The sequence below is a fragment of the Muscardinus avellanarius genome, assembly GCF_963383645.1.
Source record: "Muscardinus avellanarius genome assembly, chromosome: 6".
NCBI classification, from domain to species: domain Eukaryota; kingdom Metazoa; phylum Chordata; class Mammalia; order Rodentia; family Gliridae; genus Muscardinus; species Muscardinus avellanarius.
The window spans coordinates 99,191,669-99,262,876 of record NC_137791.1 but is presented as its reverse complement, the minus strand read 5'-3'; the positions used below and the strand labels follow the sequence as shown (position 1 = coordinate 99,262,876).

The window sequence follows — 71,208 nt, the reverse complement described above, 5'->3', positions numbered from 1 at the left end:
AGTGTTTTGTGCAATTGTGATGGAAGCCTACTAGCTAATGCGAAATAATATTGGCATGTCATTTAAAAGGTTAATGGAAGTGAAAATTGAAAAGTTTAATGTCATTTAAATGTAACTGAAACTGTTTTTGAGAGAGAATAATATCTGGGTAGAGGATGGCTTCCTTGAAAAAATCTCCTGGCTGTGCATCACCTCTGAATAATTATTTCCCTCCCCTTGTCTTTACCCAAGGGGACTGAACCTGAGGCAAAGACCTTTCCACAGTGATTTGGGAGGTTTAGAATAGCAGGATTCATTAAAGCTACAGAATAGAAAATGATCATCCTGCCAGCAATGGAACACCTCTTTGGCTACCACTTCACCTAAAACTTGAGTGAACACAAAAATTTGCCAATCTTGCCACACCAGTCTTCTGCTATTTCAATTCACAGCATCATGTACTAAATAGCTGGGGCTTTCACAAGCAGGTGCTACGTTTATAGGGAGAGAAGTGCATACCTTCTGTTGCCTCTCAAAATCCGTTATGCTAAACTCACCAAATATGTCAGAGGATGTTAAGTGTATTTGTGTTTTTAAGTCTCCACTAATCAATTTTGCTATCTACCCTCCTACCAAATGTGATTTAGCTAACTCATAGCCTGACTGGTATTTCACAGTTCTTGTAAATAAAGGAATTCCTTTCTTTTTCTCTTTATTTTTCAGAAGGCAGAACTTCTTTCATTGCCAAGAAACACAATATTTTAATGCTTTTTTGCTCTTTTGACATAAGCCTTTTTTTTCTTACACAAGCAGGTAATACTTTTGTATGCTTACCAGACCACTAAAGAAGCTAAATGGCAAGAATGAGTATTTCTGAAAACCTGTAGATTTTTTTTAATGAGATAGAACAGGTTTTATCCAATGCCAAGAAAGGAAAAGATGAACTCCTTACTTTTATAATTCAAGTTTTCTATTTTGTATTAATATATGCTGCATTTTCTGATTGAAATTGCCATTCTCTCTAATGATATTTGTGATTTTCTGTAGCTGCTTTTTACATTTGAAATCAAACTTTCATACAGTGTATGCTTGTTTGTACCCACATTCAGTTAGGGGTTTGATTAAAATGTTCCAATGGTTTCATTAATTTCTTTTTATGTGCTTAAAGTATGTGATGTTATGCCTTCACTTTCTCAAAATCTATCTGTGGAGAAAATCCATGAAGCCTGTAGACTGTGATTTATACACATGAAAAAAAAAAAAGACATAGATTTCCCTCTAAGCAGTGAATTAGTGAATAAGGAACTGTTCTGTGGCCTCTGATTCTTGACCTTTCCCCCTTCATGGCCTTTTTTCTATTCTTAATCATTCATGGAGTTAATTGTGTGTTCTTGTAAAATACAAAACTGATTTACATGCGATCAGGTATGAACACAAGAAATGCTTGTGCTCTCAATTTCAGGACTCATAGATACCCCAACAGTCGCGGGACTGACTGTAGTCCACTCAGTATTTTGTTAATTGTGTGGCTTTGCTATGAAATAAGTTGCTGTTTGCTTTGGTATTATGAAGTTTTAAATGTTGCGGCAAATGAAAGACAGAAAACACATGTGAATGGCTGGTGTAAAAAACCATCAGCTGTACTTATAAAAGTAATTGTGTGGCTTTTGAAGTGTAGTTTATTGCTGTAAATATGTACAATTTATGTCAGCTTGTTTATTTCAAAAACACAAATAAATTTTTTAATTAAAATGCCTACATATTAAAAGCTTACTTTGTACTGGTTTACTACATGCAAGACGGGCATATCTTTTTATAATCCTTAAAAATGTTTAGAGTCCTGAATTTACCACCTGAGAGCTTTTATTATAAAATTTTTCAAAAAGAGAAATCCCTTTATTTGAAATAAATTCTTTGCAGTATTATCCAACAATTTGGGGAAAAGACACCAGCACTTTTCTAGGAGTTTCTGTGCCACTATTTTTTTTTCAAATGTTCTTTGAGAAACATGCCTTATAAACATTTAAACAATAAAGTGTTTATAGAGAAACAATGAAAAATTGAACAGTTTTATATTAAAAAACAATGCCAAAAACTGACTTAACAGCACCCATTTGTGATGTGCATTTTATCACATTTCTTTTAAAATCTCCACTGTAAATATGATTATTAGAGTTGACCCATATGTCAGTCTAACCTCAGTCACAGACCTCCAACTTCCAAACTCATTTTCTCCCTTCAGAAAGAGTACACAATAAAATAAGGAACATATTAAAGGTGTGAAGTTCATGTATCTACTAATAGGTGGTTAATAGAATAGCTTTCTAAAAAGGGTCTAAAGTCTAGTCTAGGAACAACTTCAGCTACCATCTAACAAAATAATTGGGAGTCACCACTTTCTCAGTTGAGCCTCAGACTTCAGGGCCACTTTTGCAGGCATTCAAGATTGGCAACCATTTCCACACGATTGTTATATAATCGGAGAAGCAAATAGCCGTCCAACTTTATTTACATTAAAAAAGAACAAATATACATGTAATATGTTTGAGGTCTGATACATTAGTAAGAAGCTTAAGTAAGGTGGGTGGTTAGCATCTACCCTCTTCCTAAACTTAAAGAAAAAGTGTTTATTAATTTGGCAGTTAATAGTAATCATGACAGAGCAATGGGAAAAGCTAGGGTCATGATAGCAAGCAAATCATGTCAGCCTCAGAGGAAACAAGAGTGTAGATATCAAGATCAATGACACAGAAGAGATAAGGGAACACTCGCAGATCCACATGCTCACAACCAAGATGAAACAAGCAGGAAAGGGCCCAGACAGAACTGGGTAGACTTTGCCATTTGCGGGTGTGCAGGAGGGGTTTCCTTTGGACATCTGGGAGTCTTTGTGCAATCTATATACCTGTGCTTTCATTCGTATCCATGTTATTTCACCCAAGTCTATTGAATCATTTCTCTCTTTTTTTGTGGTACTGGGGTTCCTGGAAACCCTTCTACCTTTGGGCTACACTCCCAGACCTATTTTATATTTTTATTTGAAAACAGGGTCTCTTAAGCCAGCATGGCTGGCTTCAAACCTGAGCGATCCTCCTGTCTCTGCCTCCTAAGTGCGGGGATTACAAGCGTGCGCCACCACGCCCGGCGAATCATTTCTTTTTTATTCCCAAAATTTTCAAACATGCCTACCACCCAGCTTCTATAAAATAACAAGAGCCTACAACTATCAAGTTGTAAGTCATAAAACTGATGGTGAGAATTTTTTCTAAAATATTTAAAAACAAATCCTATATCTTATGTCATTTCACTTATACATGTTTCTGTAAGTTATGGACATTTTTAAAAAATCTAACCATTACACTATTACCATAGCTAACAAAACTAATAATTCCTCGACATTATTAATGCCCTGTCCCTATTCGTATTTCCCCAGTAGCCTCTAAAATGCTTCTTTAGGTGCTAGGCATTGAAGCCAGGGGCATTCTACCTACAAACTATACCTCTAGATCTATTCTATTATTATTTTTATTTGGAAATAGAATCTTGGTAAGTTGCTTCAAACCTGTGACCCTCCTGTATCAGCCTTCCAAGCACTGAGATTATAGGCTTGTGTTACCATGCCTGGCTCCAAAATGCCTCTTTATAACTATTTTCCCCAAACATTAAGACAAGCAAGATCTATCTGTTGCATTTGGCTACGTCTCCTAAATCTCACTCTAGAGCATCTCTCTCTCCCCTTCTTTTATACCACTGACTTGAATAAACTAGAAGCTGTTCTGCACAGCGTGTATGAGCCGGTACATGATGATGCTCAGCTTGGACAATTTTCTCTCTGGAGATATTAGAATTTTCTTCATAGATATTTTATGAGAACTAAGTTTTTCCATGAGTCATGAGACCCCCTTCCCCATTTTATGCTTGGAAATTTGGAAGCTCAGCAAAACAGAAATAATCTCCAAGCAAAGGAGCCAGATGCCCAACACCACAGCCCATATTTAGCTCAATACTTGGAAATCATAACCTTTCGCAATATAAATGCAAACAAGTAAATTAATCTAAAACTTCTGTTCAGCTTCAACATGTTCAGGTTCATAGGCATTACCAATTAAAAACTCACAGTACTAAAAGACAAATTAGTTTATCAGGGAGACACAGCACAATGATCATAAACAGAAACTCATACATTTAAGATATCATTAAAAATAAACTGAGAAGCTGGGTGAAGTGGTGCATACCTGTAATTCCAAATATATATATATAATGTATATTCATGTCCATGTATATTCACTAAATATATTTAGTATATATATTCACTAAAAATTAATTATAACATTTTGGAATATGAGTGTATTTTGGAGCGTAACTAACAATCTATTCTACAATATCCAATAGAATTCACAAATGGGTAGTTGAATATAAAGATCTAGTACTCAAGGCAGAAGTCAGGGATGGAGATATAAATGTGGGTTTCATCAGCAACCTCAGATGTGTATGTATATGAAGAAAAAAACCTCAAGTACACTTTATGGTAGATTCAATTTTCCAAAGATGGCAATTAAAAATGTTTTCAGGGGCCGCCTGGCCCCGACTCTGGGCGGATGGGCAGGCACTGGCGGGGCATCCTTAGGCGAACCCCTCCCCACCCGGAAGGACCCTGAGGTCCAGGCCACCTGGCCCTGACCCTGGGCAGATGGGCAGGTGCTGGTGGGGCACCCTTAGGCGACCCCCTCCCCACTCGGAAGGACCCTGAGGTCCAGGCCACCTGGCCCTGATCCTGGGCACGTGGGCGGGCATGGGTGGGGCACCCTTAGGCAACCCCCACCCAACACACCCGGAATGAAAAAAATTTTTCATCGTTACCGAGTGCCTGAAACCACATCCTCCCCAAACCACACATACTCTCTTCTCTTTTATTTATTTTTTTAAAAAGGGAAAAGAAAAAAGAAAAATATTTGAGAGGGGTTAAGATGACCGTAGGCGGCAGCTAGAATATTGGAGATGCAGACAAAACATATACATCTGAACTGGAACTTTTGGAAAAATTCCCCACAAAGGAGGACTAAGGCTTCTCTACATCTTTAAGAATCCTGGACATCACCTGTAAGGAGAGAGTCTAGCAGAGACCTAGGAGGAAGGCGGTGGCGGCAGCAGTGGCTGAGATGGCGGTGGAGACTTGTCTTTGGGAGCAGCAGACATCTGATCCAACCCACCCTGATTCTCTGAAGAAATTACCCAAAGGTCGAATGCTACCGTCGCACATGCTTTGGAACACTGGACATTGTGCAGTATGGGAAAAGAGCTTGGGAAAGATTTGAAAGGGTAGAGACAGTCGCATTGGCAGCAGCAAGTACTCAGGGGAGGCAGAGATCTGACGTAATACACCTAGAACTTTTGAAGAACTTACCTCGAGGTGGAATACTACCACCACGCACCTCGGGAACGTGGGACAACCTGCTGGGGTGAAGAGGAGGCTCAGATCGAAGCCTGCCATGAGGCAAGGCAGGTGATGGGGCCTCCAAGGCTGGGTTCGGAAACTGCCAAGGGTTTAAGCCAGTACCAGGGCCAGCGAGGCCAGGATCAGAGCTTGCCATGAGACAAGGCTGGTGCTGGGGCCTCTGAGGTCAGGATCAGAGCCAGCTGATGCGTTAGGCCAGTGCCAGAGCCAGCGAGGCCGGGATCGAAGCCTGCTGTGAGGCAAGACTGGTGCTGAGGCCTCCAAGGCTGGGATCGGGCCTGCTGAGGGGTTAGGCCAATACCGGGGCCACTGAGGCCGGGATCGGAGCCTGCTGTGAGGCAAGGCCAGTGCCAGGGCCAGCGAGGCCGGGATCGGAGCCTGCCTTGAGGTATGGCCGGTGCTGGGGCCTGCAAGGCCGGGATTGGAGCCTGCCAAGGGGTGAGGTCAGTGCCGGGGCCAACCAGGCTAGGTTCGGAGCCTGCCATGAGACAAGGCCGCTACTGAGGCCTCCGAAGCAGGGATTTGCACCAGCCGAAGGGTTAGGCCAGTGCTGGGGCCAGCAAGGTTGGGATTGGAGCCTGACGTGAGGCAAGACTGGTGCTGGGATCTCCGAGGCTGGGATCGGACTCTGCCGAGGAGTAAGGCCGGTGCCAGGGCCAGCAAGGCTGGGATAGGAAAATGCTGTGAGGCAAGGACAGAGCTGGGACATGCGAAACCAGGATAGGAGCCTACCAAGTGGTTAGGCTGGTGCCAGGGTCAGCGAGGCTGGGATTGGAGCCTGTCATGAGGCTAGGCTGGTGCTAGGGCCTCTGAGGCCAGGAGTGGAGCCAGCCGAGGGGTTAGTTCTGTGCGGGGGCCAGCGAGGCCAGGATCGGGGCCTCCCATGAGGCAAAGCCGGTGCTGGAGCCAGTGAGGTCAGGATAAGAGTCTCCTGGGGCCATCAAGAGTAGGATTGGAACTTGCAATGCGGCATGCACAGAGAAATAGCACAGAAAATCAAACCCAGATGCTTCCCCTAATTAGCAAGAACTAGGAGGAAAGGGGTAACAGGAGGAGGTCAAGTAGTAGAAAAGGCCCTATTGAGAAGCAATTAAGGTGACCAATCAGAGGGGATGGGATGGGGGAGGATGGAATCTCTTTAAAACTCATGAGGTATGTAAACAAATATATCAAAGATAATTACCAATTAAGCATGAGATCAATGGAGTGGGAGGGAATGGGATGGGGATTGGACGAAGGCTTATTGGATGATATGTGCTTGTATATCCTCTAAAGTCTTGTATTCCAAAGTGATGTATGATTACAAAAACATAATAGAAATAAAAATAAATATTTCCATCTTATTCTAATATATAAATATTTTATTTTTCACATAAGTGTTTTTAAATTATAAAGACATACAAAGAGTGAACTACTTTGTATCAAAATGTACCAACATACACTCTTTTTGTGTGTGTGTGGTCTGGGATGGAACACAGGGACATTGTTTCTCTGAGCTCCACCCTCAGCCTTATTTTTTATCTTTTACTTTGAAACAGGATCTCACTGAGTTGCAAAGGGTCTCACTTAAGTAGCTGAGGCTGTCTGCGAACCGCAACCCTCCAATCTCAGCCTCTAGAATACTGGAATTACAAGTGTGTGCCACCACACCTCGCCCAACATACACTTTTTTTAGCTGAAGAAAGTGACTAGAGAATTTATCTTCACTGTTAATAAATAAATAAAATCTAAAACCATAAGATACATCAAATGTGGCAAGCTCATATCAGTTTACTGGTAGCATGTAAATAAAAGGCAATCATTCTTTATCTAAACTCAGAATTTCTTTAAAAAGAAAACCAGACATTTACCTTATATCCTAAAGAGAAAATGTTAGGGGCTAGAGATGTCAATCTTGGCAGAACATTGAACCTATCAATATGTCTGACATTACGTCACTTTTTCAACTGGGTATTGGCTAAAGAAGTTTAAACAAATACAACTTTACCTATTCCACATATCATGTTGACTTGTGGCATCATTGCTAATGATTTATGTTTGCATATTTGAGACTAAAGAACTAACAAGGTTGGCCAACTTTTGCTGGATGGAATGTGGCTGAGACTGAGTCTGTGGGGTCCAGCCTAGGGGAGACCTGTATCCACAAGGGAAGATTATTATTCTCTCAAAGAAGTTTAGCTTGAATCCATTCTCTTTAAAAGACATTACAACTAAATGTAATATGGCACGTAGAATGGAATCCTAGAACAGAAAAGGCACACTGGGCGAAAACTTGAGAATATTAATAAACTGTGGCATTCAGTTAATAATAGTATATTGAAGCTGGGTGTGGGGGAATATGCTTATAATCCCAGTAGTTGGAAGGCTCAGGAGGATTACAGGTTAGAGCTCAGCCTCAGCAATTTAAAAAGACCTTGTTTCCAAATAAAAATAAAATCGGTCTGGGGGTATAGCACAGAAGCAGACTGCACCTGGGTACAATCCCCAGCACCACTCACAAAAAAATAGTAATTAATATTAGTTCTATATAACAAATATACTACACTAAGTTGTTTATAAAAAGGTAAACTGGGTATGAAGACTAAGGAGGTTCTTTATGCCATCTTTTCTAAGTCTAAAACTATTCTTAGAAAATAAGGCTTATATACAGGGAAAAATCCCTATATAATAAAAGTATTTGCCAGAGATATATCTGATAATGGGCATATACTTAGAATATATAAAGAACTCTCAAAGCTTGATACTAAGAAAACAAAGAATGTTGTACTCCATGAAGATATATGACTACAATGCACCAATAAAAATAAATAAAAGAGAAAACCCAATTTAAAAATGGGCAACAGATCTGAAAAGACATTTTACTTAATTTGACAGATGGCAAATTAGCACATTAAATATGCTAAACATCATCAGTCAGTAGAGAAATGATTGTAAAAACCACAGTGAGATACCAAGCACACATACTAGGGTAACCGAAACTGGAAAGCCTGGGCAAACCCATTGCTGACAAGACAGAGCAGGAACTCTCACACTGCAGTGGGAATGTAAAAATGGTAAAATCACTTCCAGAAAATCTGGCAGTATCTTGAAAAGATAAACATAAACCTTCCATATGTTTCGGTAAACACACTAAAGCAGCCATTTCACACTCAAGCATTTACTCCAAAGAAAGCATATGTCCACATAAAATTCTATACAAAAATGTTCATAGCATTCAACATAATAAACAAAATTTTGAAACAATCAAAATACCTATCAACAGGCTGAAAAATAAATTGTGGCAGAATTCTACAGAATAATTCCAAGAATAAAAAGGAATGAATTAATGATATATGCAACTTGGAAAAATTCAAAATGATGGTGAAATAAGCCAGATCTTACGTAAGAAGAGAACACATTGTGCTCAGTCATGGAGCACACACTTAGCATGCAGGAAGCTCTGGGCTCAATCCCCAAAACAAGCACTTACTGTATGATCTCAATTTATTCTAAATTCTTGAAAATGCAACTGCTCTGTGGCAAAGGAAGCAGATTAATGGTTACCCAGGAAGAAGGTTGCAGAAACTAAAGGAAAAGAGGGGAAAACTCTCAGGCAGGACTACGTTCACTATCTGATAGTGATGATGTTTCCATAGGTATCTGTACATCAAACTTACCAAATTTTGCACTTTGAATAAGGACAAGATAGAGTTCAACAGAGCGGTTGAACATACCACTGGAATGACACCGTGTGGGGAGAGGGGGAGTAGGTAGAGAAAGATTGTTTCCTTGTAAAGGCGGTCTGTGTAGAAAGCTGCAATTCAGAAGAGATAACAAAACCAGTGCTGCTTCTCCAAGTGCTGGTCTACAAGGACCTAAGCAACTTGTTCATGAAGGTAAATCAACCATCACACTAAGCACAGTAATATTTTTTGTAACCAAAATTTCCCATGAAGAAAGCAACATATTAATGTCCATTCTGGCCCAACCTCCTTTTCTAATGCTGATCTATGACACACAGTTCATAGACCAGCACATTTTGAATAATACTCCTTAAATCACACTCAGCTATTTATAAAAACTCTATGCCTATCCTCAATGAGAATCCTCAATGAGAATAGTAACAACTGCTTTGGATATCTCAAGAATAGTCTGATACTTTAATGAGGCACCACAGGCACAAATTATGTATTATTGACTACTGAGTTATGTAGAAAAGTCATTTAGAATAAAGCAATACATAAAAATAAAAAATGACACTTTATTTGTTCAGAATGCTTATTTTTAAAGTTAGCCAAGCTGAAAAATGGCTTGTTTTCCAATGACTCTGTTAATATCCAAAAATGTTAAATTCAATATTAAGAATTTATAACAAAAATGGACTTGCAGATAGTTTTATCTGATATTTGAATAACAACATATACACTATACATTGACATCTATTCTTTTTATCAAAGCCTAGTCTCCCAGACATGGAAATACAGATTTAATAAGGGGACTTCAATTTTTTTATGTTCTGGATTTGAGTTTCTGGAATCAATACACTTAAAATTGTTCACACAAATTTTGAATTGTTTTTCTTATTCACATTTAGTAAGAGCTTTTCTCTATGAAATTTTACATTTTATAAGGTCCTTTCTTTGAAATATGAGAAAGATATAGAATCTCCTGAGTTATATATGCAGCTTATACATTCTTTGAAAAAGTTATATTTTAAATATCACAAGTTAATTATATATCCATAATACATGTCCTTCCTATTCACATAATTCTTTAAGGAACATTCAAGTAGATTTGTGCTTTGTAGGTTTACATTACTATAGAACCTATATTTAGCTTTCAATAAAACTGTTTATCTACAAAGATTTCTCAAATATTTAATAAATGAGACAGAACAATCATTATGAAAATATAAACTGCCACTGTAGGCTTTTCGTCTTTCATTTTAAGCATTTCCTATCAACCATGTAATTTCCTGTTCTTTAGGGAGGCTGATAGGTTTTTATCTTTCTAATCTCAACACTGCTGCTTTCTCAGTCTGGCAGAGTAGTCAATACATCGCAGGGTTTCTGAACACACAGTATTCTCTCTGCCGTATCAGCTGTAGAGGTGAAATCTGATGGCGCTGGTATTCATCATTTCCAGTTACTTCAACTGCAGAACCACCTTAAAATACAAACAGGGTGGGCAAAATATTAGGTTATCCCAGAATGATGCTGATAATATGCTAAATAAAACTATGTGCAATCCCTGAAGAAAGGTATGGAGAACTAATAAAGAGCACAGGAACTGACTGCAGTTGCCTGCCAGGATCTGAGGTTTAGATCATGCGACCGTCATACCAAACTCCACCACACACCTTCTCCATCACCACGCATTAAGCCCCATGAAAAGGCAAGCCAGGCCTGAGCTACCAGTTTGGTTACTGGGCATACAAACAAATCATCAAAGTGTTGAAATGTTCAGGCAACTGCAGAGGGTGAAAAGAAGCTGACGTTCATCGTGATTTTAAAATGGTGGGACCAAAGAGATTGACAGCGACTGGGAAGGTGGACCAAAACAACTGAGACCTACTCACTGCGATCATGATTTCTATTTCTTTCTCAAAGAAACTGTTTCTACCATTTAAAAATTATTTTTCTCATTTCTTAAGGAGTAGGAGTGGCTACTCTTACGTAGTCATTGTTTTGTAAATGTAAAGCTGTTAGACATTCATTAGTTCAATTCTGTCTTGTTGTAATAACAAGTCATACTTCATATCCTGTACTTAGAAGATTATACAAGCAATCTTCTATCACTTGTCCAGTTAAAGAAGATACTTCTTTTTTCCAGGATTGCAACTAATTTTTAACCATAATAATGTTTCAAAATAATTTCATGATCCCAAGGTAAGAACTTTTTTTGACCATTAATGAGCATTGAAGCAAAACAAATTCAACTATTAGAATAGCATTAATTTTTCAAAATACTTGATGTTATGCTTAAAAGTAAGTACTTAAACATTACAAGTCATAATGAATTCAATATCTAAATCTAGAGATCAGAACACATAAAAAGCATTTTCTGTGCTGACACAAAATATCAGGGGAAAGAGAAACATTTACCATAAGTTTTCTTTTATTGCTCAAAGGGTATTCAATCAAAACTTAAAACATTTAAACTATATGACTAAATTAAAACAAGCACCTTGTTAGCTGCTTCCAAAGAATTTATTAGATTCTGCAGTTCTTCTTTACTCATTTCAATAGAATATGGCTTTACTTCACCATTTTCTTTTATATCTAGATGAAGGTTTAAAAGTGGCATTTGTAAAGTAGCAATCTTGTCACTAGAAAGTGCGAGCTGTTTAAAATTAAGAAAACAGTAATTAATAAATAGTAAGAGACTACATTACATATGAATCAGATTTCAGTAACAGTATATTTTTAAAAAGAAATATATTAGGCCGGGTGTGGTGGCGCACGCTTGTAATCCCCGCACTTCGGAAGTGAAGAAAGGAGGATCACGCAGGTTCGAAGCCAGCCTTGCTGGCTTAAGAGACCCTGTTTCCAAATAAATATATAATATAGGTCTGGGAGTGTAGCCTAGAGAAGGGTTCTATCCCCAGTGCCACCAGAAAGAAAGAAAGAAAGAAAGAAAGAAAGAAAGAAAGAAAGAAAGAAAGAAAGAAAGAAAGAGAGAAAGAAAGAAAGAAAATATATTGATCCCATGTTGAAACAACATACATTTGAAGGATACAAAAAAAGTAAAATAAATAAAAGGAGGTAGGTAAAGAAAAAGGACAGTCAGCTAGCAGTTTTGTGACAGAAGCAAATATCTAGATACAAGTTCATATAGTTAAACATAGCACTCTTTTTTTCTTTTATTTTTTCCCGAACCATAATTCCATAATTTTTTTTTCCCGATACTGGAGATGAAACCCAGAGGCATTGTACCTATGAGCTGTACCACCAGTCCTATTTTTTTGTTTTTTTTTTAAACAGGGTCTCACTGAGTTGTGCAGGATCTCGCTAAGTAGCTGAGGCTGTCCAGGAACCGAGTTCCTCCCATTTCTGCCTCCCGAATGCTGGGATTCCAAGCGTGTGCCACCACACCCAGCCCATAATTTTTTGTAATCATAAAAATGTTGGGAAGTACTTGAATGAATCCAATGCACCAAAACTGAGAATTCTTAAAGGTTAGATACTAAAAAAAGAATTCATGTATAAAGATAAATAAGATTAAAATACTGATTCTCAATCAGAAATTAATTCATCATCAGTTAACTAATAAATTATTGATAAGTGTTATCAAAATGCCATCTCCAATTAGCGCCCCTCAACATGCTTACAGTGCTACCTTTTTTCTATCCCCAAGGGTCTAAGTCCTACAGAAACTGGAAGGGTCATATATGGTATTTCTGATACTAATACATTTTGAAACAAACTCCCCTATTTTCTCATGCAAAAATAGAACGCATGATAGCTGAGACTTGGAACCATCACCTTCTGGTTGTCCATCTTATGAAGAATTTTCCTCAATACTCCAACAATTTGCTTCTCAGCCTATGCTTTAATACCACCAAGGATGAGGGGTGAGCTACCTCCAGTTGGGGTTAAAATCCTTTCCAGATACTCAAGAGTATCTTCCCTAGGTTAAATTACAGCCTATCTTACTGAAAACAATATGCCTTAAACTCTCATATGGAGCCACTGAACCTACATCTATTCCGTCATTGATAAGACTTTTATTTTTACAAAGTTTTATCTTTTCTAGTTACATGGTCTTCTGTGTTTAAAAGTAATTTTAAATTCCTGGTCCTTTCTGAATGGGCACATCTCTTAAGTGTGGCAGCCATAACTAAAAATATTATTATACTAAGCCAGGCGTGGCAGCGCATGCTTGTAATCCCCGCGCTTGGGAGGCGGAGACAGGAGGATCGCACAGGTTCAAAGTCAGCCGCGCTGGCTTAAGAGACCCTGTTTTCAAATAAAAATATAAAATAGGTCTGGGAGTGTAGCTTGGAGGTAGAAGGGCTTCCAGGAACCCCAGTACCACCAAAGGAAAAAAAAAAAAAAAAAAAAAAAAATATATATATATATATATATATATATATATATATATGTAATGCTAAAAATACTTAATAGTTGAATACTAAATCTACTAGAACTTTCCTTTGTTTGAAGTGCTGCATTTCTGGCCATAAAACATAAAACTGAATCAATATATGTATGGGGAGAGGCCCAAAAGGAAACATGTAAGTGCCGTGAGCATCAATGTTTCTAGCACTCTGAACCTCACTATGATGTATAATTACAATGCACCAACAAATTTTTTTAAAAACCTGAATCAATATCAATTAAGCTACGCTGTAGTAAAGCAACTAAATATTCCTTATGCATGTTATTATAGCCTCTCTTCCCTATGTTTTATACTTAATAAAAACATAAATACTTAAGTAAAACCCTCTACTTAGGTCATTACTGACTTGCTTTGCTTCATTTGGTCCATCAGTGTAATAAGATGGAAAATAATCTTAAACCTTGATGATATCATATATTTACTACATCTCTAGTTTTGTGTCACTTTCAAATTTGATTAATGTACTATTCATAAAATTATTAAAGAACACTAGCACCACAAAGGCTTTCTTCTTGGCTAACATAAACTCATTTTTCTTTGTGTGGTTATTTGCCTAATTATTCACCCATTTAAATGTGTTATTTTCCCAACTTGTTCTCCATTTAGTCCATAAAGACAAATGAGGCACTTTATCCAGAGTTCCAGAGTCATGATAAAATCAATAAACAATGCATTTGTTTTCTAACCTGATGCGCTAGGTACTTTTTAAGGAACAGAAAGTGGGTCAGAAATGGCTCTGTGTCAACTCTGCTGACTGTGACTCTCTTTTCAAAATGTTTTTAAAATTGCTGCTTTAATAATACATTTTAGATTTTCCTCACAAAGGTAGAATCATACTTACCAATCTTGAGAAAGCTATAACATCTAGAAAGTGATACATGTTGAATATATACTCTGTCATCATTTATGATTCACAGGTCTTAATAATTTATAGTTCTAAGTTTATTGTTAATGCAGTGTTACAAGGTTTGGATATTTGTAGTACTGTTATGCTCAAGCTAATGCCAAAAAATATGACTTAAAATATCTTTTATATTTCCTTTGAATAGTGTATTTTCAAAATAGCAGAAATTTTAGATATATATGAAAGAATAAGTATTTCTCTACATCCAAGAAATGAAATAAAAACATGTCTCATAAATAAATATATTCTCACCTTTAACTGCCAATCAAAATCCTGCAGCTGTGCAGAGGAAATATCAACTATTTCTCCTAAGAGAACCTGCTGTATTTCATCTTTCCTACTTTTCAAGCATTTCATGATAGTTTCTTGATGAAATGAATCCAATTGATTCAACTGCTGAAGTGTCTGTGGAAATCAAAATACATGGTTAGAAAACAAATGAAGAGGTGTTTCTGATGAAAATGTAAAAACATGCCGGGCATGGTGGCACACGCTTGTAATCCCCATGCTTGGGAGGCGGAGACAGGAGGATCATGCAGGTTCAAAGCCAGCCGCGCTGGCATAAGAGACCCTGTTTCCAAATAAAAAAAAAATCTAAAATAGGTCTGGGAGTGTAGCCCGGAGATAGAAGGGCTTCCAGGAACCCCAGTGCCACCAAAAAAGAAAAAAAAAAACCAAACAAACAAAAAAGTAAAAACACAGTTTTACTCTCTTTTCACACACCTTTTAGGATAACATTAAAAGATACTTCTATAACTAAGTAAATAACAGAGGATGAATAACCGGTAAACTGGTTCTAACAAATTCCTGTAGGACAGAAAGTACTGATGCTGCTGCAGGGAAGTCACCTGGAAAGCATGAATGCCATGGGCTAACTTAACATCTCAAAGGACATGGCCCTGAGGACAAGAAGTACAGGAGAGAGAAAGATGGCAAAAGGGCCATTTGACAGAAAGATTAGACAATCAAAAATCTGCGTACACCAAAGAGCACAGCTTCAAAATAGGTAGTGCATCAAAATCTGGCTGTTCTGTAAAAAGAAATGGATAAACTCTCGTAACTGATAGAATCACAAAAAAGTGTAGTAACGATATAGAATTGGAAATCCATTATCTTTCTACTTAACCTAATTGACACAAGGAACATCATACCTATCAATTGTAGAGGATGCAGGATTTTCTAATGCATACGCAAGATTCGCCAAAATATACAATATGCTGAGCCAATTAACAAAGCACAAAGGACTGATTATAGTGTTTACGATTCCTACTGTGTAGTTACCTCAAAACTGATGAGAAAAAGTAACAGTTCCAAATATATGAAAATTTGGCAACATACAATATACAAAACAAGGGCATCACCTTGAAGAAAGGGGTGGAGAACAAGAGTATTTAGGTTATCTCTGTAAAGATATATATATATATATTTTTTTTTTCTTTTTTTGTGATTCTGGGGATTGAACCCAGGGGCATTCTACCTCCAAGCTACTCCTCACCCCTATTTTTTTTCTTTATTTTTGAAATAGTGTCTCATTAAGTAGCTAAGGCTGGCCATGAACCTGCAATCCTACCATCTAAGCCTCCCAAGAGCTGGGATTTTAAGCATCCACTACCACACCTGGCTGTTAATGATATATTTCTAAAACAAACACACAAACCCAAAACACATAAAGTAAAATGCTAACAGATGTTTAATTATGTTATGAGAAATGTAAGTATTGATTACATCACTTTCTGTTTTATTCTACATGCTTTAAATGTTTCACAACTAAAAGAATAAAACAAACACAAACAAGAAGGGCAAAACCCCAGAAATTCCACAATCAGATTTTCCACTTGCAATTCTGAGGTTTTTCTGTTGTTACATATAGTGCTTACTGATGATGGCCTTTGTACTATATAGTGCTTTAAAGGCCAACTTGAAAAAATTGGGCATTATTTATTATTAGGTATAGAAATTTAGAGTGACATTACCTCTTCATCAGATAAATTTTGACCAACTACAGCTTTGAAAAATTTGGTAACATCTTCCAGAACATGCATCCATTCTGCTGAATCCCAAACACTGTGATAATCCTGGTGGAGAGGATAGGCTCGGCCACAAAAGCCATCAATTATTTTGTGAAGAAGCTAGAGAGAAAAAAGGAAATAAATGTACTTATAAGGAGCATTATAAAAAACAATTAACCTTCCTTGTGGCAAACATTGGCAGAAGTCTCTATTATCTGCAAGAGTAGCAGAGATTGAAATATAACGTTAAGATTATTCGTATAAAAATCCCACTTTCCATTATCATGTCCACCTTCAGAGGCTAAAATAATTTCAAAGATACACTGCTGTTTTACCAACATTCCTGAAGGGAAGATAGGAAGTACAGAAGTTTCACCTCAGGATCCTTAGCACCATGTTTATACCGATGACCAAAGGGCATGACTTTCCCATCAAAGCCTTTGACTATAATTCTATAACCTTCATTTTGCTTTGCCTCCGTTTCTACAGCATTCATATTAACTTCTTTGGCTCTACTCCAAGAAAGCTCAGTAAAATTCTACAGTTCTTTTCCTTTTCTGTATTCCTTTCTCTACCCTACTTAAACACCAACAAGGGGGATTTTAACATATATATAGCTGAACACATAGATGAAGACTGGATTGTGGAACAAAACTAGGAAGTTCAAATTCTACTTGCACAATTTACTAGTCTTATTTAAATGTTCTGTCTCTACTTCCTTAAGTGTAAAATTGCAAGAAGTTGTCCTATGGTATGAATTTCATAATACATACAAATTTCCTAGCACATACGTGGCATGCACACAGTGTTTAAACACTGCTAACCTTTGCTATCATTCATATTTTCACCACTACTACTCAAGCCTCAATATATATTGAGTACCTATGATGCCAGAACTATTTTAGGCAAAGATTTATATATCTTTCTCAGGAGACACTTATACCTTAGGAAAGTTTTATCTGAACCCAAATAATTTGGAAATAACATTTAAATGGCAAGTCTTCCAACTCTTTCCCTCCTAGGTGGTATCCCTATCCATTTGAAGAACTCTTTCTCTATAACACCATTCATATGGCACCAGACATGAGTAGCTGGTGACTTCCACATGGTGGTTACGGCATGATAAAAGAGAACGTTTGGGAACCATAAATCTACTAACACACCCAATTTAAAATTCATTCAAATTTTTCTACATAACTTCATCTTATCCCATACTGCCAATGCTTAAGCAAATCCTAGAATTCCAAACAAAAACAAAATAAAGGTACTACATTGGGGGGACTCTTTTCTATTCATTCACAAATATGTAATAAAGTTTGCCACCATCCTCAGCATCTAAGCAAGGCCCTCCACAATTTAGTGAGATCTTGTTTCAAAATAAAAAATTAAATAAGGCTGGGGGTATAGCTCAGAGGCAAAAGCCTCAGGGTTCAATCCCCCAAATAAAAAAAAAAAGTAACATATATTTCTTATTAAATAAAATCATAGAAATACAAAGAAAACTTATAATGGCTACCATTTATGAACCCCTAACTAGGTACCAAGCATTATCCTGATCCTTACTACAACCCTATGAGCTAAGGATTATGATTATTCCCATTTATTCCTCAGATGTGGAAACTGAAAATAAACAAGGCCCTACCATAGCAGAGCTTTCATCTATTAGAAAAAGGCAGACATATTGATAAATCAATGCAGTCTAGAATGAGAGGACCTATAATAGAAGTTTATAAGAGGTGCAAAGAAACACAGAAAGGAAGCAAGGTAAAGGGTGAGTACCTGGCTAGGCAAATACAAGAGCTCAAGAAAGACAATTCCAGTTCCAAGCCACATAGGAGGAAACTGGGGGTGGAGGGGGGCGCTTAAACTGGGGATAGTCAACAAACTGGAAGGTAAGGGAAGTTGACAAGAATGGTGAATTAGAAGGTTGGAGCCAAATCCTATGGGTCCCTGTACAAAATGCAAAGGAGCCTACACCTTAACTCAGGCTCAACATTCAATGAGGCCTATTCACATATTTGCATTAATTTCCATCAATGTGACAATAGGTAGGGAGCTATAAGGTAAGAAAAAGAGAGGAGACCTGGCCCAACCCCCACCCTTCTTCATCCTCCCCCACCACCATCTTGAGTTTATGAGCAAGAGATAATGGGAACCTAAGTTATTGAGAACACTCAATACGGAGGCAGTAAGGAAAGAAAATAAGTGTGAAAAGAAGACCCAAGAACAAAGCGCAGAATTTAGTACTCAGTGACTGAGGTCCTGCCACCAAGGGAAAAACGAGGCTGTGAGAGGGAGCAGTTCGCAGTCCAGAGGAAAGAAGAAAAGCTCAGCCAAGGACACAGTGAATTTGAAGAAACTGTGGCAGAAGCCTGATGCTCAAGGAAGAGATTCTTGGCTGGACCCAGAGTTGAGGCCTCTTCAACATCTATGGTACTAATGCTACTGGGCCATATCCAAGAGTGGCTAGAAGGAAAGCAGGAGCCGCACCCCAGGAGACTCAGCACACCAATGCACAGATTTCAGCTCTACTGTTTCTTGGTAGACCCTTTGGGCAAGTTACCCAAACCTTCAGTTGACATTTCAGTCTCCACTTTGTAAAGTTAGCAAGACGGGTTAAGGTTCATTTTCTTGACCCTGGCAGTAGGGAAGTTAAATCCCTTAGGTTTCCTCTACATTTTTCTCACTGTAAAGGAGCAGGGGGGAAAAGGAAATACAAAATTGGAATCTCCCCCAGTGAACAGGTTGGTGTCTTCTTACCTCATCCCTCCAGGGCTCTGGACCTATGAGAGACTTGCATGAAAAAACGGGAGGAATGAATGAAGATCACAGCCAGGCTCCTCCCCAGTCTGGAGGTGTCGGGTTACATAGCCCCTGGAGTTCTTACAAAGTCAGTGCCCCATTATCTGACTCCCTTGGCAGCATGTACCAAGTTTTTTGTTTGGGGTTTTGTTTGTGTTTTGCCTTTTCTTTCTTCTGTCGCCCCCAAGGAAGCAGGGTCAACTCTGGTCCAGGTTCCCAGGAATCCCCCAGTCCTGCGCCAGGTGCCTGGGGTGGGTTTGGGAGGTATGTTTATAAATGAATGACACGTAAAAGAGGAACCTGCAAGCCACCGACTCAGCCATTCACTTTTCAAAACTGGGAGGCCACTCTGGGTCCCTGCCCAGGGTGCTCGAGCCCGGACGCTGGGAGCCGGTGGGCCGCCCACAGGTTAGAGCCGGCGGCCCTGGACATCCGCACGCAAAGGCCCTGGGGCAGCTACTCCCAGCTGGGACGCCACATCGGCCTCCCGGAGTTCCCAGAAGAAGCAGAGGGGTGGCCACCCAAAATCCCGCCCCTTCCCCCGTCCCTGGGAGCCCGCGCAGGCGCCGGGTCACACACGGTCGGGCCTGCACCCCGCTCACCTTCGCGCCCTGCTCTGGGGGCAGCTTCTGCAGCCGCCACAAGGGCGTCCCCTCCTCCGGCTCCATCCCGGTGCAAAGCCCGGCCGGATCACGTGACGAGGCCGCTGCCGCCCACGTGACTCCTCTCGGCGTGGGCGGGTCTGGCGCGGGGAGCGGGAGTCCTGTGCGCCTGCGCAGATTCACTGCCAGGCTTTGCCCTGTAATTCAGGGAAATTCTTCAGGTTCCTGAAAGGTTGCTTATTAAACCCTCTTGCACTTATTTTGAAAGCTGCTTTAGAAATCTCTCAACGCAGCTTGCGACTTTGTTCAGAGTTCTACTAAACTTTCCCTTCGTTCTTTGGAAAACTAATGTGGGTAACCAAACATTGTATTTTTGTGAGCCCATGACCATTTTATTGTCCCAGAGTTTGGACATGTCTCCTATTAAAGTATACTGATTTGGAAGGTAAATAATGAATAAATTAATGAGAAGGAGCAAGACAGATAAGTAGATTTTACATATATTATAGGTTAAAATATATATAACAGATTATAACAGATTATAATCTATGTAACAGATTTGTTTATGTTTATAATTTATAGATAAGTTTGATACAGATTATGAACAAGGTCTTTTATATAGATTATTCTAAGAAAGAGAGAGTTTTTCATCCTCATTTGCAGACACAAATGTGATCCCAGAGAGCCTGAGTGTTGTGAGATGGCGCAAATAAAATATAATGAAATGCCAGCTCAATGTGAAACTTCGGATAAACAAAGAATATTTTTAGTATACTCTTAATATTAATTGGAATATAAATTAAGAAGTTATCCATTGTTTATCTGAAATTCAAATTTAACTGAGTGTCCTGTATTTTATCTGAGCAGAAAAAGTACTAACCCAAACTAAGTAAAAGGGAAAGTCTGAAATTAAACAAAAATTAGTCCTGACTCTAGAGCTACTTTCCTATTGGTAACAAACCTAAAGCCCAAAAGGCCTGTCTGCTTGTTCATTGTTACAGCTATTAATTTGATCAAGAGCTAGAAATTCAGTGATAACACAGCCTATGCCATACAAAATCACATAATAACCAACAAACAGGACTCAGAATTGCAATCTAATCTATGAATTTAATAATAAAAGTGATGCAGAGTGTTGAAACCTATCATGGAAGAGGAAGTAATTATTCAATCTGCTGGTTATCCAGACAAAAATGCTTATGGGTAGCATCCTTCAAGGCTGTGCCTAGATTAGAGGTGAAGACAAGTTCTTCCCCTTTTGAATTTTCATTTCACACGTAAAATATGTACCACTTTCCAGATCTTAATATAGATCAGTATTTACATTTCATTGCCCCAGCTGAAATCTAATTGTCTTAAGACATTTTGTCCCCAGGCAAGAGTTAACATGAGTAGAAATCTAGAAAACTACTTAAGTCTGTTGGTAAATCTTTTGATGGGTAAAGTTTAAGAAAAAAACTAAATTTTATATATTGTAGTAATTGAGACAAAATATTTACAAAGCCTGTAGCATATGCCCAAACATTCATGTGTTAGTCCTTGCTACAACCTTGAGCGGTAGGTATTAGCCCCATTTTAAAAAGGAGGATATGAGTGTAGTGAAGTTAATATAAGTACCTCGTCCGAGATCGCAAAGTCACTGGTTTGTGTCCAGAAGTTGTGGTCTCAGTCTGCACGCCTCACTGCCCCCGCTGAGAAAAGGCAGGCAGTATGGCCTGATGAGGCTCTCCAAGGCCACGTAACAGGGACTTAGGCAAAATGGCACACCAGTCAAGGCAGAAGGACCACATAAAATTAGGTCCCGTCTCCTTCTTAAGGAACAATGGGTACCAAGAATTTTTTTTTTATCTTTGGAAGGTGGATGTAACAGAATTTAACTATTACAAATATAGCTTCTAAATTAATGTACAGATTGACAGAAAGAGGAGAGAGTGTGCGCAAACAATTGCCTTTTGATTGGTAAGAACATTTTTAATTTTATCTAATTCAAGCAAATTTTAAGTCGTATGTTTGTTCCTTCTCTTCCCATCTCTACTTGGTGTATTCTGGTCCCCATCTCCCAAATCTCATTTGTAGTAATGGCTAAAATCATGGACTCTAGAGCTAGAGTTCAAGCCCCAGCTCTATAAATTATTATCTATGTAATACTGAGTGAGCGAGTTCACCTCTCTTGTGTCTCTGGTTCCTCATCTGTAATTACTTATAATGTCTGCATACAGTTTATGGGGCTGTTGTAAATTCGTATATGTAAAGTTTGAAAACGTTATTAGATTCCTTTCTAAGTAGCCTTCTTTCCCCTGTTAAGGTTAGCAGCTCCCGGAAATCCTGTGTCTCCTTATTTACCCCTCTAGATAGAGGGTTGGAAAGTCTCTGCCTTGGGAATGTGATTTGCCTCTCTGATCCATCCAGCCTACTACATAATTCTATACAGACTGTGTAGGTCAGTGATCACAGTTGTGAGACATGCAGAAGATCCCAGGTGGCCCTCACTAGTGAGCTTGCTGAGCTGAAACTGGACCTCAGCATTGCTGCTTAGAAAGGGTTGACTTGGTGCTTCTTTCTCAGGTTATTTCATTGGGATTTTGTTGTTTTGAGACAAGAAGGAGTTTTGTGCACCACGATTTGGGAGATTCTTTCATTCACTTATTCTCTGACAATAATTGATTGAATTCTGGTAGCTCAGGGAATATAGGTAGTGGGCAGCAACAGTCTCTAGCCTCAGACAAGGAGGGGCGCTAATTAGTTAAAGAGTAAGTAATCGAGATAATGCCATCTCTTGACAAGTCTCTTCGAGAAAATGAAATAGTAATATAATACAGAGAAATTGTAGAAATATACTTTAGATTGGACAGGAAGCATCTTGCTAAGAAGTGGCACTTATGCTAAGGTTCAAATGATGAGAAAGTGAGTTGAAGGCAAACAAGAGCTGGTGGCAGAAAGCAGAGGCCCTGCAGCAGGAGAAAGCTTTTCTTATTTCAGGTGATGGAAGGACTGTGTCCTGTGTGGCTGGACTCCAGAGAGGAAGGCAAGGTCAGTAGAGAGGATGTCAGAGGCAAAGGCAGGGGTTTTAATTAGCAAATCGACGTGATCTGGTTTGCTTGTATGTGTTTGTTTATGCATTCATTCATTCATCCTTTCATTCATTCATTTTGTGGTGCTAGAGATTGAAACCAGGGACATTCTACCTCCAAGCCTGTTTTATTTTTTGTTTTGAAACAGGGTCTCACTAGGTTGCTGAGAGCCTTGCTGCATTGCTGAGGAGGCCCTCAAACCTGGGATCCTCCTATCTCAGCCTCCCAAGTACTGGGATTACAGGAGTTCACCACCACACACACAGGCTTGTTTGCATTTTTAAATGGTTGTACTCTGGAAAAAGAGATAAACTGTGAAAGCCAGATCTCAGGAGGCAAGAACAAAATCAGGGAAACAAACTGAAGGTTATTCCATACTAAATCTAAAATGAAGGTTGAAGTTAATATCATCTAGTTTGTATCCCAGCCTATAAAATTCCAGAGGCTTATTGATGGGTAGTGTCAGTGAGAACCAGATATAACTAGAATGATCCAATATATACTTTGGAGCTAAGGTCTATCTAACTCGATGGCAGATTGGATGCTTGTGGGAGAGAAAATGTATAGAAATAAAATGCAAACTGTGAGATATAGTAATGCACTTCTCTTCCAAGGCAGCCAAGATTTTAGGCTATCAGATTAAGGTTGGACCATAAACTATAGGTTCTGTGTTGATGAAAGGCTGTTGTAAATACAGTGCTGTATTGGTTAAGTGTACAGGCTCTGGAGTCGGAAACACCAAGGTTCTAATTATATCCCTGTCACTTACCAGCCCCATGACTTTAGGAAATCTGGGAAAATTCTCTATATCTGAGTTCCCTCTACTGATGATAGAGATATAACTGCCCCTTACCCAACCAAGTTGTTGTGAAGCTCAAATAGAATAATCCCTATAACGTGGTGAGCATAGCACCTAGAATGTACTTTTCCCACAGTGAAGGTTAAATGTTATTTTGAGCAGTAAAGAAGTAGTATTAGTATACTAACATGCCAACACAGAGCCCTGGGACAAAGTGGGACAAACACACACACACACACACACACACACACACACACACACACACACACCATGCCATGGCTTCAAAGCAGACATGAACAGCAGACAGGTAGGTCTGGTGAAGGGCCTTGATAAGAAAAGACAAAGAAAGGCCGGGCGTGGTGGTGCACACTTGTAATCCCTGCGCTTGGGAGACGCAGACTGCACAGGTTCAAAGCCAGCCTCAGCTACTCAGTGAGGATTTCAGCAACTTAGTGAGACCTTGTTTCCAAATAAAATATAAAAATGGTCTTGGAGTATAGCCCGGAGGTAGAAAGCCTCTGGGTTCCACCCCCAGTACCACCCAAAAAAAAAAAAAAAAAAAAGATAAAGAAAGAAATGGAGGTTATTCATCCTGATAACATCCTGAAAAAAAGGGCTGACTATGTGTCCTAGCTTCTCTTGAATTTGGGGTGGCCAGTACCCAAATGCTGTCCATTGAGACAGAAGAAGAAGTCTAACACAGCACTTCAGGCACTTTTTACTTAAGGAGGAACTCAAGTAAGCCATCTGCCTTCATTTTTGTTTCTGCCCCCTTATACTTTCTAGAACTCAGATGATACCATTTTGGGCCAGGAGGGCATGGGCCAAGTACATAAGGGCTAACAGGACAGTCAAGGTGCCTGACATTACTGAACTCATGGCTGATGCCATTTTAGCCTAGAACTAGCTACATAGACATTTAGGTGATATATTAAACCTCCCCTCTCATTTAAGCCTCTTTTATGATGGGCCTCCTGGCCCTGTCATTCATCTTAATCCTAACACAGACATTACAGTTAATGTGGCTCCATTTGCTTTCACAGACTGGTAAGTCCTGTCATCTGGGTTAGACTTACAATCTCAATGGCAAAGGTTAAAAAGCAAAATTACAAAATACTAGTACAAATTTGAAAAAATATGATTCCCACCTACTGCTATTGGCAACACCTATTAGTAAAATTTTCTGGAGGGAAGCTGGGCATGATGTCGCACACTTGTAATCCCAGTACTTTGGAGGCTGAGACTTGAAGATAGCAGGTTTGTAGCCAAGCTCAGCTACTTAGTGAGGTCCTCTGCAACTTAGTGAGATGAGAGCCTGTGTCAAAATAATCAAACTAGGGCTGGGGGTGTGACTGAGAAGTAGAATTCCCCTGGGTTCAATCCCCAGTACTGCAAAAATATCTGCATATATAAAGTATTCAAAATGCATGTAGTCTTTGACCCAAAAATTTCAGTTCTAGGAATATGTAAGAATGAAATATTTCATCCTAAAAATAATCATGCAGTGTTTATAATAACAAATAACTAGTAATAAATTATTGGCTTAATAGATTGTAATAAACATAAAATAAAGTCACCACAAAGTGACTGTGTATAATAATGATAGAATGAAAATTTGCTCTCTATAAATATGGGGGAGTTAGGTTTCAAATCTCTTTGTGCTGAATGATCCATGATGTAAGTTGTATGCATATGCATAGTGTAAATTTCTGGATATAGGAACACATAAAATTTTTTCACAAAATGATTTTCATTTTGAGGGATATAAATCATTTTAATCTTGGTTTTTCTGGATTTTATATTCAAATTTTTATTGAAAATGTCTTAAATTTTCTAAGATAGCTATGCTAAATTATAACTGCATTGATTCCCTTTCATTTCTGCTTTGAAATCAGCCATATCTCACCTGAACAGGTCTCCTTCCTCTAGCTTCTTGATAAGTGCCACCAGTTACAACCAGTTCTACTGATAATAATATATTTCCCAACCTATTGCCTAGGTCTGCGTGCTCATTTGCAACGGAATCTGCCTTCCATGTTACTATAGGTGTTGCATAGTATGAATCCCTAATTTTTCAATCTTCTAACACCTAATAGGCCAACATCTTTTAGATGTTATTATAGGAGCCTCCTACTCCTTGAATTAATTTCTGTATTAGAGCAGGTTAATTATTTTAATAAAATAATATAAAAATTAGTAGATTAACATAATATTTATTTATTGCTTACACCACAGTCTAATGCATAGAAGTGTAGATGTTTAGGTGGTTATTCTAGTCTCTAAAATTCAGGGTTCTGTCCATGCAGGCATTGGTTAGGAAAAGAGGTAGCGAGTCAAAGATCATACAGAACAGCTTTCATGTGCCGGACCTAGAAATGCAGAACCCAGAATCAGCTAGAACCTAGTTTCACGACAATACCTAACTATAAGAATTTTCTGAAAATAAAATTTATCTGTGCACTCAGAAAGGGAAAGAAACAAAATTTGATAACATTTAGATATCTTGACTATAATTATGACTTTTTTGCGGTACTGGGGATGGAACCCAAGGGCATTCTACCTCCGAGCTATACCCCCAGCCCTATTTTTTATTCTTTACTTTGAAACAGAGTCTCACTGAGTTGCAAAGGGCCTCACTAAGTAGCTGAACTGCGATCTGCGAACCACAATATTCCTGTCTCAGCCTCCCAAATGCTGGGATTTTACAAACGTGCGCCACCACGCCCTGCTTAATTATGGCTTTTTAAAAGACAACTTGTATAGCCACAGAATGCAATTCTCCTCAGGAATAAAGAACAAAATTTATGACATTCATAGGAAAATGAAAGTTCCTGGAGAACATTATGCCAGTCACAGAAAGTGAAAGGTCATAAATTTATCTAATATTCAGAAGCTAGGGAGTAATTGGGATACCAGAGGGACTCCAGATAATGAAAGAGAAACTTCAGTGGAATTAGTAGGAAAGTGGTCTAGGGGAAGGGGAGGAGGAAGAGTGAGGAACATTGAGGGAACCCCTACCCTCAGCTTCATGTACATATGTAAATATACCAGTGTCACTACTCTGTATGGGGAAGGGGGAGGCTGGGAGGGAGCTGGGGGCTGTATCAGTACTGTGTGCATATGTGTCACTGTCAACGTGATTTACATTATGAGGTGAGACAATAATGCATCCATAAAAGCATATTTTAAAAAGCAAGTGAGATTTCTAATAGAAGACATATCAACTCTGCTAACAGTGTCTCTCATCTTTTCATGAGGATTCATCATGCCAGCTAGCTTGCTGGTATCACCAGCAAACAGAAATTTGGGCTCTAACTTACCATCTTGCACCTATCTCAAATGAGTATTAATTCAGATTTGTATTCATGGGAGGAGCTATGAGATTCGATATCCAATCAACCCCTTTTAGTGAAGCAGTTGGTCAGGTCAGATTAAAATCTATCACTCTCGTGGTTATATTTTAGAGAAGTTAGGGAGGCAAACCCGGATAACTGGCTGTTTAGGTAGAATTCTGGGTTATACTAATTGACAATTATTGCAAGTGTTTTTTGTTCAACATTTTAGGTCCCCAAACTTAATTACATCATTTCATTCTGAAGCGACTGATTAATTTCAATCAAGTGACAGACAGATAAACCAAGACATCTCAGGATAGAAATTGTTTCTTCTTTGGGTGATCTTTCTTGATCCACAGATTTCTTTAGCCAACCAAATTATGGGTCTAAAGAATGTTCAATGAAAATAAGACTAAAGGAAAGAAAATGGAATACACCTCAAATATATTTTCTTTAAAATCTGATGACCTAATGCTCCTTCTTGTTTCATTCCAAGGGTGTTTCTGGTTAAAGAAATAGAAAGCATCCTTTCCTCTTTTTTTTTTTTTTTCTTTTTGCGGATCTGGGGATGGAACCCAGGGGTATTCGAACTCCGAGCTACACCCCCTGCTCTATTTTTTATTCTTTATTTTGAAACAGGGTCTCACTGAGTTGCAGAGGGCCTCACTAAGTAGCTGAGACTGTCCACAAGCTGCAATCCTCCAGTCTCAGCCTCCCGAATGCTGTGATTCCAAGCATGCTCCACCACGCCCAACTAGCATCCTTTCCTCTTGATGACAGAAAAATCCTTTTTTCTTTGACTCTCTTTTTCAGCAAATATCATATCCTTATAATTACATTTTATAAACTTTTTAATTAATTCTATTGGTACATTGTAATTGTATGTGATATATTCATAGTGATACATTCCCATAAGCACATAGCATTATTTGGTCTGTTTTCTTTCCCATATCTTCCTTTCCTCTCCCCTTCTACTTCTCCATGCATAATAGTGAGGTTCTTGTGATACAAACAAGGTAAAAGTGAGGTATAAGGAAGGAAAAAGATCAGATAATATTATGTGCCTTTTTATATAAATTCTCAACCAAGACTTAGAAAATATAGACCTCTTTGTTCTAGGGGATTTCTCTGGGCTTTACTGCTTCCTGTCATTATGAATTAGGTTTTACTAGTTTTTTTTTTTGTTGTTGTTGTTGTTTTTTGTGTGTGTGTGTGGTACTGGGGATGGAACCCAGGGGCCTTCTATCTCTGGGATACACACCCAGACCTGTTTCATATTTTATTTGGAAACAGGGTCTCTTAGCTGGCTTTGAACCTGCGTGATCCTCCTGTCTCAGCCTCCCAAGCATGGGGATTACAAGCATGCGCCACCATGCCCGGCTCTTTACTAGTTAGTGTTAAATGAACAATTTTCTTATGTCACAAAATTTGGGGGTTCTACACTTTAAGAACAGGCAACATTAGTTTAGGTAATTAGAATTTTCACAAATGTTCTAGGAATCAAGAAAAGGTGTTTATTCTTCATTCCCTTGATCTTAAATCAAGGGATCTTAATCCCTTCATACCCTTCAAATTATTTTTTATCTTCTAATCGTGCAGAATATATTTAAGTGTTTCCTTAACATTGATTTTATTGATCAAAAGAACTTATGAATGGCTATTTGGCAAAGATTGAGAAGATATTGAGTTATATCTTGTCTCTATACACCTATGCAGATTTGTTTGGCCATAAAAACAGTTTTTAGAAATCAGTAGGGTAAGCATCTAATTTAGTTCTGGTGAATTAATTTAATAAACTGAAGTCCTTTGTCTTTCTTTTAGAGATTTATATGTAATTAAGAAATGTTAATGCCCTTTCATTTCACTATTTTTACAAAAATGATATTCTTGTAGTCTGAGCACCTGAGATCATCCTTTGAAAGATCTTTAAAATGAATAGATATTATGACTTAAAAGGGTCACTAGAGATAGCCTATAACAGTTATTTCAACATAGCACTAAAGAATGCAATATATTAAGAACTTTGAAATAGCTCTAAGTGCATGCCTGTAATCCCAGTACTTGGGAGGCTGGGACACCTAGTTGGCCTAATTTGAAGTCAGACAGCATCCCCAGGGAATTTTAATTGTTGTTTCACCTGTGTTTCCACAACTATGCTCTGAATATACTTCTATTCTAATCCTTCTCATATTGCAGCTATTTCTGTTCTGCCTCCCCATTGTTCTGAGATGTCCTTGAAATGCAGAGGTCATGCCACATTTATGTCCTTGAAATGCAGGTTCATGGCCAATCCCAGCAACTTAGTGAGGCCCTCCACAACTTAGTGGGACTCTGAATAAAAAAAAAAATGGGCTGGGAGTGTAGATCGGAGGAAGAATGTCCCTGGTTTCAATCCCCAGTACCACACATACAAATAATAATAATAATAAATTGCTTTGTTATAGTGAAATACTTGAGCAAACTGCAGCTTAGGACCCCACATCCTCAGGAGTCACCATTCTCTTAGATGGCATGTTGAGTGCTCTGGTGGTCTTCCTGTGGAGGTTCAGTGATTGGGAGACCTCCCTCCTCAGTTCCACTCTTTTTAATCACTGTACTGAGAACCTCCACATCTGTGAGCTGTTCAAATTTCAGCCAGGGCTTCTTAATCAAAGAAGCACATTAGTCAGCCCAGGGAATATTTGAGTGATTGGTTTTTTGCATTACATATGCCATTGTTTTGACTTTTAAAGTAGCTTTATGATTTATATACTATATATATAATCTACCCACTTATTGTTTGGCAGAGTTTACTAATTCTATATAGTAGCACCACCACCACCACAATTCAGTTTGAGAAAACTACTAGCCCCCCCCCAAAAAATTGTCTCTCCTGCTGTTTGTAGTCTACCACATGTGGGGCTTTCAAAATAAACATCACCCAGACATACCCTCCAGAATATCAATTATCAGACTTTCTGTGAGCGTAGAACACCAGTCTTATTTATTGTTACCAAACACTTTTTATGATTTAATATAAACCAGTATTGAGGTCTATTGATATGGGCAAAACTTGGTAGAAAAAGTGAAGAGAAGATCTAAAAAGCACAAATGTGATCCCTTATTAATCAAAAGGTCTGGCCAACTTAGACTAATGTACAACAGCAGCAGCAGCCACAGCAGCAGCGATAACAAGGGCCTTGAGGATGGTTAGAGAGTGGTGTGTTTTCCCTCTGTTATTTACTTTTTCTGGCATCTTCCCTGCCTCCTCTGGCTACACTTCTGCATCAACACCTAGTTGGCCTAATGAAGTCAGACAGCATCCCCAGGGAATTTTAATTGTTGTTTCACCTGTGTTTCCACAACTATGCTCTGAATATACTTCTATTCTAATCCTTCTCATATTGCAGCTATTTCTGTTCTGCCTCCCCATTGTTCTGAGATGTCCTTGAAATGCAGAGGTCATGCCACATGTATTTTAGGATCTAGATTCTAGACAGTGTCTGGAACAGTGTGGACCACTAATAAGGGTTGAATTAAAAAATAGAAGAGGTGATTAAAAAAAAAACTATGAAAGCCTTAGGTAAATATTCACAATTTTGAGTACAAATTAGAATAAGCAAAGCAATTTTAAAAATCTCTATGTCCAGATCACACCTAGACCAATGAATAAAAGTCCTATGGATGGGACCCAAAATTTTTTAATGTTCCCCATCTAATTCTAGTATGTAGCTGAAATTGAGGACCATGGGCTTAAAGTCTTGAGAAATGGTCTAAAATTGGATCATTTGGATCAACAAAATTGGGTTTTGTTGACCCAAAGTATACCTGTCTAATTATTTGAAATAGATTATTTGTTGTTAGTTGCTTGAGAAGAAATAGAAGTTCATGTGAATTCACAGCTGTTTTAAAAATATGTGAAGGCTTATCAAATAGTCAAGGATGAATATTGGCAATTCATATAGTATACAGTTACTAAAATCTGATTAAACTTTTCTTCTGAAATTTCATTTGAAAGACCATAGGGGTCTTACTTTAGGTAGAAAATTGAAAGTATCAAAGCCAAATTTGCCCTGGCAACATTAAACAAGAAAGACTGTCAAGACTGTGGCTGCAGAGGCTGGGACTCAATCTGGACTCAAAACCACTGAAAGGATAGGAAGACTTCTGTGTTGGGGTGGGGAGGACACAGGCCATTTGTGTTTAGGAATTGGCTTTACCCAAAAGAAACTTTCTCATGTCTTCCTTATATGAGCAAGGCACTCACAGAAGTTTGGCTCCTATCCTTCCTGAAACTGGAAGATATGGTTGCTATCTCCATTGATGGTTACTTTTTAAAGAGATGGATGGAAGGTTCTTGAGAAAGGCATGAGGAAGTTGTAACACTGACAAAAGACTTTGAAAAGATTTACATCTCAAAGAGACAGAGAAAAAATTCAATTTATAACTATAGGTTCTCTAAAGATGCTATAAAGAAGTGGAGGTCTGGGACTTAGAATCAAAGAGAAAATCTGTCTTGAGTTTACTCAAACTAGAAAGTGTTATAGCACACTTGGCCATAAGTCAAGTGAATAGGAAAATTCGACAAATGAAGGGTAGTAAGATCAGGCCCAGGAAGGCTGCTCAAGAAATGCCTCAGTGAAATTTAAGCAGCAAAGCTTTAGCATGACAGCCTTATAATTTTAGGAGAATGGAATAAGAAAACTAGGGAAAAAACTTGGAAAACTTCCAGAGATAACATATTTTTCTTGCATACCCTTGTTTATATCAGCAAACAAAAATGAAAACTTCTATACCTACCTCACCTACTGCTACTGAGAAGACTGCTCACAACTGCTAAGTCTAGCCGGCCTGAAGGACTAACCCAGTTTTCTATAATGGGTTAGTCCATTGGAGAGAGCCATTCAAAGGTAACTAATTTCTGGTCTCTTAATGTATTGTCCTAAGCCTGTTATGACATCAAAGGAAGTTTGGCCTGCACTTGTTCTGACAAGCCAAATTAATTTACAACTTACTGGAGTGTGGGAAGATTTCTTTTGGTTTTATCCCAGAATCACAAGGCTTCCTTCCTTCCTTCCTTCCTTCCTTCCTTCCTTCCTTCCTTCCTTCCTTCTTTCCCTCCTTTTCCCTTTCTTCCTCCAAATTCTCATTTCCCCCATCGTCCATCCTGCTTCTTTATAGCTTCTACTGTGGATACCCATTTGTTTCTGGTTTAGCACTTCAATTTTTTCATCAGTTTAACCTAGAAATTCCCATTTCAGGCCTATATCTTTAGGTATATGGTTTCCGGTTTCTGCCAAATTACCATTTATTTAATTGGTACTTAAAACTATTTTATCATTTTAGTCATTAATTCTTATGTAGCTATTTTAATCTATATCTTAAAGTAAGCTATATCTTTAAAATAGCTTTGAAACCCAAGAAACATACTGTAATAGATATTTTGTGAACCAAATATTACAATATAAAGTACATAAATATATGTGTATATATTAGCATTTCATCAATAGAGAAATTATAAAGAAAATGACAGTCACATAATTCACTGTTGTATATCCTCAAGAGAAATTATTCACTACATCAGAATAAGTCTTAATGTTCAGTTATTTATTTATTTATTTATTTTTGGTGGTACTGGGCTTCCTGGAAACCCTTCTACCTCAGGGCTACACTCCCAGACCTATTTTTTAATATTTTTTATTTGGAAACAGGCTCTCTTAAGCCAGCGAGACTGGCTTCAAACCTGCGCGATCCTCCTGTCTCCACCTCCCAAGCGCGGGGATTACAAGGATGCGCTGCCATGCCCAGCATTAATGTTCAGTAATTTTTAAAAGGTTGTAGATCAATATATTAGCAAACCATATAAACATTATACTCATTAGTTAAAATACAAAAAAAGAGACATATATATGTGTATTTTTAAAAGAATCTGAAAGTCACACAGGTACACGTGGCTTCTGGAAATGGGACGTGGAACAGTCTTAAAGACAATTTTTTTCTGCTGTAACATTTCTTTAAAGAAGAGTCTGGAGGCACATAACCCAAGTGTTAATTGTCTTCATTTAGAATGGTAAGGACAATATCAATTTGACTTGCAACCTTTGTACTTGTGTAGATCAGATAAATTTCAAGACTAAAAGAAAAAGCAAATATCACATGATAAGCCAGCCAAAAGTTCAGAAAAGGGGAATCTTACTATAAGAAGTATCAGTAATACTAGGTAAAGGAACTGCAGGGCTGGAAATATGGGCTAAATATTCACAGACAGAAATGGCTGGGCAGCCGGGCATGGTGGCGCATGCTTGTAATCCCCGCGCTTGGGAGGCGTAGACAGGAGGATCGCACAGGTTGGAAGTCAGCCTCGCTGGCCTAAGAGACCCTATTTCCAAATAAAAAATATAAAAAATAGATCTGGGAGTGTAGCCCTGAGGTAGAAGGGTTTCCAGGAAGCCCAGTACCACCAAAAAAAAAAAGAAAAAAAAAAAGAAATGGCTGGGCAAACAATTTAGTTGGAAGGAATCATGCAAACGAAAAGGATGGATAATAAAACCCATTGTCAATATATGTCCCAAATAAGTAAGTTTTAAAATCAAACCTTGGAGCCAAGAATAAAGACATTTCTACATAGAGTATTATGAAGAATATTCAGGCTCAGGGCGAAGCAGGTAGAATTTGCCAAGACATTCCTCCTGTCGACATTGTTGCTAAATTATAGAGCAGAAGAAAAGAAAACAAAAACTGGGTCAGATATTTAGTGTTAGAAACCACACTAACCTCAGAAGGCATCTAATCCAACTTCTTCTTAGGAAACCGAGACCCACAGAAGTTCCAGGCACCAGAGGAAGTGAAGTCCAGTCTAGACTCAAGCACTAACTATCCCATCGACATCAAGCATGTCTTGACTTTCTTTGAGAGAGAGGGGGTTACCCACTCGACACATGCTAATATGTATGTAGGGAGAATGAGGGGCAAAACCTGTAACATATGTGTTTTAGTCAGCTTGTCTATCTCTGTGACCAAAATATCTGACAAGAACAACTTGAATGAAAACAGGTTTATTTCGCTCACAATTTTAGAGGTGCAGTCCCTAATTAGAGGACTCCAAGGCAGAAATTGCAACTGTAGGGCATGTGGCAGAAAAAAAAGGCCTCTCTCAATCATGATGGCCAGAAACACAGAGACAAGAGGGTGCAGAGCCATATATAGTCCCCAAGGTTTCACCCCCAAGGATCCACCTGCTCCATCACCGCTGGACCTTGAAGCACTAGGGACCAGACATTCCAGACCCAAACCATAGCACTATGCTCTTGGTAGGAGGATTAAAAATTAACAGATAAGAGCCAGGCATGGTGGTGCATGCTTGTAATCTCAGTACTTGGGAGGCTGAGACAGGAGGATCCTATGTTTGTGGCCTCCCCCAGATGCTTAGTGAGGGCTTCCACAATTTAGTGAGATACTGTTTCAAAATAAAGAATAAAAATAGGGCTGGGGTGTAGCTTGGAGGTAGAATGCCCTTGGGCTCAATCCCCAGTAACACACACACACACACAGAGAGAGAGAGAGAGAGAGAGAGAGAGAGAGAGAGAGAGAGAGAGAGAGAGAAAGGAACACAAACACCTTTACATATTCATTTTTGCTCATCTATTTTATTCTAATCTGTTTTCACGCAAAAAATTATCCAAAAATATCAAAGGAATTTTTGTGTAAAGTATGCAAATTCAGAACATAAAAAAGGATGCACCCTCTGTTGTAGCATGTGTAAAAGCTGGTTTAGTAGAGTGTATGCACAAGAAATGTTTATAAAAATTCCTGTAAAGGTCATATGATAATGGTGACAAGCAGATTTTATGCAGACATTGATAACCTATCCAAGAGCCAGGTAAAGACCACTCAGAACACTGTATTAGACACGGCATGTAATTACTGGTCTCTTCTAAAAAAGGGACATAAGAAAGTTGACAACGTGAAAGCATTCGCCGTCAGGCGCCATCCACAATGAACTTCGCTGGAGTGTTTGAAATAAAATGCGATTTAGTGGAACCTCAATAAAGACATTATTTTTCAGTAACATTATTTTGATGAACAGAGAAATTCATATTTGCCTTCTCCTGCACTCACTGTAGGATTAGCCCATGTGTCTTCTAGATGATCGATGGTCCAAATTAGTCTGAACACTAAACATTGTACCCTGGGTGGATTTAAGCAATAAGTTTTCAGGGGATTAGTCAGTGCCAGCATGTGTGGCAGAAGCAGTTGCTAGCACAGCAAGGCAGTCTGCCCTGGGAGAGGTGGTCTAGGCACTCCCCATTTTTGCCTGCATGGCAGACAAGGGCAATTGCTAGGACGTTTCTTAGATTCTTCTCTTTTTGCCTCAATTAACACATCAGCAAATGCCCTGAACTATTAATTGAGATGTTTTTAGTAACCCATGAAATCAATGTAGAGATTAATCATGTGGAAAAGGACCCTGCATGGGAAAACAAGTCCAATCTCTAAGTTGTCCTTTACCTTACAGATTAAGTTCTATTATATTTCAAAAGGTCTTTGACTGACATGATTTTTAAGTCAGATTTTTTAAATGATTTGCTCACAGGGACTTTCACAGTTGTTTTGGTGTTTGCCATTGAAACCAGGGGTTTTCTACCTATAAACCACACTTCCATCCCTATTTTTTAAAATTATTATTATGAAAGAGGACCTCACTAAGTTGCTGAGAGCCTTGCTAAGATGCTGAGGCTGGACTTGAAGCTGTGATACTCCTGTCTTAGCCTCCCAAGTACTCATATTACAGTATCCTCAGCTAACCTGGGAATTTTATATTCCAAATTATAATCTCAACTTTCAAGAGAATGGAAGGTGTGGGATTTGCTTTTTATTTTCATGTATATTTATGGTTTAAATGAATACCCATGTAGATACATGTGATGATTAAATTTATGTATCAATTTGGCCAGGTCTCAGTACTAGATATTTGAGCAAACATTATCCTAGACATTTCTGGAAAGATACTTTTCTAGACACATTGACATTTAAATCAGCAAACTTTGAGTAAAGTACATTATACTCCAAGATGTGGGTGGGCTACATCCAATCAGTTGAAGGTCTTAGTAGAAAAAGACTGACCTCCCCAGATAAAACAATAATTCTGCCAGCAGACTGCCTTCTAAATTCAAACGTCACATAAGCTCTTCCTTGTGTCTCCACACTGCCGGCTTACTCTGCAGAATTTGGGTTTGACAGCCCTACAATCATGTGAGCCACTTCCTAAAAATAAAGCTCTTTCTCTCTGCACACACAACACACACACACACACACACATACACACACACACACACACACACACACACACACACACACACACCCTGTTGATTTTGTTAATTCTGTTTCTCTGGACAACCCTAACTACCACACCTACCACTGAGCTCAGGAAATAGCAGAACATCACCAGCGCCTTTGAGGTCCACTGTGTACCTTTCCAGAGTCATTCTCATTTTCTGTTGCAATACTTATCATGAATAAATATCTTAATAGTGAAGATACTTGATCAGCAAAATCTCTCAAGGAAGAGACTGGGCATTCGGCCCAGTAGGTGGCACAGACCTCACTACATCCAACGTGGAGATTTGCATCAGACTCAACGAAACACGTAAATTGCCCCAGTAATGTCCCTCCTTGTCGCTATTTACATCATTTTTCAAACCCAAAATACGTCGGCTTGGATTTCACTCGCGCAGCCTGCAGGCCAGGGCAGCTCAGGACACCCTCGTGGGTCTTATTACTGTAAAGCAGTGACATTGCTGCAGGCTACACAGCAGAAACTGTTGGGCGGAGCTCTCTTCCTTCTCGTTCTTAATGCTTATGGCATCCCTTCCTGTCCACTCCCACCTCCAGTTCCTTGTTTCAGGCCTTCATTTCATTTTGTGTGCAGTGTACTGCCTGGACTCTCACTGCTTTTAGAATAGTTTATTATGGCAAATAAACTATTATTAGATCACAATTTCTTTCTTAGAAGCCTTCCTAGTGGAGGCCTAAATCTTATTCTCCTCCTCTAGCATGTTCCGTCCACATAAAAATTTTTACAATTCCTAGACATGCTTTATACTTTAACATATCTATGTTTTTCCTATTTTTTGTTTGCTATTTTGCATTTGGCCAAAGGCCTTTCCTCTGATTTTTTTTTTCTACCAGGCTGGTGCTACTCATAATTCAAGGCTCTCTGAAATGACAAATCCTATGTAAAACTTTTGCTAGCCCCTTGTCCTATGAGCAGAATTCATTCCCTGTTTTCTAGACTCCCATGACACTTGATTCCTATCTCCATCATTAACGTTTATTATAGCAGCATTTCCCAAACTGGTCTTCAGCTTGTATGTTGGTGGAAGGGAATTCTAAAGGTCAAACATTGAGCTCAGCGTAGAATCATCCCACCCCACAAGGATTAAGAGATTTTGGTAGGTCACTCAAACCGGCCTGGAATTTTCTTTCAGAACAAATAAGTATGAATAGGTTCCTGGGACTTGCATGTCCATCACCTTTTACTTCCGTACTAGTTTGGTGCATAGGCCTGGGCGTATCTATACCCTTGGCATGAACACAATGGTGCCTGGCAAGGAACACGAAGAAGAAAGAGAAGCCATAGGTATAGCCACAAGGGCCTGCTGTTCCTTCGCATTTTTCTTATCATAACAAGGAACAGACTCCTAAACGCCCCCCTCTCTTTTGCGTATCCATTGCCAGTTTCTTGTTTCATGTCTTCATTTCTTTTTTTGAACACTACTGTGTCTCTGCTATGTAAAAACACTACCCTCAGGTGGCCAGCCATCACAGAGACGGCCAGTCCAATACCTGTGAAGACCTCCACACTGACTGGTAACATGAGCATAATATATAAATTCCACATGTGGTAGTCTGCCACGCCGTCTTCCCAGTCTAAACCTGAGCATGGCTCGTTTTAGCAGGAATGCTGCACGGCAGACATTCCCTGGAACAGGCGCGGGACATCTCCTTCTGGGGAATAGTATTAGGTATGGGTACTTGGGGATTTTTTGAAATTGGCCTCGTTACCAGAAAGATAGTTGAGACTTATGTTATTATTAATGGCCTCAAATTGTTTAAAATAATTCAAGATTTACTCCTTGAAGCTTTAACATTTATGTATGGGTTGCACTTAATTTTCCAATTACCGATCTAACAAAAATTCTATAAAGACTCAGACAATAACAAGCAGAACAAGCCTTAAAGGCAACCGATCCTCCCCAGACTTTTCCCAAGCAAATATTAATAAACCTAAAAACAAAGCCAAGACAAGTTGTTCCCACCGTCATGAGTTCTGGGAAGCCAGCATATTTAATCAGAGGTAGGCTATGGTAGAGTGGCTACTGACCCCCAGTAACCCTACCCCTTTGGTTGTACAGTGGGTATGTGGACAGCAACAGAATAGATGGATACCAGGCACAGCCTTGGGACATGGGAAAGTATGAAACGTTCCTCTCCTTAGTAGTCCCTATTGATTAAAAAATAATGACGAATATCAATCAGAGAGTATAATGCTTAGTATAGGATATTATTTTGATATTACATTAGTAGTTAATAATAAACTTCTGATCTTTTCCTTGGTTGCTTGTAAGAGGAAATGTTCCCTTAAAAAGAAACTGGCCGCCTGTCACTTTGCCTTGCTGTATTAGTTCTTTGTATACTTACTAATATATTAATTCTGAAAAAAAAATGGTAAGAGTAGAATGTAGCCAAAATAGAAAGTATAAAATGCTTGCCAAAACCGAAAGTAGAGAGAGCAAAAAGGGAAACTAAAGAGAGCAGCTTCACTCTCCATTGCGTCTGTGTGCTGTTTCTCCGCCGAACTTCGCAGACCCCTCACTCCACCGCTTGCAGACCCCCGACTCTTGCTAGGGCTGGGCCCCAGCAGTAGTTCTTTTGCCTGCAAAATGTTTTATTTACCTGTTTATTTACCTGAATTTTATTCGTGTCTTCGTTTGGCTGACTCTTCTGCATCCTTCACATTTTTAAGCTCAGATACCGCCTGCTTCAGGGAGTCCTCTCGACTGCCCACATCGAAGTTGATCCACACTTCTTAACCTTCTCTCATCCTAGCAGCTTTCACATTACATTACAATTGTCTGATGACTGCTCTTCTCTCAGACAAGACTACAAGGTCATGATGTCCAGGACTTTGCTCAGTTTGGGTCCCTAGCACCTAGTGGGCCACAGAGCAGTTAGTATTATAAATATACAAAGCCCCTTCATACTTGTCTTCCAGCTGAGAAAGCATGATAGTAGGTACTAGAATGCCTCGGTCCCCCAAAGAGGGGGATGGGGGATGGTCTAAACTAAAAATAGGCAGACAAGAATTAAGAGGTTTAGATGTCCTCCTAGATTGTAATTAGCTCCTGGCACCATTAAAGGCCAATAGGCTCAACACAACATTGATATCCATTTTGCCATTTGCAAAATGACATTTTCTTTCTGTGATGAATGCAAGGGCTTCAGTTAGATGATCAGGACATTTCCACTAACCTCTCAAGCTTCAGACTTGTCAGAAAGCAAGAGGTGTGTCTGAACTTGGTTATTTTTAAATCCCGCTAAGTCAGATTATTTTGCTATTATTTTATGCTCCCCATTGTATCATAAAAAACATGTGTTGGTTCCTCTGGTCTTGTGTTTATTTTTTAACACGTAAGTTAAGAAAAAATTCTCAGGATACTCCAAATTCAGTATGTCTTATCTCTACACATCCATATGCTTTGGTTGTGTTACTTAAAGCTTCTGACAAAAGGCTGGGCTTGTGAGAAAAAAAGGTTTTGTAAGTACTTTAATGAGAGTACTTGTAGAAGGTGCTGAGGTGGTGATTATAGACCATGATCCTTAGAGTTCCAGGACTTGGATCTTTCTACCTTTCACATTAGCAGGGTGATGGAGACTAAGTAGCAAAGGACAACAGATGTGCAAACTTCACTTTGAACTCTAAAACCGGAGTTTTATATTTTGATGTTTTTACAAGATTTTGTTGAAGAGATTCAACTGAAGATGAGAACGTTCTTGAAATATGTTTATTAAAGTATCTGAATGGGAGACAGATAAATTAAGGGAATCTGTAGCTAAGTAATAGGCTCTTAGCAGCACTAGATTAAGGGGCTGACTGTTCTAAAGGGATATGCCTCATAACTCTTAATTCCAAGAGACCAATTACCACGTACGGATGCGCTCATGAAAACCTTAGCACGCTAACACACACACACTTGTTTTCCCCTCTACCAAGGTCACATATAAGTAAGGTGGTAGCAAGTTATTCTGAAAATAAGCAGTAAAAACTGATTTAAGTAAATGTAGTCTTCCAGTTATTTAGGCTCAGACCTTGGAATTATCCCTGATTCCTCTCTTTTAAAGCTCACACAATGCTGGGCATAGTGGTGTACACTTGTAATCCCAGTACTTGGGAGGCTGAGACAGGAGGATCACAGGTTCAAAGCAGCCTTGGAAACATAATGAGGCTCTCAGAAACCTAGTGAGACCCTGTTTCCAAATAAAGAATTAAAATCGGGCTGGGCGTGTAGCTTCGAGGTAAAATGCCTCTAGGTTCAATCCCCAGTACCAAAATATAAAATAAAATAAAGCTCACACAACAACGTGTGAGCAATCTTATTAGCGCCACCTTTGTAGTCAGAATCTGATAATCTCCTTCACAGTTACCATTCTGACCTAGGTCTAAATCCTTTCTTCTCTGGATTGCTAAAATCACCTCTTGACTGGTCTTCCAGCATCAATCCTTGTACCCCATAGATTATAGTTACCACAAAAGCTCAAAGGATCCTGTTAAAACATAGGTTAACTGTATTAGCACTCCACCCCAAACCTATCTAGCCTTTCCAATTTATTCAGGTTCATATCCAAAGTCCATACAGAGAACTGCAAGGCCTTCAGGATTTTGTGTTTCTGATGTCATCTTCTGCTACTTCCCACGGCTACCACAGCACTACTCCAGTGGCAGAGCCTTGGACACATTGGCGTTTTGCTGTTCCTCCAACTTTCCAGGCCTCAGGGTCTTTGCACTAGCCGTGCCTTTTGGCGGGAACACTCTATCCTGATATTCCTGTGGTCTGCTCACTTCGCAACTTCAGATCTTTGCTCACATCTTTCACTTTTTAAAATACACTTTTATTGGTGTACTGTAATTGTACATCATAATTAGGTTCATTGTGATGCAGATATACGTGCACATAGCACTTTGATGTGATATTTTCCTGACCGCACCCCACTTAACCATAAAGATTAGTGATATTGGTAATGATATATTCCTATGTGGACAGAACATTATTTGAACTATTTTCTTCATCAAGCCTTCTTTTTTGCCTCCCCATCTTCCTCCCTTAACTCCTTTCTACTATTTTACTGGTCTTTTCCCTCATTACCTGAAGTCCTTTGGTTTCCTGTTTTTTTTTTTTTTCTTCTAGCTTTCATATATGAGAGAAAACATATGATCCTTGGCTTTCTGAGACTGTCTGATCTTGCTTGGCATATATTCTCTAGTTGTGAAAATAACATGAGTTTGTTTTTCCTTATAGGTGAGTAAAATTCCATTGTGCTTATATATACCACATGTTTATTATTTATTCATCTGTTGACAGACACCTAGGCTGATTCCATAGTTTGACTATTATAAATTGTGCTGCTAAGAACATGGATATGAATGTATCACGATAGTGTCCTGACTTTAATTCTTTTGGAAAGATACCAAGGAATGGAATAGCTGGGTCATATGGTGGTTCCACGCCTAGTCTTTTGAGGAACCTCCATCCTGATCTCCATCATGGTTGTACTGACTTAGAATCCTGACAACAATGTAAGGTCTATTTCCCCACATCTTCACCAATATTTATTATTGTTTATACTCCTGATGATTTCCACTCTGACTGAAATTAGAATGTCACTTTCTTGATAAACTCTTCTAAAAGTCAGAAGCCATTACTTTATCTGACTCTGACACTCCCTCTCCTTTTTTTTCTCTCCCCTCCCTCCCTCCCTCCCTCCCTCCCTCCCTCCCTCCCTTCTCTCTCTCTCTCTCTCTCTCTCTCTCTCTCTCTCTCTCTCTCTCTCTCTTCTCTTTTTGTGGTACTGGGGCTGGAACCCCAGGGCATTCTACCTTCAAGCTACACCCCCAGCCCTATTTTTTATTCTTTAATTTGAAACAGGGTCTCACTGAGTTGCAAAGGGCCTCACTAAGTAGCTGAGGCTGTCCTCGAACCACCATCCTCCTGTCTCAGCCTCCGGAATGCTATGATTACAAGCGTGCACCACCACGCCCGGCACTCTCTCTCTCTCCTTTTCTTCACTGCCATTACCTCCAGAGCACTTTTTTACCATCTGACCTCTTACATATTTTACATTCATCTAATGAGGGCAAAGGTGTTTGTTTTGTTTACCTCTGAATTCCATGAACCTAGATGGTGCCTGCCACATTTTTTATTTTTTTATTTTTTTGCGGGTCTGAGGATGGAACTCAGGGGCATTTGACCTCTGAGCTACACGCCCTGCCCTACTTTTTTTGTTCTTTATTTTGAAAACGGATCTCACTGAGTTGCAGAGGGCCTCACTAAGTAGCTGAGGCTGTCCACGAACCATGATCTTTCAGGTCTCAGCCTCCCGAATGCTGTGATTACAAACGTGTGCCACCACGCCCGGCCTGCCACATATTTTTAAATACATAGGCCAGGATAAGTGGAGATAGACAGCATTTGGAGTACAGAGACTTTGAAACCAAGTACTTATTTCACTTCTCTCCAGCCTTTTCTAATAATTGATAATCTGAGAGTTTCAAATTCTTCCTGCCTTCCCAGGTCACTCTATATATTAAAATTCAAATAAAACATCAAAAACTCCCTCTTGCTTGAAAGATTCCCAGAAAAAAAGAGGGGCTGATCTCCTCTCACCCTGATTTTTGCTCCTCCCTGACTTTGTAATCCCATCTGGTTGCTCTGGTACAGATATAGGCATTCCTCCCCATTTTCCCCAAATCCTAGTAGAGGCTAGTGGGCATAACAGGTCGTAAGATACCATGGGTCAGAAATTTTCAACCTTTTCATGTGTTACTACTCCGAAAATGAATATATTTGTACAGTCCACTCAGGTAAACCAACTGATCTACATAGGCCTTGGCATAAGATTTCATTTCATTTTTCATATGTAACAAAATTATAATGGTATTTAAAGTTCAAAGTACTGGGGAAAATATTAAACTTTGAATTTATATAAACATTTCTTATAAAAAAACTTTGCTTTGAGATTGCATAAACATTATTGAACATCTTTTGCTCACTCTGGTGAACATTTTTCTCATATAATTTTCACTGAGATGCAATACATGCACAGTAAAATTTACCCCTTTAAAATGTACACCCATTTTTATAGTATTATTTTTATGTACTTTTATTGGTGCATTGCACCCACACATCATAACAAAGCTCAGAGTGATAGAAATATACATGCACACAGCACTTGGCAACCGTCCCCTGTCGGGAATCCTGCCCGACAGCTGACGGGGCTTGGCGAGATGATGAGTACCGGACGACTCGAACACAAACCCACGAGCCGGGAGTCAAGTCAAGCGAGATCTCCCTTATTTCTCTCCAAGCAGTTCTTTATATAGCACCAAGCCACGAGGGGAATTTAGCCTAGCCTATCCGGGATAAGGATCGCTATCAGGCCGAATCTTCTTAGGCTTAGGCGCTATATAGACACACCCTAATCTTCTTAGGCTTAGGCGCTATATAGACACACCCTATTACTTAAAGCTTTGCCTTAGGCCATAGGCCGCTCAGGCCAAATCTTCTTAGGCGCTGTACAGACACACCCCATCATATCCCCCTTTTTCTTTTATTTTATCGGGACTGTGCCTGTCTTAGGTCGTTCCCATCGAGTACCATGAATTACCCGTCATTGGATAGTACAGATCATGCTGTACTTCCTGTCTTAGGTTTCCATGGCCCCTGGGAATCTTACCCGTCATTGGCTACCAGCCCTTCAACATGCTTTGATTTTCCCCATCTGGGGAAATTGTAAGGTGGGAGAGGGGTGGTCGTATTCAGAGCGCCAATACTAAGATTTATTTTCTGTGCTGGCAAGTCTTTGGTAATGCACTTCTATTAAAATCACAGGGGTCTACGATGCACAAAACTATGATAAATAGCAAGGGGCCCAACAAAGGAAGAAAATAGGGCAAAGGTCCATGAAAGCCGGTCCAGAACGGATCCTCCTGAAGATCTCCTCGCCACCTCTCCAGATCATGTTGGAGCTGCTTAATCTTATCTTGTTCCTGCAAAAACAAGCAGATGCCTCTCTTTTTCGGCTATTAATAAATCTAATATCCATCTTTTTGTGATATCACATAGGCTAGGGAATCTAATTGGGCTTGTAAGTCTCAGACAATTTCTGAGATAGACTTAACACCATCAATTATTCGGAGGGAGTCTCCTATGTAACTCAAAGGCCATCCCAAGGCCAACCACACCCATGGCAGTTCTGGCAATAATCTTCAGGCCTACCACACCCATGGCAGTTCTGGCAGTAATCTCCAGGCCGATTAAGAGCAGAATGGCTTGTACTGCTCTCCTTTTTCCGCCCTCCCCAATCAAAAAAAGGGGGGATGGGCATTGATTTCTCCTCAAGGATAATATTTATATTGGAGAGCAGGGAGGCAAGGGTGCAAAGGCCTGCATTTAATATTTCCCTTGCCTTACCTGCGTCTCCAAAGCCTGGCATACTATACCGTATTTGCAGGGACAGGATGACGAACATTAGGGTTTTCATGACTATCTTCTTTTAAAATAAAAAACAAAGGACTAATTTCAGGGATTTCCTCTTCCCTGGAATCATAATTACCAGTTATTATAGGCAGGTGTTTGATATCTCTTGCTGGGACCCAAAGTGGTCTTTTATCATCATAGGGGAAGACACACCCAAAGCCCCTTCCTGCAGTTATGAGGGGATCTGGGCCCCTCCACATTCCCGTCAGGGGATCTCTCCATTTTACTTTGATGGAGGAAAAGGGAATCTCTGTGGTCCAATGCCTATGAAAAGGGGACAGGTTGGAGTCCTTTGAAAAATTTAAAATATTTAGGGTTAATAATGCTTTTCTTAATTGATCATGTGGGGGTAGTAACTCCCCCTTTTGTTTTTGTAATTGAACCTTTAGGGTATGATTATATTTTTTCTATTAAAGCTTGTCCTTTTGGGTTATATGGAATGCCCGTAGTATGAATAATTTTCCATAATTGTAGGAAGGAGATGGAATGTTGACTAATAAAACAAGGGCCATTATCAGTTGATTTGTTTAGGAATATCAAGAATAGCAAAACAATGAAGAAACTAATTTATAGCATGTTTTGTCTTTTCTCCCGAATGAGCTGAGGCCCAATTAGCCCTGGAATAGGTATCTATAAAAACAAAAATATACTTAAGTTTTCCAAATGGTTGAAAATGAGTTATATCCACTTGCCATAATCCATTGGGGCGTAGGCCTCTCATATTAACTCTGGACGATTGAAGGGGGGGGTAGTTGCAAGATGGGTTGACATGATTTACAAGTGCGAACAATTCTTTTCAAATCCTTATTAGGGATTTGAGGATATTTGTGTTTTAATCCCCTCCAATTTACATGGGTTAATCTATGAAAATCCATGGCCTCTTTTATAGATAGGGCTTGAACTTTTGTGCAGGCCATTGCCCGTCCCTTCTGAACGCCCATCCTTTTTGAACGGCACTCGCCCATCTCCTTAGGACCTACTGTCCCATGTGCGACTGCTGTTGTTCCAGCATGCCAGAGGCTATTTATCTTGGAGACCTGCTGCGGCCCAGTGCAAAATTTACACTCTTTCCCCCTGATTTTCAAGGGCCTGAGAGAGCTCGCTGGACGCCACCGGAACCGCGATGCTTTCCAAGGCACAGGACCCTCTCTTGGGGCGAGCCCATTCCAGGGCGCCCTGCTCTTTAGAAAGAAAAGAGAACTCTCCGCGGTGCTCCCGCCGGCTTCTCCGGGATCGGTCGCGTTACCGCACTGGATGCCTCGCGGCGACCATCTCTGCCACTTCGGATTTGGGGATCTGAACCCGATTCGCTTTCGATCGGCTCTAGTATCAATTAAATATTTAGAATTTTTATCTCCAATTGTGACGACAATCTTGGGTCTTAACCCATTTTTTACCGGGACTGGGGGAAGCCCCCTTGGGAGGTTAAAAGCTCCTCCTTTTAAGTTAAATTTGGACTGGCAGTCCCGGGCCCAATGAAAACCCTTAGGGCATTTGGGGCAGGGCTTCCGGGGAGTTTCCCCTTTCTTCCCGCCTCCCATAGGAGGCGTAGCCTGGGACGGGCACTCTCGGCGGAAATGGCCCTCCCTTCCGCATTTGAAACACGTGGGGGGGGCAACCCTTGATTGCTGCATTGCCTGTATCAGAGTCTGTAGGCCCTCCCGTTGCCCTTCCTTTACCGCAACTCTGATAGTTTGAAGTTGATGGCTCATAGAGCCAACGTTCCGAGAGGCCACGATCCATCTCTCTAAAGTATGCCCCTTCAAACCCGCGCAGGCCAGCCTATGGTCGGCTGTCATCCCGTCCCACACAAGCATTTTAACAAATTTGTCTCTTAATGGACCAGCCAGAAACTTCCTCTTAAGGCTGTTATACACTCTCTCTATAAATGTAGGTAGATCCTCACCGGGCTTTTGAGTGATTGCCGCAATAGGGGTCTCAGTGGGCCCATCATCTAATTTCCTCCATGCCGCCAGTGCCGCTGCTCTAACCTGATCCTGGTATGGGGGGGGCAAGGCCGCCTGTTGTAGGCCTGTGGTATGTGGCTCGGCCGTCCCCGTAAGCATGCCGTAGGTTAAGGGGATGGCGGGATTGGCGTTCTGATTTCTTTCCCCCAAGATTCGGCATTCCTCCTGGTAATAGGCCATCCATTTCATAAAGAGCGGCCCAGGGAGAACTGCCTTGGTTAGGTTTCTCCAGTCCCGGGGGACTAAAGCCTGATGGGCCAGCCCTTCCACTAGGGTATCTGCCCAGGGGGAATTGGGACCATCCTCCGCCACTGCCTTTCGGAGCTCTTTAAGATCCTGCGGTTCCCAGGGGTACCAGGTGGCTGGATGGTTTGTTCCCGGGTTGACGTTGATGGGAAAGAGGCCCACAGTTCCTCCGGCTCTCCCTACGTCAGCATAGAGCGGCAGAGCAGAGGGTATGGAGAAGGAATTTGTCAGGGAAAGGGACTGTGAGGAGTCCTTGGTGTCCCCAAAGTGATCGGAGGGATCGGGAGGTTTTTTAGGGGCTTCGGGACCAGAGGGGGGTGTATCCTCGGCAGCCCCCTTTTTCGCTGGCTTGGGGATACGGTCAGCGAGTTTCTCCAGGAGTCGCGGGGGAAAACAACTTTTAAGCGCGGAGACGGTGGGGAGAACCGCAAGCGGGGGGATCTCCCCTTGCTCTGTCTGGGCTCTCCTAACCAGCCCCTCAACTTGATTCCAGGTATCCCAATCATAAAGATTACTTTCAGGGAGCCATGGGGCAGTTTTTAGAAGGTACCCCCAGGCCTGGGTGGCTTGGTTATCAGCAAGATTAAGTCCTCGGCTCTTGAGAACGAGTCGAAGGGATTCTAGGGCAGGGTCAGGTTTAGAACTGGACTTCCCCATATTAATACCCATATTAATATACGGGGGGATACTCACCCGAAGACCGATTGCTCGCCAGCGATTTCTTTCGTTAGGGGGTGAAGAGGGGGGCCTCACACGGGGCACCAGACTGTCGGGAATCCTGCCCGACAGCTGACGGGGCTTGGCGAGATGATGAGTACCGGACGACTCGAACACAAACCCACGAGCCGGGAGTCAAGTCAAGCGAGATCTCCCTTATTTCTCTCCAAGCAGTTCTTTATATAGCACCAAGCCACGAGGGGAATTTAGCCTAGCCTATCCGGGATAAGGATCGCTATCAGGCCGAATCTTCTTAGGCTTAGGCGCTATATAGACACACCCTAATCTTCTTAGGCTTAGGCGCTATATAGACACACCCTATTACTTAAAGCTTTGCCTTAGGCCATAGGCCGCTCAGGCCAAATCTTCTTAGGCGCTGTACAGACACACCCCATCAGTCCCCCAGATTCCAACCCAATCCCTCCCGTCTCCTCCCCTCCCCATACATTATATTGAGGGCAGCATAGATTATTTCATGTATGTTCATAGCATCAATGAAGGCATTTGCTTCATCAAGTCTCCCCCACATATTTCTCCCTAGACCCCTCCCTCACTCCACTGGGGGCTCTTCTCCCCTATCTAAAGTTCTTCTTGTATCCCATTTTCCTTCCTAACTTCCAAATATGAGATAAAACACATGGCCCTTCACTTTCTGTATAACCCTTTTAAGTAGTTTCATTTAAAAAATTTTCACCACAACAACACAGGAATCTTGTACTGATTTGCAGTTACTTCCAATTCTCTTTTTCCCCTTCCCACCGTCGACTTTGGTCCATGGCAAAGGACTAGTCTACTCTATCTCTGTGGATATGCTTACTCTGGACATATCATAGACAGGGGTAGAAAACAGCATGAGGATTTTGTGCCTGGCTTCTTTCTTTCTTTTTATTGGGACACTGAAGATTCACATCATATTGTGGATCATATTGACAGTGGCAGACATTCACACAGTGCTTGGTGCTCTTCCCTTCCTTTCTCTTCCCCCCTTTCAACAATGAGTGTTCAGGTTGACTATGCTACATTCATACTTACACACATACTTGAATGTTACTCCTTCATTAATCAACCTCAGCCTTCTTCCTCTTCTACCTCTCTCTGGTATGCCTAATACTCCCTACTTTGGGCATATTATAGAAAACATATGTCCCTTCTTTTTCTGTGCTTGGCTGGTCTCACTTAACATAATGTTCTCCAGGTCTTTCCATCTTCTTGCGAATGACATGATTTTGTTCTTCTTTATTGTTTAGTAGAATTCCATTGTGTGTATTTCCCATAATTTTGCAATCCATTCATCTGTTGAAGGAGACCTAGGTTGGTTCCATATTTTGGCTATTACGAATTATGCTGCTATGAATATGAATATGGGTATGCATATGTTTCTGTAGTTTTCTGATTTCAACCCCTTTAGAAAGATACCCAGGAATAGTATAGCTGGATCATATGGTTGATCCATTCCCAGTTTTCTAAGGAATCTCCACAATGGTCTCCATAGTGGCTGAAATAGTTTGCACTCCCACCAACAGTGTAAAAGAGTTCCTATTTCCCCACATCCTCACCATCATTTGTTGTTATTTAACTTCTTTATACTTGCCACTCTAATTGGGGTTAGATGGAATCTCACTGTAGTTTTGATTTGCCTCTCCCTGATGGCTAATAATGTTGAACATTTATTGGCCATTTGTATCTTTTCTTTTGTGAAGTGTCTATTCAATTCAGTTGCCCAATTCTTGATTAGGTTATTTTTTTTTTGCTAGTGTAGAGTCTTTTGAGCTCTTTTTATATTCTAGATATTAGCCCTCTATCAGAGAACATTCTTCATAGACCTAGAAAAATCAGTCATGAATTTTATATGGAGAAAGAAAAGACCCAGAATAGCCAAAGCAATTGTCAGCAATAAGAACCATGCAGGAGGCATCACAATCCCTGATTTAAAATTATACTACAGAGAAATAGTAGTAAAAACAGCATGGTATTGGCACAACAACAGGCATACAGACCAATGGAACAGAATAGAAGATACAGAAACAAACCCACACACTTATAGTCAATTGATCTTTGACTAAGGATCCAAACTCATATTCTGGAGAAAAGACAGCCTTTTCAAAAAATGGTGCTAGGAGAACTGGCTATCATTTGTAGAAAGATGGAACTAAATACTTACTTCTCACCATGCACAGGAATCAACTTGGGATGGATCAAATACTTGAAAATGAGACCAGAGACTGTGAAGCTATTAGAGGAGGGCATAGGCTCAACACTCCAACATATAGGCACAGGTAGTAACTTTCTCAGTACGGCCTCCAAAGCGCAGGCAATTAAAGCAAGAATTAGCAAGTGGGATGGCCTCAAACTAAAAAAAAATTCTGCTCATCAGAGGAAACCATCAAGAACCTAAAGAGAAAGCCTAAAGAATGGGAGATCTTTACTAGCCACCACTCTAGTAGATGGTGTCTTTCTTTGGGATTTTTTTTTTTTTTTTTTTTTTTTTTGGTGGTACTGGGGTTCCTGGAAGCCCTTCTACCTCTGGGCTACACTCCCAGACCCATTTTGCTTTTTATTTGGAAACAGGGTCTCTTAAGCCAGTGCGGCTGGTTTCGAACCAGTGCAATCCTCCTGTCTCTGCCTCCCAAGTGCGGGTATTACAAGTGTGCACCACCACGCCCAACTCTTTGGGAATTTTTATATGAGGGTTTATGCTTTAAATGGCAATATATAATTTGGATAGGTACCTAATAATGAAAGTATGTTCACTGAAATATATGATAAAATCTTATAAATGATTTTACAACTATACCATATTTTACAACAGTTGACATTATATTTAACAACTTGAAAGTTCTTCTTTTTATTAATTGCATCTCATAAATTTGTCATTTTTGTATGTCACAACCGATGGAATATTGGCAGTCACATATGGCTCAACCTAATATTTCACTGAGTAATGTAATATTGAAATTCCTTATGATAATGAGAATTAATTTTGAATCCAGTTCAATTTTTCATGTTAAATTCCAACTTGCAGAATATGTGTTCTAAGGTGCAATCCCCACATCTGGCTTGAGTCCACTGGAAAGACATACCAGTTCTTAATGGAGAGAGGTATTCAAAGTGTGTGAAAATAAAAAATTGGGTCCAGGCCTGGTGCTCTGCTGGCCCAGCCGCTAACCCCACCAAACATCCCCTGCTGTTTGTATTGGTTCCTATGGGGTACTGCTTTCTGTGCTTTTGGGGAGCCTAGATCACTGATTCTTCTTCATTAGCTCATGAGTTAATTCATTGTCCATGATGGGCTCCAGACACCCCAGGAACCATGTAAGCATCCTGAGAGCTGAGTGGTGGTTGTTTCCTTCCTTCCTTCCTTCCTTCCTTCCTTCCTTCCTTCCTTCCTTCCTTCCTTCCTCCTTCCTTCTTTCTTTCCTTCCTTTCTTAGAAACAGGGTCTCACTAAGATTCAGAGGTCCTTGTTAGGTTGCTGAAGCTGGCTGTGAACCTATGATCCTCTTGTCTCAGACTCTCAAGTACTGGGATCACAAGAATGTGCCACCATGGCTGGCTAAGATTGCTATTTTGCAGTATACACATGGCCTGTTGTTTGGGGAGTATCACAGAAAGGAATCAATTTAAGAGAGAATAGTAGTCATCAATTTCTGAACATTACTTATGCATTCCTATGTAAGGAATTTGACATTAGTCCTCTTCCATTTTTGGATCAAGATTGTCATTTTGTAGAGGCTGGATCCTGTTTTCTCTCTAGGTAGAACTATCTTTTCACATTTTCAAAGCATGCTGCCTTCTTTGGCCAGTAAAAGAAATAGATGTATACTTCTGTGTTTGAACTTCACTGGTTTAGACAAAAGTTCTGGAACTTATCTGTGTCTAAGTAAGATACTACAGAATGATCTTTTCTAGGTTCAAGAGCCATTGTTCCACATAAAAAAATCTGCTGTTTTCCTGTTAACTGTGTTTTTCTTCACCGTATAAAGAGGACCAAGAAAGGGTTGATGGACTTATCTGGAACTGTGGAGCCAGCTGGGATATCTGCCAATGTAAGCTTCCCTTCCTGATAGTCTAAGTAATCATTGCATTTCAAGGATTTTTACAAGGTTAAAAGCCAACCTGTTCTAATATGGAAGAAAAGAATTCAGCTGATATAAAGATAAGGAAATGTAAGTCTTTTTAAAAGAAATGCAGACACATAAGATTAAGGTCTAAATTTACCACCAGAAATAATAATGTATTTTATTCTTCTTTCTAAAATACAAAATTTCTGCTCTCTCTCAAAAGGCAGGTATAGTCATAGAATGGTTTTATCTTCTTCAGAAAAAGTTATTTACTGTGTGATTTACTAACTAATTAAAAAGCTATGCTCAGTAGTTCACAGTAGAATGCTGGAGCTAGGAAGGCATGTTCTCTAACAAACTTTTTCATTGACTACTGATGCCTAGCAAGGGCTTACTGCCCAAAGTATGCAGAAACCAGTATTATGACACCCAAGGGGTGCAAAAAGAAAGACTTTTACAGAATACAAACTGATAAGGAGACAGGATACAAGCTCAAATCTCTCTCCCCAGTCTCTAGTAACAAAGAGAATTAAGTGTCCCTGAGGTAAGGGAAAATTAAGGGCTGAATGGTTGCAACTTGGAGTCTTGGCAGAAAACTCTGCACTTGGTGAACCAGTCCAGGGGAACTTTTGGATAATGGTGATAGGTCCTGCAACTATTGATGACAACCCTTGGTTCTAACCAGGTGAGGGGGGCATGAGGAGGCCCTGTTCTCCTTTCTCGGGTTCTGCTCATTGGGAGATTTTCTGCCAGCCTTTCACAGCCACTTTGGGCCAGGTTCTGTAGTTCTGCACCTGCTTCATCAAAAGGAGCTTAAATAACTTTTGGTTATAGAAGTTATTTGATGGCTTGGTTTCGTTATCTTGCCATCTTGGGCAAGCTGTTCTAGCTCCTTGTGTTTTGAATTTCTCATCTCTAAATGAAGAATGACCTCATGGGACTGAGATGAAATGAAGTAATAGATATGAACTGCTTAGGCCTGTGCCTAACCTAAAAAATGCCCCACCAGCGCTCAGCAAGTACTAAAATTAAAATTAGGAGGGAGAGAGAGAGAGAGAGAGAGAGAGAGAGAGAATGAATGGGAATATTATATTAAAAATAAGGGCTCATCTATAAGAGGCATTTATTTCTTCGCCCTCCCCCTTTGTCTAAATATTAGTCAGAAAACTGATTGTGAGAAATGTCCTAATCCATGTTTGAGTCATGCCCTGTTAATGAGTAGAGAAAAGTTGGTTGATTACGAATCATGAAAAGTCAGCGTATGTGCCACTTTAGGAAACTCTTACATGTAAAATATTTTATAGTTGGAAAGCCCCATATTACTTTAGATGTTATATGTTAACACATTGGGCTGAAAGAATGAAAATATTTCTCTTTCATATATACCTGGATAAAGAGTGTCATTGGTCATAGGAAGAATCATGCTTATGGCTGTATAAAAATGTTTTCTATTCTTAGTCTGTTGCTGCCATACTAGTCTTTGAGTATGTCTAAGAGAGGAGAAAATAGAAGCCAGTGAATGGACAGCTCTCACTTACTAAGTACCTGTTAGGTGTTATATACAGTGATAGCACTTCAGCTACGTGACTTCACGTAAGCGCACTAACACGGAGGTAGATACTATTGGGTCATCTTACCTATGGAGCTTAGTGATCATATACCTAAAATTTTCACAGCTAAGATTTAAAATCAGGTAAAACCTAGGCACTGAAGATGATTGCTATGTGTTTCCCACTGGCAATTATTTATGAAGCTATTAGAATTAAAAGTCAAAACAATTTTCTAGTTAGAAAGATGATGTTTTCTTATATCTAGATCATACACTTTGAATATTAGTTTTGAAAATATTCATGAGAAGTAGATAAAAGTTGAATACATTTCTGAAATTATAAAAAAGTAAACAGATTTTTACTTAGAAATGACTATATGCACTAACACATATAAGTAGCTAATATTTCAAATTAAGTACTTTCTGGATTTTTTTCTACAAAATGGAAATAACTTCAGAGAAAAATTAGATGTTAGAGGAACATTTGCAAAAATAAACAAAGAATCCTCCAAATGTAGCTAATGAACTGAAAAATCATTTTAATAGTGGCTATTTCCACTATTAATACTTAAAGAAGTATTATTTTAAAATTATATATATATATATATAATCACAGAGACAGGCACAAACAGAAAAGTAGTAACCTCATTTTATTTATCTGCCTTTCCCCTCTGAGAGAATTTTGTTATCGTGCTATATATTTTCTGTATTAATATTAAAATATAAAAATATATAAAATATAGGATAATTTATATTACAAACTGTTTAGCTACTGCACTTTTTAAACTTAAATAACAACTCAATTTTCCCCTCAGACAATAATTTAAATCTTAGCCAAATATGTTCAACACCCTAAATGCACATAGAATCACGAGGGAAGCTTTGCCAGGTACAGTGGCACACACCTGTAATCCCAATACATGAGGGGCTGAAACAGAAGGATCATAGATTTGAGGCCAGCCTCAACAACTTAGAGAGATCTTCAGCAATTTAGTGAGACTCTATCTCAAAATAAAAAATAAAACAAGGGCTGGGAGTACAGTTCAGCAGTAGAATGCCTCTGGGTTCATTCCTGCTACACAAAAAACAGAAGGAAGGAGGGAGGGAGGGAGGGAAGGAAGTATGAAGGAAGGAAGGAAGGAAAGAAAGAAAGAAAGAAAGAAAGAAAGAAAGAAATGAAGGGAGCATAAAAAGAAAAAGAAAGAAAGAAAGAAAGAAAGAAAGAAGAGAAAAGAAAAGAAAAGAAAAGAAAAGAAAAGAAAAGAAAAGAAAAGAAAAGAAAAGAAAAGAAAAGCAGAAATTGCCAGGGGCCTACTACCAGAGATTCCAGTTTAATTGGCTTGGGTGGGGCTTTGGCATCAGACTCTGCACTTGACTCTGATGTGTAGCTACTCAGAGCCTCTGGGTTAAGCAATCTAAACAGGCTGCAAATTCCGACTACATGCCTGAATTGTCCTGGCATTCACTTCCCAGGAGGCCCTCCACTGAGACCACGTTGCTGTGGATGGAGGGGAGGCAGCCCTATGGGCCTTTGAAGAATGACCAGCAGATTGAAATGTTTCATCTTAAATCGTGTTGGAGACAGTCACATGATTGCAAAAAGTGCTACTAAGGCCAGGAATTTGAGAGGCCATATACAGAAACAAGTGCTGGACTACGGACGGCTGGGTCTGTCCCAGAGTTGACTAAGCTCTGGCGATTTGCCCTTGCCTGCCTTCTTAGCCAGGCATCACAGGAAGCCACACCCAGACCATGTTCCTCCCCAGGTGGGGAATGTATCTCCTCAGTGGGTACAGAAACTTGTTTGGCCTCTCCATGACTGGGAGAGTGTTCAAGCCACCCAACCAGCTCTCCGTGCCTGTCCTGATGAGGACTTCCCTACAAGTCAGACAGTTGCATGATCCTTTGGTTTTCTTTACTCTTGCAACACGTTTGAGAAGTATTTGAAAGAATGGAAGACGGAGGCGGTGAAAGCTTTTGTCCCACTTGTCGCCTTTGTGTGGGATAAAACGGTTGGCAGCCAGTGATAATTAGGTTGAGTTCTGAATGATTCTGAAAGTTCTGTCTTCTCTAAATGGTCTTTACCCTTCACAAAGCACTTCGGTGACTAGAAGTTTTGAAAGACAAGGATCATCGAAATTCATTTAGAAATAATTTTGTTTAAAGTTATTTTAAGCGAACAAACCCTGGCAGCTGTATGGCAAAGCTACATAATCCTAAGTAAAGGAATCGGAGAATAAAGAGTGAAAAAAGAAAATAATCTGAACGGTGGATTATTTTTTTCTCGATTTCTTTTCTAGTTGTAAAGCGATGTCACTAAAATTTTAGAGGTAATGTCTTTACCGTGTTAAAAAAAAATAGCTGTCAAGTGTTTCAAGTCTAAGTACAAGAATGAACTATTCAACATAATTGTAAAAGAATAACAAAACCCTCAACTGCAGACCACCTGCCCCGCCTGGAGAAAGTCAGTGGTGGGACGGTACCAGCTCAGGGTCCTGGAGCATCTGCGCCGGGAAATCCAGCGGCTCCATCCACGCGCGGTTGCTGGGGCCTGCCGCCAGGCCCCGCCCCTCTGCGTCACTGGGGGGCGGGGCCGACGGTGATTGGCAGTTCGCGGAAGCTCGGGCCGCGGGGGAGAGGACTGGAGGAGAGAGAAAGAGAAAGGTCGTCGATCTGTGGGGTCCGCGCCCGCCCTGGCCGCAGACTTGGGGAGCCGAGGGGTGTTTTATGTTTGTTTTGTTTCGACTTTTGTCTCCTCTCCCCAAAGGCCAATGGATGGCTTGGAAACATAACTCGCCTTCACTCTTCGGATTGTTCTTGGTTTTTTTTCTTGCATCTTTGGGACTCGTGATCATGCTGTGATGTATGCGCCGCTAGGAGTCGGTAAGACCGAGAGCGGGAGACTGCGGCGCCCTCTTTTCCTGTCTCTCCCGCAAACCCCCCTCTGCTCCCCACTCTCAGCCGCCCTCCAGTCATGCTTGGGTTTGATGACATGGCTCAAAAACTAGAGTTTTGGACTGTTATTGTACTTTAAAAAAATGGATAAACGATTACACCCGTTTTAGTTATGTGATTTCCAACGGGGAAATTAATTTATCTACTGAGTTTTGTAAAAAGACAAATTATGCACACGCACGTGCTCGCGCGTGTACACACACACACACACACACACACACACACACACACACACACACGCTCTTTGTCTTTCCGGTGTAAAATTGAACAATTTAAAGCATTTTTGGCCATCTGCCCCAAAGGTGAAGGGGAGAAAAGTGTTGGTAATTTTGCCCAGTAAATAAGCCATGAGTTGATTCCCGAGGAAGAAAAAAAAAGGTGTTTATGTTGGAACTTGTTCAGAAATAGTTTTGTTGAAAGCAGTACTACCAAAGGAGGCGGGGGGGTGGTAAAGTTCACATTCTTTCCTGCTAGTGCTAACTTTAAGAACTTAGCTGATATTTGGGACACTCTTCATTTTATAAAACATGTAGTTATATTTTACTTTGCACTGCGTAGAGACAGGGATTGGCTAGTGCATTCCCCATGTGTCTTTGGGAGGAATATATTTAAACTACCTTTACTCATTAGGGCATGTCAGCTCAGGTATTTAGGATGTGGTAGTTTCTTCTTGCTTCTTTTCATGATAGCTCCTTGCAAGCAGGAAAACCCTTCAATAGGCTCCCGTCAAAGCTTTTGACTCTAATAAGCTTTGAAAGATGGACCAACAAGGATAGGGGTTTCTTATCCACCACCATCACTGTATCAGCCTTTAAAATAGGCCAGGGATCATGACTGTGAAGATTATTACCAAACAAAAATCTGTTGATTTGCAAAATGTAACACATGATCATTGTAACAGAGTAACTCATTCTGTGTCCCAGGTGAGTCCACACTCCAGAGATAACAACTGTTTTTTCTAGACTGTTTCTGTTCCCATTACAAATAAATCTTTCACATCTACATTGAGCTGGTTTATTTTTATCAAAGTGAGATCATGCTATATGGGTTGAAAACAAGTTAACAACGTTCAAGGTTTTAGGCTATTGAAAAAAATTGTAGCTGTTAAATTGTATGAGAACAATGGAGAACTTAGGCAGTCTGAAAGAGGATGTGGGGAATGTTTGACCCTTCCTTGGCAAAAAATGAATACTTTTTATACTTAGCCACCAAACAATTGAATAGGATTTTGTTTTCTTTGGTGGTGTCAGTAAAATGGAGGAAAATGTTCAGAATTTGATTATAATTTATTATAGAACAGAGATGACTCATCTGTCAGATGTACTCTTTGGAATCAATTTTTTTTAAATGAAGAGTTTACACATGTCCATACATTCAAGTGTTCATTTCATATTTTATGTATTGTCATATTTAGTTAGAAATAATTTTAATGAAGGAAAATTTAAAAATCCTAAAAGCAACATCATTTGGGGACTCCTAAAGTGTTGATGAAGATAAACTTCAGTAGACTGTCAGTGCTTAAGAAAAGGGGGCTATATTAGCTCTAGGAACAATGCTATATGCACTGGGTGCTGTCACCAGACTGGTTAATATATCAGCCCAGCAGCTTTCCTTATCACTTCACAGAAGATTGTTGTATTTTCTAGAGAGCATTGTTGGCTCCCTATTTCCTTACATGGATTTATTTCATTTCAGAAAAGATACTAGCCATAGAAATATCACTTTTCACTGATTTGCAGAGTAAATAGTAGTAGTTATATTAATTATGTTGCAGGACTGTGGCCTTATTGGAATCTACCTTTATGGTACTCAATGAAGGGTATATTAATGCAGGTACTTGAGGTGATACTGTGGTAGTATGTATTCATACTTGTCCATGTTCATAGGATTTGAACCCTGGGTCTAGAAATATAAGGAAATTATGTAAATCCCCTATGAAAATTTAAAATGTGTTTATTGCTGTTATCTGTAACATGAAAAATGGGAATGGCATAACTAAATAAATTAATGTTTTATCTATCTATCTAGATAAAGCTCAGCTACGGAAATATTTTTGAAGAAAGTATGACTTGAAAATACTCTTGCAATGTATTGACTGGAAAAATCAAGGCAATATTATGCTATTTTGAATGTATATAGTTTTGAAATAAGTATACATGAGATTCGCTTACTTAATAAATATTTATTAAGCTCTTAGATATCAGGTATTGTTCTAAGTTAAAACATTGAGCATAACTGTTCCTCTTTGCATATGTTTTCTTTGTATCAATGGATGTGATACATTACTATATCATATATAAAATACAGACACTCATACAAAATGCATCTAGCTGGTTAGTTATAGCTTTTGTTATTTTTTCTTGATATTCCCACATATTCTATAGTACCTTCTATCTTTTATAATTGCAAAAATACTAATTTCAAAGGTATTTCTAGAAATATTTACTAGAAGCAAAATAAAAAGGCAAATACTAAGCTCTGTATTTTATATGCCAACATGTCCTTTCATAAGATAGTGTTGAAAGCAGTGCTTTTTGAATGTTACTATGGTTAGAATGTTTTGTGCCTCCCATCCAAGTTCATTTATTTATCACTAGTGTGTTGGTCTTAAGAGTTGGGACCTCTGGAGTGTGACTGGACCATGGAGTGAAGCCCTCATGAATGGGGTAAGGATCCCAATAAAAGAGGCCTAGAAAGCTGCCTTTCCCCTCTGATCATGAGAGGACAAGAGAGAAGATGCCCTATAAGCCAGAAAGTGAGCCCTTACCAGGTACCCCATCTGCTGGCACTTTGATATTGGATTTCCCAGTCTTTTGAAGAGTAAGAAATAAGCTCCTTTAAAAAAAAAACAACAACAACAACAAAAAAAAAACAACCCCAGTTTATAGTAATTTGTTACAGTAACACAAAGGGACTTAGAGATAAACAGACACCCTTATAAAAATTATTCCCAATGAAAAATAGACATAAGTAGGCAATTCACAAGGAAATTAAACTTAAATTGTTCAAAGTTGGGGTAGGGGAGATGTTAACCTCCCAATAATCAAACACTTGTAATAAGTTACCATATTTCCATATATCATATTAAGCCTGAAAAGCAAGTCAAAACATGTGAGAATATTAAGAAGACTACTGAAGAACATGGAATAATGTTCCCATAGGAGAATATGATAAATGAAAGTTTAAAAAGTTACAAAATGACATTCCAGTGTTGAGAAACAAAATCAATCTTTGCCCAGAAACTAATTTACTGATGAAGAACAAACCAAATGTTCATAGTACGTGTATTGGGTGGTGAGATTAGAAGTGATTTCTATTTTTCTCATTGAATTAATATCTAATTTTTAAATTTTTTTTACAGTGAATATATTTTAATTGTCAGGGAGAGAAAAAGATCACTATCCTAATAAAACACTTTGTCCTAGAAGGATGAACACATGGATGGTATTGCCTACCTGCTCTTTCACAGAGTTCCTACCTTCTCCCTTATATATAATTTTATCGAGGATCATTGTGTCAGAATTATGTTGGCTGCTGAAAAGATTTCAAAAGGAGGGAAATCCCAAGACAAAGCTTAATTCTACACACACACTTCTGCTCCTGTTGTTTTCTGTACTTGGCCGTGTTGGACTGACTTAAGCTTTACTTCCCTTTCATTTTCTGTTGATCCCATATACTACCATCTGCTGCTCCTAGGCCTTAATTAATACTCCTTAATTGATCTTTCTAAAAGTTACGTATGTAATGTTAAGCTTTTCCAAGTAAAGGAAATGAGCACAACTACATTTCTGTTAGTAAAAAGAAACTTAGAAGTCTTCAATTTCACATAAAGGATAGTGATAAGAACTGTAATTCCCTTGGTGATGACAAGGAAAGTGGAAATCAGTTTTGAATGTTTCCAAATATTGTGAAATATTTTTTTCTTCAGTTTACAGTACCCATAATTACCTAGTATAATTTAATAACATTCTAATTTACTTTAACTAGACTATAAAAATTTTTGGAAAGTTAAAGGTTTTAATTATAATTTCCTTCTTTCCTTCCTTCCTTTCTTCTTTCTTTCTTTCTTTTTTTCTTTTTTTGCAGGTCTGGGGATGGAACCCAGAGGCATTTGACCTCCAAGTTACATCCCCTGCCCTATGTTTTTATTCTTTATTTTGAAACAGGGTCTCATTAAGTTATGGAGGGCCTCACTAAGTAGCTGAGGCTGGCTGCGAACTGCGATCCTCCAGTCTCAGCCTCCTGAATGCTGGGATTAAAAGCGTGAGCCCCCATGCTTGGCTTTATCCTTTTCTTCACTGAAAATTTTCCTAGAGAGATATTTTCAGATGCTTCTGTCAAAAAGATTCCACTTATCTTTGATGCCCTTTATTTTTTTTAATTTTTTTATTGGTGTATTGTAATCATACATCACATTGGAATACAAGACTTGAAAGGATATACAAGCACACGTCATCCAATTAGCCCTCATCCAATCCCCATCCCATTCTCTCCCCCTCCTTCGATCCCATGCTTGATTGGTGATTATCTTTGATACATTTGTTTATGTACCTCCTGAGTTTTAAAGAGGTTCCATCCTTCCCCATCCCATACCCTCTGATTGGTCATCTTAATTGCTTCACTATAGGGCCCTTTCTATAACTCGACCTCCTCCTGTTACCCCTTTCTTCCTAGTTATTGCTAATTAGGGGAAACATCTGGTTTTTATTTTCTGTGGTATTTCTCTGTGCATGCTGCATTGCAAGTTCCGATCCCACTCTTGACAGTCCCAGTAGTGGCCTGGCCACCCAGAGGGCCTCCAAGGCCAGGTTCGGAGCCTGCTGAGGGGTTAGGCCGGTGCCGGGGCCAGCGAGGCCGGGATCGGAGCCTGCCGTGAGGCAAGGCCGGTGCTGGGGCCTCTGAGGCCGGGATCGGAGCCTGCCGAGGGGTTAGGTCAGAGTCGGGGCCAGCGAGGCTGGGATCAGAGCCTGCCGTGAGGCAAGGCCGGTGCTGGGGCCTCCGATGCTGGGATCGGAGCCAGATGAGGGGTTATGCTGGTACGGGGCCAGCAAGACCAGAATAGGGGCCTCCCATGAGGCAAGGCTGTTGCTGGAGCCAGCGAGGTCAGGATTTGATGCCCTTTAGTAAAGAAATCAACTACTACTTTGTCCTAGTTCCAAAAAAAAAAAAAGTCAAAATCCAAAGTTTTATTACACTTTTAATATCCCTAAACCAAATATTAAAAGTAAAATTCTTTCAGTGGGGCCTTTGAGAAGTAATTTTTACTTTGGATTCTAGACTGTGTTCTTTTTCCCAAATTGTCATGTTTTATTTCAGCCAGGCTGTGAGAGAGGATGGTGCTCCCAAACACTCAGCCTGTCACGTATTATCTTGCCAGCTTCATTTGGGGCATGGTCAGCACGGATGGGCTGATGATAGGAACCTGTGGATCAGGGATGCAGTTTTAAGCCTGTGGTCTTGGTAAAAGGCAGAGGTGAGGGGGTACAGGGCCCAGCGAGGACCATGAGACATGGCTCAGGTTGAGTTGCCTAGTGGCAACTAGTTTTGTTTTTTTTTCTTGTGGCACTCGTGATGGAACTCAGGAACATTCCACCTCTGAGCTACACCCTCAGCCCCACGTTTCACTCTTTACCTGTAAACAGTGTCTCACTGAGCTGCAAAGGACCCCACTAAGTAGCCGAGGCTCATTGTGAACCACGATCCTTTTTTCTCAGCTTCCCAAATGCTGGGACCACAAGCGTGTGCCACCATGCCTGGTGGCTTACTAGTATTTATATACTAAGTGATAGTCAATACACAGGACTTAAGGGCAACTTAAGTATATATGTTGCAATAATTTAAGTATTTTGCATATATAACGTATGCTTCCATTGCATTAAGTAATGTTAATGTGTTGAAATAATTGTTAGCCGTTGAGAAGTAATATTCATTTATGCAAAATTTATAAAATATTTGAAGTCACCTAATAGTTTCTGAAAGCAAATCTTTAGGTTTTAGAATATTTCTTTCAATATTCTGAAATGTCCTTTGTGTGGTTTAACAAAAACAAATGAAGTAATGCCTGCTTTTAATACATATACAGTCATGCCGTATATCTTAAAAAAAAAGACACATCGCAGTTTTAGTCTTGGTATATGTATTTGGTTCATATTTATAGCTCAAGTTAATGTATGAGAGTCCTTTGTAAACATCCAATATAGTCTATTGATATACCTTTTTGTTTTAAAGTACATATAGTCTTTCAGTGGCTAAATTCTTTCCATTTTAGCTACAAATAAGTTATCACTGAGCTGGCTGCCAAAGCCATTAACTTAAGATACAAACTTATGAAAAGGTGAAAGGCATAATGCTCAATACTGAAGGATGTGTGCTGGCTAGCTTTGTATTATCTATGTGTCAAAAGATTTCTTTTAAAATAGAATTCAACTAAACATTTGATATTTCATAAAGGGAGAGAAGGGGCATTTTTTTTCTCACCAGCTTTTGATCTTGGGTATATTTTGGGGAAGATCAAAAGTGAGAAACAAAAGTGAATCTAAAGAGTGAATTACAAGAGAGTTTGTATACAGGGAATCAGGTTTTCTTAGAGGTCCATTTTTTTTTTTATAGAGGTAGAGAATGATATAGATTCTTACTGAGGTCATTAATGTCATGATTAAGTATATAAAATTAGTATTCTGGCATAAAGTATCTCTACAGTGCATCTGTATACAACATAAGCTACATAATTTTTAATGTACTTTGGACGTAAGTCAGATTGAGCACCTCATATATTGATGGAATTTTTTCTTGTTCTTTTTTTCTACCAGGTGCATGTGATGTTGAATATGGTCATTTTAGAATATCATAGATTAGTCATTTTATGAAGATGCTAGAAACTGGCAGAAGAATCTTGAAACTGGTTCTTAAATACAAATTGAAAATCTGACATACGAAGTTTTCCCCCTACTGACTTTAATTTTTTTAAATAAAGAGTAATGAAGTAATTTAAAATGTATCATACACTTATTTATGGGATTTTGAGATTGCTTTGATATTTGGAATTGTATTTGTACAACATAAGTAGAAATATGTTTTACTGAAGCACTTATTTGAGCTTTCTATTGCAGGATATCATTTAAATTCAAAACGACCTTTCCTGAATAAGGCAGTGTTCCAGAACTATTTGGGCACTTAAATAAGTTATCTCTTAAAATTTAATAGCTGTATCTAAAAAAATTTAAATTAACTTTGTATTTCTAATCATATTCAAGGCTTCCTGGAAAGAACACACATACTTATTTGTCTTTATGGAGTCAATTATGGATAATTTAGTATATACCCTTTAATATCAGTTGAATAAAATGTTGAGTATTAGGATACTTACACAAACTACTTGTGGATTTGAGTGTAAACATTCTTTTGAGGGTTGAGATAGCATTTTTGTCTTGCATTTTATGGAGTTTTGAAAAAGAATAAAACAAAAAGAGGATTACATATTTTCCCCACATCTTAAATGAAGAAGCAATACATTAACTTCTGTGTATGCTTTTCTTTACCATGAGCATAGATTTCATGATTGCATATAGTAATAAACTTTTGATCAAAGTTAACTTCAATCATATTAAAATAAAGCCGGGCATGGTGGCGCATGCTTGTAATCCCAGAATTTGGGAGGCTGAGACAGGAGGATCATGGTTTGTGGACAGCCTCAGCTACTTAGTGAGGCCCTTTGCAACTCAGTGAGACCCTGTTTCCAAATAAAGAATAAAAAATAGGGCTGGGGATGTAGCTTGGAAGGTAGAATGCCCTATTGTTCCATCCTCAGTACTGCAAAAAATAATAATAATATTAAAATGAAGATTTATTTTCTGATTCTGAAATAGGCTTACATATCGATGTTAAAAATATGGATAGTTAGTAAGATACTTAAAAATAAAAACCAGCTATTAATATACTTCTGCAAAAATAGTGTGAATGCTTTTAAAAATACTCTAAAATTTTCCTTGTTTATATGTTATGTTATGTGTTCTTGATGAGGTTATATGTATAAGCTTAAGCAGTTTTTCACTCACTAAAAATTCTTTTAAACATTATTTTGAACAGATATCTGGTATTTTCATTTAGTAGTATCACAGTTAAATAGTTTCTCTGTTTCTGAACATTTGGATTTGTGGCCTTTCTATTGCTGAGTTAAGCATCTTTCTATTCAGGGCCATAGAGAATGAGCATTTTAAAGACATAAATCCTGTGGCTCCAGAAAAGTAAGAAAGGTTAGATTTCCCACAGCACTTTATGAATGCTTGCCAATAGTAAGTATTGTGAAGGAGGAAACCTCTGTCTACAGTCAGAAACAAAAATTCCAACTCTGCCTCAATTATTTTTCTTAGGTTACTAATGAAATGAATTTTTTCCCTGTTCATTTGTAGCATATCAATTTCTATGTATTTGTTTAGGCTATTTTCCAAAGCATATTATTCATATGTAAATATTTAAGCCAGAAATGCATAATTTATGATATTGATTTTATAAAATATTAATTTAAAATTCAGACCATAGTGATGGTATTAGAACTTGTTGGGGTAATACTAAAACAAATAAGACAGATCCCACATATTAGCTCAGACTATGAAAATGTAAGCCCAGTACCCATCTGAATACATTTTAGTTTTTTTTTTTCTTTTTTCTTTTTTTTTGGTGGTACTGGGGTTCCTGGAAGCCCTTATACCTCCGGGCTACACTCCCAGACCTATTTTATATTTTTGAAACAGGGTCTCTTACGCCAGCGCGGCTGGCTTCGAACCTGCACAATCCTCCTGTCTCCGCCTCCCAAGTGCGGGGATTACAAGCGTGCGCCACCACGCCCGGCCAACATTTTAGTTATTTTATCGTCTGATCATACTATCATATAAAATTTTAGTAGGCATAAGAGCCACATATCCAAATTGACTTTAGTTTATGACACATCTGTAAATAATGGCATGCTTTATGAATATATACATAAGTAATAAAATGGTAGTAGAGTCAACAGGTAGATTATTTTATGTGAGCTGCTGCTAACTTGCAAGTTAGCAGATCCCACAAATTAGCTCAGACTAGGTGAAAAGCATTGTGTGTAAAACATAATAAACTCACTAGATTGTGATTGGGCAAACTGATCTCTCTGAGCTGTATTTACTTTGTATATAAAATCAAATACTTAAAACCTTTTTTCAACTTTAAGATTCTGTTTGGCTTTTTATTTATTTTAATTTTATTATTATTATTATTAAACTTTAAGATTCTGTTTGGATTTTTATTTTTTTAATTTATTATTATTATTATTAGTAGTAGTAGTAGTAGTAGTAGTAGTAGTAGTACTGGGGGTGGAACCCAGGGGCTTTCTACCTCCAGGCTATACTCCCAGACCTATTTTATATTTTATTTGGAAACAGAGTCTCACTAAATTGCTGAGAGCCTAAGTAGCTGAGGCTGGCTTTGAACCTGTATGATCCTCCTGTCTCAGCCTCCCAAGCGCAGGAATTACAAGCGTGTGTCACCACGCCCGGCTATTTATTTATTTTTTTATTGGTGCCTTGTAGTCATACATCTTAATGTAGTCTAAGATGGTGAAGACATGCATACACACATCACCCAGTTGGCCCTTACCTAATTCCCACCCCATTCCCTCCTCCTCCCTCCTTCTCATGTTTGGCTTAGTGTTTGGCTTTGATGTTTGTTAATGTAAATCACAAACATTAGAGAAATTTATGTTTAGATTTTTAAACATTATTAGTGTTTTTTTTTAATTGCTTTACTGGTATTGAACCCAGTAGCACTCTACTTCCAAGCTACACCCCCAAGCCCTATTTTTATTTTTTATTTTGAAACAGGGTCTTACTAAGTTGTGGAGAGCCTAAGTAACTGAGGCTGGCTGAGAATCAGTGATCCTCCTGTCTGAGCTTCCCAGGTACAGAGATTACAGGTGTGCAACATTCTGCCTGGCAAACATTATCTTTTAAAGGCTTTTCCTATTTAGCGGAAATGTTAACTGCGAACAACTAAAAGTGCTCTTATAAAAGTAAGAATAATTACCCTCCCTTTTTTATCTATTTGTCAGACACTTTACATACATTCTTGTGAATGCCTTACAACAGTGCTGCTGAGGAGGGATTACATTGCAGTTTCGTAATGAAAAACTGAGGGCTTGAAGAAGTCTCACTGGGGCTGCATGGTAGAGCCAGGGTAGAGCTGTAGGCCAGGGTTTCAGCAATCCAGTAGCATGCTTGTCATTTGGAGCTAGATAATTCTTTGTTGCAAGGGCCTGTTTTATGCATTGTAGTAAATATTTCACAGTATTCCGGGCCTGTAGCACTCATAACCCAAAATATATTCAGAAATTACCAAAATTAGCTCCATTTGAGAACCTTTGCTCTAATATAACTTATCAAAAGTATAAGGACAAATATAATTGTCGTCTCTAAAGAAAGTGAGATGGCTTTCAGTCATTTTAAGGATCAAGATGAAATCGATCCAATACACCACCGGTCTGTTCATTCAGCAGTCCTTGTTGTACATTGATTGGCCTTTATTCTCTTAAGCTTTGTTCTATTTGAAGATTATTTCTTTCCAGGGAGCATGGCATGCCATAAATAACCTGATTGGCATTAGTTTACTTAAAGATACTACTGGAGTGCCTGTGATGTGTCAGACATTGTTCAGTTACTGGTCAAAACAGAAGGAAAGGGGAAGGGAAGGGAATGGGAACTGGGGACAGGCTAAATGAGTGATGTGTGCATGTATGTCTCTACCATCTTGTACCCCATTAAGATGTATGACTACAATGCACCAATAAAAAAAATTAAAAATAGTAAATAAGAGGAGGCTGAGACAGGGGTTTGCAAGTTTGCAGGCAGTCTCAACTACTTAGTGAGGCCCTCCCCAACTTAGACCCCATTTCAAAATAAAGGATTAAAAAACAGGGCTGGAGGTGTAGCTTGGAGGTAGAATGCCCCTGGGTTCAATCCCTAGTACCACACACACACGCACAAAGAAAATAAAATTAATGAACAAGATGGTCTTGTAGAGGATGCAGATATTAAATAATTTTAGCTCATTACCTTGTATCTTCCAAGTAATCTTTTTAAAGACTGTCTTTAGAATCACAACCCAGGAGTGTTTATCATGTTTTACACACAGTGATTATCAATCACATAAGAGCTGTCTTTTACCCTCCATAGTGTGAATGAATATAGAGGAAATTTGCATTCTGCCATTTAAAAATAGTTTGGGCTCTGGTTTTCCAGATGCACATTTATCTATGTGCTAGCTTACTTCAGAAATTACTTGCCTATTTATTGGCTCATGTTTTAATGCTCTTTCTGTTTTCTGTTCTGAGACCTGGCCAAATACACATCAAGTTTGTGCCCTGGCAATTAGTCTCTGAAGTATTTCAGGTAATGAGGGCGCCTCATGAGGTTGGTGGCTGATCCCTTTGCAGGACTGCGTATTCCTACAGGGCAAGAATCATGGTGTTGATAGAGGACTTTGCCTCACTTTGATTTCAGTGCCTGTAAAAGGACCTGGCTGGCACATGACAGCCTTTCACAGATGAGGACAAGAGCTTCCTGGGCAGTGAAGATGATTTTATTAAGACAGTCTTGCTGAGTTTTTATCTTCCATTCCCTAAAGACCACTGAGATCATGAATTCAGTTTATTTGAATTTATTGACTTTTCTGTGGCAGTTGGATGTAAGAGTTAAATCTTTATAAAGGCAGACATTTGGACAGCCAGTGAGGAGAAAGCCCACCAAACCATACAAATGCATTCAAAAGGGGGAGATTCTCAACTACGGAAGAAAAAGCTTGTGGCTACACTTCTGAAGACCCTGAAGGCATTCCTGGATAGACTCCTCTGGTGCTCAGAGTACTGGTGCTGAGTTCTCAGAGAAGCAGATTTGTTTAAAATTTTACAACAAAAAGAGTAAAAGTAAATGCATATAGTATGATGATTTCCATCCCAGATGAAGTTGTTTGGGTATGCAGAAGGAGAAATATCCTAAAAAGTAGGTTACACATGTTCCTTCTCTTTCTGTGCTTCTGATCTCACTTATGTTTTCTCTATTATGCCCAAACTAGGGACTATTAGGAATACCAGAGGGACTCCATATAATGGAGGGGAACCCTCAGCAAAGCTGAAATAGAAGGGTAGGAGACGAAGAAAGCTGAGGTTGATTAATGGAGGAGCTACATTCGAATATGTATAAAAGTGTGAATGTAGCATGGTTAACCTGGACACTCATTGTTGGGGGGGGGAGTGGGGGGAGAGGGCACCAAGCACAGTTTGAATGTATGCCATTTTCAATATGATCCACATAAAAATAATAAATAAATAAAAGTAGATTACTCCAAAGAACTTCCTTTCTGAGTTTTAGAACAATGAAATATAAATACCTCAGCTATTTTTAAAATGAGGACCTACTTGTTTTATTTCCATTTTATGCCTTTCTGTTGCAGAGGCAAATTAGTTTCTGTTTTAGACTTGCCTGCTGTAGATCTTAATGTGAATTACGATGACATTAGCATGCATAATGAAAGCTCTAGTCATATACCAGGAAATACATAAGCTGATATGTCACAGGAGAGCAAGTGTGTCTAAGATCATTAAAGATAACAGTCTTTGCTGCATATATGAGTGTTATTATTCATTCATTTGCTTATTCCACAAGCATTCACTGAAAGACTACTACTCTGTGGCTTGATGCTGTTCTAGGCAGAGATTGAAAAAAGGGAGAGAAAAAAAGAGGAAGAAATTCCTACTCTGATGGAGGAGGGAGACAAACAAAAGCTAAAATTCAAAATCAAATTATGCGTTTTGGAAAGTGACATGACAATTCTATGAAAAATAAAGCAAGGAAGGAGAATAATGGGAGGCAGATCATATGTAAGTGGATGTTGCTACTACAATTAATATGGGAACCTTTAAAGATTTTTTTAAAGAGGAAAGTGTCAGGATCTAACTTTGGTTTTAATAGAACTAAGCTAATAGTGCTGGACTAGAGTGATGTTGCTGGAGGCAATGAGACGTGGCCAGATTCTGGATGTATTTTCGAGGGAGAGCCAACAGGTTATTGTCTGATTGAATGTGGGTTGTGACAGAAAGACAAGACCTAAGGAGGGCCCCAAAGCTTTGAGCCTCTGGAAGGGTAGAGCTGCCATTAAGTATATAAGAGCTGACCTGTCAGGGCAGCAGGTTTGGGGAGAGTCCAGGGAGCTCAGTTTGACATATCTCTCTGGGGATGGGCTGCCTTCTGGATGTGCAAATATGGTGTTCTGGGAGGAGATTTGCCCTGGGGAAAGCTAGGTGGGAAACTTTGTGAAATCTCTCTTTTGATGGCTTTGGTTTCCTCAGTAAGAAAGAAGCAAGGTCCTCAGAAGGAAAAAAGTTGGGAGAGAGATAATGTATGTTAAAGGGGAAGTGGAAAGATAGACAGTTGTGTACATGAGAATGTCTGGACTGGACAATATGACTTCCATCAGTGTGAATGGCCAACTCATGGTGTATGCTTGAGAATTTCAAGTGATGCTAATCATGATATGAGTTTCTCTGCAGCCACTTTCAACATGTAGATACCAGAGTAGATTATATAGAGATTTAAATATAATAGGCTTGAATATGAGCAATGTATGAATTTTTCCAGGAAAGATGCAAGAAAAGAGTTAAGGGGTACGAAAAATACAAGGCAGGATTACATCCTTGATCACGAAATTCAAACTGAAGAGAGAAGTAAAACCATGTGAGAATGAGAGGTGGTGGCAAGATAATTCACCTTTTGCTATAGATAGGATCAGATAGTAGTGGAGACATATTCAAAGTGGGACATTTATTTAAAAGTAAACTCTTGCATATATTGAATTCTCTTTCAAATACCTGTAAAGAGTCCTCAATTGATTGCATCTAATGAGTGTTTTAAAAATAAATATGATATTTGAATGTATTTGCTTACTTTATTTTATCAAATGAAATATAGCTTTAAAATCTTTTTTTTTTCTTGAATAACTTAGATTCCATTTTGTTACACATGTCCCCCTTTTACTTTTCTTCTCAAGCCTCCCATTCCTAGGTGGGCTGCCAGAGGTCATGTGCTTTCTGCCAACTCATTTTTCATGTGTTTCTGCCCTGTATCAGACGCCTCTAATAGCTGCAGAGGTGCTTACCCCATCTAAAGTATTTGTACCGGGTTGGGTAACTCAGTACTTACCAAGCTGTGCCACGTGAATGCACTTCTCAAGCACCGTGAGCCTCGGTTTCCTCATTGGTAAATGGGATAAGAATATTACTCTGTTGTAGACCCAATCCTTATTAGCAGTGAACAGCAGCTCCCCATCAGCCACACAGTCAGGAGGGTAAACGGCCTGTACTGCATCATAGCTGTGACGTTAGCGCTCGTTGGACATAGGCATTCAGTAAATTACATGAGGCAGTCATTACTTTTAATAAAATAGGCCTTGTGTTAGATAATTTTCTCTAACTGTAGGCCAGTATACGTGCACTGAGTACATTTAAGTTAGGTTAAGTTAAGCTATGATTTTCAATAGGTTAGATGTACAAATTTATTTTTAACCTTAGTATTTTAAACTTGTGATGAATTTATCAGGAAATAACATCATTGTAAGTTGAGGAACATCTGTGTATAACATATGTACATATATACAGTTAATATAATGCATGTGTCTATATTCACGTGTGTGTGTTTTTATATTCACATAAATTATATATAAATGTACATATTTTATAAATAAAAGCTTTATTCTCATATGAAAGAACTGAGCAAACTAATGTATGTATGAAAACAGTAAGATTACTTTTCCTAGCATAAACAGTGCATCGAGATATCACAGTCATATT

General features: G+C 39.2%; 1 protein-coding gene across 1 annotated transcript; it reads right to left on the bottom strand.

Moving 5' to 3' along the window:
• Window positions 1-10,504: 10,504 nt before the first annotated feature.
• COMMD8 (COMM domain containing 8) lies at window positions 10,505-19,917 on the bottom strand (the record flags this gene model as incomplete). The annotated part of the gene is made up of 5 exons (XM_080697929.1): window positions 10,505-10,579; window positions 11,600-11,755; window positions 14,691-14,843; window positions 16,412-16,567; window positions 19,852-19,917. The coding sequence occupies 5 exons, from the start codon at window positions 19,915-19,917 to the stop codon at window positions 10,559-10,561; spliced, it is 552 nt and encodes a 183-aa protein (XP_080554055.1). The 3' UTR covers window positions 10,505-10,558.
• Window positions 19,918-71,208: the final 51,291 nt, after the last annotated feature.